The sequence below is a fragment of the Mytilus galloprovincialis genome, chromosome 13, assembly GCF_965363235.1.
Source record: "Mytilus galloprovincialis chromosome 13, xbMytGall1.hap1.1, whole genome shotgun sequence".
Lineage (NCBI taxonomy): Eukaryota > Metazoa > Mollusca > Bivalvia > Mytilida > Mytilidae > Mytilus > Mytilus galloprovincialis.
In genome coordinates this window covers 22,974,466-23,037,746 of record NC_134850.1, presented here as the reverse complement: position 1 = coordinate 23,037,746, position 63,281 = coordinate 22,974,466, and the positions used below count along the sequence as shown (strand labels likewise).

Genomic DNA, 63,281 nt, shown 5'->3' with positions numbered 1-63,281 from the left:
ATGATTGCGTATTAACACCTATAAACAGCGATAATTTTTTTATTTTTTATTTTAATTTGCATTTTATTTTATATTTTTATTACAGTAAGCTGTGTTCACAACAGACAATATTTTGAAGAAAAAAAAAAAACAAATATGCCAAACGTACAGTGGATCATTAATAAACAACATTAAGCTACAAAGTTATCAAATATTTTTTAAAAGTTCACTTATTGTTTGGTTTTTATATTCTTTCACATTTTGTTTGTCACAAAATAGCACAGTCAGCGGTAAAGATAACCAATTTTGTATCTAAAATATAATTAAATACTTACTTTTGTATATATATTTCGAATCATGTCGCATACGGTGGCGTAGCTTGCATCTTTTCTCCGATGACATTTAGACAAACAAAAAAAACTAAACAAATGTATAATTGCATCTGTTCGTAGCAGATAATCCATAAGGTCTCCGAATTTAACAAGTCTATGACCTCGGCAAGCAATTATAACAGACGGTCTCTCTGTGCTCGGTATGCTACACATTTTGGGAGATGTGAAGATCGATGGACAAAACGTGATAACTTAATTTGCATCTCTTATTAAAGGATTATTTTTGTTGTTTCAATACTAAATAAATGGATTTTTTTTTTTATAGAGAATCCACATAAATTAAATAATAATAGTATAATAAATACTTTATTAAAGCGGTAAAGTACAATATTAATCTTTCTTGGTGCACTCTGAATAATTCAAAATATAACAATAATTATATAATAGTTTTTGAAAAACTGGTCATTATCGTGATATATGGACTGCCCACAGGACAGTGGTATTGACTAAGATAGTGATAATGACTGAGCCGAAGGCGAGGTCATTATCGCTGTTGCAGTCAATACCACTGCCCTACGGGCAGTCCATGTATCACGATAATGACCAGTTTTTCAAGAACTATTATGTTTATTTCATTGAGAAACCATGTTTTGGAAAATTCTCATAAATTCAAAATGCCTACAACGAACTTGAGTAGTTGTAAGATTTCTATGGCAAAGAGTGAAGACCAGTCGTAGTAATACTGCCATTCATTTAAGTGCATTTTTTCAGTATATAAATACTTATTAATCAAGTTATCTTTAATTTTATAATTAACGAAAACATATAATAAACAATTCAACAACTTAAATATAATCATATATTAAAAACAGGAACATGTTTCATAAAAGGTACATCTCTTTAAAAAGAGAAACCACGCCCCATCGGTCATTAACAGAGAAATCACGCCCCAACGGTCATAATCAGACGGAAACCACCCCCCACCGGTCATTATCATGTAAAAGTTTGTTTACGACCGGTTTTCTGGTCCGTTTTTTTCTGTTAATGACCGATGGAATTTATTACTGAAGAATAATGAATGTCATGTGACCCCTTTTAATCCAATAAGAGAATCTTATTCTCAACCGATATGAAATAACATAATATATGCATGTACATACATACAGCTGTTTGTGAAAACCAAATGATGAAAAACATACAGATTCGTTTCATTAACATATATTGTTAATGATATTCATGACAAATATATGGCTTTTTAGAATAAATATGAATTTTCTTTGTTTTATATAATTAGCTCTTTCGGTTTAGAAACAAGAAATTATATACCTTTGTTTGAACTGTTCTATCTTTTCTATGTTTTTTTTTTTTATTTCTTAAACAATAGATAATATCGCTTGATACGAAGTTCTTCTTTGGCATATAAAAAAACGGCAGATCTCGATTATTCATTTTGTTTTGATGTTTTGATATTATTTAACTTAGAAAATTGTGCTATGCGCATGGATATGGAAGGGGGTCATAAACTTGAAGGGAAGAAATCGGAACTTTTTTGTTTTTAAATAATCTGACTTGTTAATTTTTTAAATAGATTATTTATATCATTAGAACCCTATTAAGAATTCTCAAGGCACTTTTGTATTGAAATAAAACAATCCATCCAGTGTCGGATTCTGGGGAGGGGGAGCGCACCTGCATACAGAGAAAATGTCAGAAAAAATTTCATTTACTGGTGACTTGCTGTAGTCGCTGTCCGTCATAACCTCATTTTTAGTGATCATGCAAAAATTCCGCCCTTCATCCCGATGAACTTCTTCCTAATAGAACCTATAGATTGAATGATACATGCTTGAAATGCTTGCAACTGCACGTAAAGCAAATCAATTTCCATCAACCAATCTGAAATATTAACTTAACTCAAGTAGTTATACGCTCTATAGAATCAAATAATTGATTCAATCAATTATACATGTTACTCTTCAGAAAAATATGATACCATTAATGTCAGATATGAATTAGTAAAAATAAAAGCATTTATTTTATCACGATTTATTGCTCAAGCTATAATATTAACTATCCACTATCGTGCATTTTTTCAATTTTGGGGACATTTTTGAAGCAATTTTGTGATAATCTTTTTGGTACAATCGACTACCTTAAGGTTCCACTAAAGTCAAAATATAAGATACTTCATAACCATCTAAAGTTTTCCTGTATTTTTCGACCTATAATGAAAGTCCTAAACCAAGGGAACATATGTTCATTTAAACATACTTTACATATACACACTGTGATTTGCCCTGCATTATATGTAAGAGTATTCGTCCATACACATTTTAAGCAAATTAAGTCGTCTCGTAGGCCTCCAAAATGCAGTGTTCACCCCAAGAACCGGTTTCGCCACAACATAACAATTTCAAGTTTATTTACAATTTACAAAGTATGTACATGTATTTTTAGTATGTTTAAATAAACATATGTTTCCAAAGTTAAGGACTTTATTCATTATAGGTTGAAAAATAAAGGCAGATTTTAGATGTTCATGAAGTGTCCTGTATTTTGACTTTAGTGGAACCTTAACCTAGTTATCTATAAGAGCTGAATCAGAAGGGATTTACTATTTGCGTATTTGCAATTTGAATATCACTTCCTAGAAACTGATATTAAAAATATATCGAGTTATTGCCCTTTCGCCAGTGTTATTTTCATTCTGAGTAGATAGTCTTTTTATGTATATACCAATGCAATTTGTTATAAATGGTTTGATCAAAATGGAATACAGATACTAGCATTTTTGTGTAATACATATAAAATAATTAAAAAAATCAAAGATGAACATTATCAAATCCACAAGTTTAATTTTTTCTCTTCTTTATTGCACGTTACAACCTTCAACATGTCTATCCATATGCATAAAAAAGATATGAACAGAACTAAATACGTGTACGTACACATGCTTTAAAGACGTGATAGATATGCGAATAACATATATTGTCGAAACATTTTTGCTTCATGCTTAAATTCAAGTGGAATTTAATTCTATACAATGTTTGAATAAGCTATCGATTTTTGCCTCATAAAGGACATTTTCAAGTCTGTGTGTTACCCTCTTGTTTTTTTTTTATCCCGCTTTTATGTCCGACCATCTGTGCATAAAACCTTTTGTCGGCGTCAGCAAGTCCAATATTCGTGCACGTATGGCACCAGGCTTCATCGTGTAATGCTACATAATGTGACATGTTTGTGTTTCATTTGAAGTTCCTATTTGCCGAAAAACTTATTTCTTATATCGTTAAAATGCCATACACAACTATAATGATTTTAACATATTTTGCGAGCCATCAACATATGGAGACAACGTTATTGGGGCTCTCGCTTAACCCATTTTCTGGTATATATATATATATAAAAATGTAGTATTAGAATCCCATGAGACAACTGTCCACAAGAGACCAAAATGACACAGAAATTAACAACTATAGGTCAACCGTACGACCTCCAACAATAGTCTTTAACTGCATCCATCAGTAACCTGAAGTGATTTTCTTGTGAGAAACATGTTAGAAACACAGTTTTATATCCAGCTGCGAACGGTGAAGTGGAAAGTCAGATTAGATATTTAAGAAAAAGATGAGGATCACTCGAGCAGATGTTCATGGGCTGGGAGATTTAGTATTTTGGTCCAATGATATTACTAACAACTCACTTAGTTATTATTTCGTTATTATGCAAAAAGGACCAATTGTAGACATTTTACTTTTACAGGTTGTATTTATGATCCGGTTTCTAAATTTTCAAACAACGCCTACATCGTTAGGTTTTCCCGTATTCTTTTTCGTTTATTTGACCTTTAAAATACAAGAACGATTGGATAGTATTTCAAAATAATACTTGTTTTTTAAAATGTATGACGCGTCAATAAATATAACTACCATTAATTCAAATAGTTCAATACAAAATAAGGAAACAAAACGCAAACAGGTAACATGTGTATGCGTACTGATCATTTTCCGCTTGGTTAACATACATTGTTCAGAGGACATGGATTAATAGTAGGTGTCAATAGATATTTTCTTTTAGACTATATATCTTCAGATTAAGAAATGTTGTATTGTTTATGATGACTTGTTTTTATAATTATACCATGTATTACATGTAGTAATTACACAAATATAATTGTCGGTAAGACATGTGACATGGGATTGTTATTTATAGTTATTAGCATGATAAGATATTTAACAAATATACTTAAATTAATTTTACGAACATACATTGGTTCTAGTCACTATTAAAAAGATACATTTTTTTTTTCTTTTTATTATCAAATTGTTGTAATGTTTGCACATAGAATTTTAATTCAATCTATAATCTCTTACACTTCGATTTTACAGTCATAGAACATACATAAAATGTGCTCACTCAAACAAAACCACTGTCGTTATTCCAATACTTCCTTGTTGAGTATTAGGATAAATCATTTAATATTTTGTCATCAAATACAATGTTCATGTTACATTTGGACATGTGTGGAAACTTGATGAACTTGCGTTCTATAAACAAAATTACTCGTACAAATGTCATCAAAGACTTTATTCCTGCAGACATTTCTACGGTTATTTTTTTTTTTCGAGTCGTCCTTTAAATATTATTGCGTGTTACATCTTACAAGTAAATGACTGTCGAAAAGAAAAGAAAGGCAGAAATGTATGTGGAACATCATAACAGAATTAAATTTTACCTGATCCTGGCAGCGACATATTAAGCAATTCACGTTATATGTACTAGACTATTAGTGTGCGTTTTTATTTATTGAGTTCCGGTGTTAAGTGTGTTTCGTGTTCATTGCTCAACCTTAAGCAATCTGTATGACGTTTTGTTTGTATTTTTTTCTCTTGTGATCTTTGTGTAACTTTTATTGTGTGTTATAGAAAACGCATATTTTAATGTTTTTCTTGTAGATTATCGCGCTGGTGACTATCAATTGAACAATTGAAAGCCCGAATCTGAGAGGTCTTTCTTTTTGGCAATTCGGACATCCCTGTTTTTCGTATATATAAAAAAACAGAGATTGAGGACTAATTATTGGTGTAACCCCCTCATAAAATAATTGGTTAAGTCCCCTTCTGAAAAATGAGTATATTTTGTGATTGGAATGTGCAAACGGTATAGCAGTCTTAAATTTTAAAACATCAACGAAGTAGTACATAATCACCACAAAGCGTAAAATGTAAATCTATTCTGGAGAGTTGTCTCAATGGTTGTCATGCCACATCTTCTTTTAAATGTAACATAAAAAAGGAAACTGACGTCTAGATAAGTATTGCAATATGATCAAGGTTCTCAGCAAAAAGGCAATAACAATAAAAACCAAAGAATAAACAAAGACTCAAAAACACAAAGGACATTTACATCAACAGTTATAAACAATAAATAAGAAACAATGCAAACTCCAAAAACAACAAAAAACTACAATGGTTCTGCTCTATCTAAATAATCACATCATAACTCTTTTTTTCTGAGTCCCATAACCCTACTTTGAGTTTTTTTTATTGTTTTCAACTAGGTTTTGTTAGTGTAAGATCACACCTCCGGCTAGATCAATTGAAGTGGCATGTGATTTGTACATGTAGGAATCCTGTTCGCTCAGTGAACCTTTCTGCTTAAAATACCGTTCATTGTTGGTGTTTTTTGCATACTTTTTCGTGCTTAGTTTTTTAGTTTTCAAAGAAATAACACTGAGGACAAATATTAACACGTTTTACACAATTATGCTATATGAATTTACAATGTATTCATGTATGTTTGAATGTACCTCTGTTCGTATTAGCGAAATTATGCATGATTGACCGACTTACCTACCCTACATAAATAGGTAGGTAGATAGGTAGGTGCTTCGGTGGACAGGTTGTTTTAGTAGGTCAACACTGATGTTGTGAGTTCGAACATGACATATGCGATTGACTCTAATCTATATTTTCTCGTGCTGAAAGTGTCGTTAAACACCAACAAATCATTGACTCAATGAGTGTATATTTGTTTGGTTGTCTGTTGACTACCCTGATTCGTCAACTTTAGTAGTAGATATTGGGTATGTTATAATAAACAGCAAACAATATACACAAAAAACAAAAACCATGTAAACGTCAACAATCAGTATTTTACTTGTTTCTGTTTGTTGATACGCTTCTGCAATACACATAAGAACAGTGTTACTGGTATAGGTTATAATGAATAAAAATAGGGTTAAGCACTAGTATCGTTTATTTCTTGTCTTCTAGTGATTTGGTGAGAACGAACTCGTGTCGAAGGTTAGCAAGGAAGAAATATGCAGTGAAGTGTGATAACTGATGTACCCATATTTTGATTATTGTATTTATTTTGTTTTTTTAGGACACGCATCGTTGTAAATATAACGGAATTTGATGAGACTATCGTACAAAGTGAGAGATTTAGCGCTATAAAACCAGGTTCAATCCACCATTTTCTACATTTGAAAATGCCTGTACCAAGTCAGGAATACGACAGTTGTTGTCAATTCGTGTTTGGTGTGTTTTATAATTGATTTTGCCATGTTAGTAGGGACTTTCCATTTTTTTTTTTTTTCCTCGGAGTTCAGTATTTTTATGATTTTACTTTTTTTTTAATAATCTTATTTACTGTTGTAAAATGTTCTTAAATATTATCAAAACATGCATGTTGTTTCTTATTTTGTCTTTCAGAGATACAGTTTATATGGCTAGTATAAACACGCCAGAATTATGTCGAACGAGATTTGCAAGGCTAACAATAATCGCTGCCAATATTTTCTCTAAGATGATGCGAGAAATAGCATTAAAAAATGTTCAGCCAGAAGTGACATATATTATGATTAAAACTAATCCTGCATTGTACGGTATTCTAAATGCAGATGAAAAAAGAATTTTAGAAACTTTAAACTCAGAAAAATACAATTTGTGCGATGCCGGATTGCTCTATAAAGTCATAAGACATATCCTTCCAGAACCCACCAATGGATGGGGTAAATCACCTGGTTTCAACGATTTAAAAATTACTGACGATATAGAACGAGTGCGAGTGCTACGAAATAAGATATTTCACCGACCACAGGCGGATATTACTGAGCTAGAGGAATGGGATACTATAAAAGACGTTCTTGAAATAGCAGGTCGGGTAGACCAATATTTGAAAAAGAAGTCCAATGAGGGTTTTAAAAAGGAAGTGACAGATTTATCATCATGTTCTCTAGATCCAAAGTTAGAAGAAGAATATGTTAAACTGGGTTTGGAAGTTGAAAGGCTAAGACGTAAGTTAAATGATATGTGCAAATGCAAAGCAAGGTGATCAATTGTCTGCAATACTAATATTCTTTATCTGAGTTGTATTGTACATGATCTCTTCTCCACGAAGAAGTTTGTACGAAACACAAGCACAAAAATTCATATTCATTGAAATATGTATATCGTCACATTGTGTATTATTGGCTTGCTAACACGCTAACTATAAACAAATACTTGCATGTGGTCAAAAGAAAATGTTTAGTGATTTATCAAGTAACACAAAGTCACTTGCAGTTGAAGCATATTGAATTGCTCCTATGGCATTGCATTGTATAAAAAAAATATTTCACATTTCGCCAATAATACATATAAGTACTACAATTAACAGAATTATTATATATGTTAGCGGCAAGAAGTGAAATACTTTTTTTATGATTCTATTTCAATACTTCATGATCAGTTCTAATGTTTTCAATGTGTACAAAATGTATTTCAGATTTATAGAAAAAAATATCTTTTTATTTACTCTCATTTTCATTTTCGGCCTAAACATTTATGCCTGGTCACAATTTTCAGGATTTAAGTTTATATCTTTCGATGTAACAGGAATGCCTGATATTATGTAGGTAATAGACTTCCTGCCTAACTTATTGCCTAGGATTAAAGCTTACCGTCCAATTTCACTTATTGCAATTCACATGTATATGTATACACGTGTCTCAAATCTTTACACTTTTTATCATCTTTATGACCTCGTTCTTATTTTTATCTAATCAACATTTTGTTCGATTATTCTCATTTCTTCTTTACACATCTGTATGGTGATCATTCGAAAGGAAGGACTAATTAGTTATCAAAGGTACCAGTATTATAATTTAGTACGCCAAACGAGCGTTTCGTCTACATAAGACTCATCAGTGACGCTCATATCAAAATATTTATTAAGTCAAACAAGTACAAAGTTGAAGGGCATTGAGGATCCAAAATTTCAAAAAGTTGTGCCAAATACGGCCAAGGTAATCTATGCCTGGGATATATCGTTTTACAGTCAATAGAGGAATAGATTCCACCACTAAATCTTGTGCAATGCAATATTTAACCACTCTCGACAGTTATATTCTAGCATTTTAAATGCCTCTTGTTTTATTTTTGAAAATTTAACAGTCTTGAGTGGTAAATATTGGATCAAACTCAAAGCAGTATTACAGCAGATTCCATGGAGTGTGTAGCAAAAGGTAATATCTTTGGTTAGCTTGCTTGTTAGCTGAACCGTGAAGTCATTGTTAAGTTAGGTAAACTACCCTACTTTAAGAATAGACTAGTCCGACAGAAAACCTATAAATCTGTATGTTGGACTATGCTACTTCGAATGGCGGGTAGTATACCTGACCTAATAATGACTTCACGGTTCAGCTAACAAGCAAGCTAACCAAAGATATTACCTTTCGCTACACACTCAATGGAATCCGCTGTAAAATTTGTTTTCATGTGTATATAGCGCTGAATCGACTATCTGCTGGTGGACTTCCAGTTCACAAATGCATTATCAGCAAAGAAACCAATAGTCTTTATTTCAGTACTGACGTTATTATTAACAAATCAATTCAAAATTATCCGTTTATAAATACAGAAATTATTATAACTCAGGCAAAGTTGAACAAGGATGAATTTGACTATTGTTTGTATGACTTGTTTTGTCATATAGCGCTTCGACTGATTCGATGGTTATATTGTTTTACTTCCTAGGCTTTCAAATATTCGGCTTTAAGCATACCTGTGTGTATTTATGATTTTCAATTTTTTAAAGCAAGAAAGGCATTTACATATGTTTTTTCTAGGTCAAGCCATGCTTTAACACATTTTACCGACAGGCTTGTGTGTTAGATTACACAATTTGTGAAAAGAGGCTATGTCTGAAAAATCCTTATGTTAAACCTAGAAAGCATAACAAACTAATCACAGATTAGTCAGTGACTTTTAGATTTGAGTTCGAATTATAATGTAAAAACATCAATTTGGCTAAAATATCCTTCAGGAGATAAAGTTATATTGGCATTAAGATGAAATTTAATTCAGACTGCAATATTTTGGGGAATTTATTTTAAGCAATTACAGGTAACCTTTCGAACTTCAACAATACGCATAACCAATAGGGTATAGTCAGCATAGATCCCGACATTATAAACTTGTTATATGAGCCATTCACACCAAATGCAACCTGTAATGATACACACATCGTCATTTATATTCCAATCATAATTGCAAGAAATGTGTATTTAATGTTGGTTAAGCTGATATCAACTGAACCAACATTATAAATGAAATACTGTATTGCAAGAATAGTTGCCTAAACACACCACTTGTGTCCGTCTTTGGTATGGTATTTGTCTCTTTGACACATTACCAATTCCCATTCTCATTTTTACACAAACGCCAATTTTACGAAAAGCATTTGACCAACAAAAATATTTCTACTCTTTATAGACAGGAATATTGCATTCATTGATTCATTAATAAAATCTCACATTGAATGTAAATATTAAAAACAAAGGTATAAACAAATTGTCGATGTGTTTAAAGGTTTCCTCTATTTTGAAGCTGTATTGTAAAATAGCATACAGTAATTGTAAACATAGTTTTAACTTTCATATTAAAGGCAAAGAAACGATTAGGGAAGGTGGCATGACTTTGCATCTGACTACTGGAAAGAAGCTAGAAGTGTTCATAGCTGATGTCTTGCTGCGAGGTATTATTTTTGATCAAAGAAATAAAATACGTTTCGAGGAATAATTTATTACACTTTTTCTTATGAAACTCTTTTAATGAACTATGGATTTAATAAGGCTACTATGTGTGGTTAACTTTAGAAATATGTTTGTGTATGTAATAAATGTTTATTGCTTTGGATCCGTTTAGTATATGATGCATTTGACAGTGTTCATTAAATTCCAAACGAACGTATTTTATTTTACTACCACGATATTTATAAAGGAGACAGTAAGTTCCAGTTTTTTTTAATATTTCAGGATGAACGTTTGTGATTTAGTATCAATAACACTATTTGATAAGCCAATACCTGCAATGATTCTAATACACACATTGTACATTGACATATTTATTTAAAATGCAACTGATAATGCGAAACCACCTACGATCCCATATTTGTATTTCGTTATATTAGATTAGAAAATTTAATAGCAATTTTACAATTAAAATCACTATTATGTGTACAGAATTTTCAAACAAATACTAATTAAAGGGGAGACGTATTTTATTGCAGGTTTTCCGTCTATTCTTGACATTCATATAATCTGTTTGACACGTTTTTAAGTGATTTTATTTCGTGGTATATTCAGGCCAAATTTATTAATGCTTTAATATTCTGATACAGTTTGATGTGTTTTACATAAAGCCAAATTATGTAAAATAAAATAAATGTTTTATTAATAACTATTTAGATCAGATTTATACCCCGAATAGATGACAGTAATTGTCAATAATCCGTCCATTGTGCGGCCAAATTTTGTTTTAGCGCTTTAACTTCTTCATTCTTCGGACATTTATGAAACATGCATCATTTGTGTATATTAGAATATGCCATGTCTCGAATAGGTGTTTATGATGTGTTCATCAACAATTACAATGGTCAACTATTTCGACGAGAGTTGTGACATAAAAAAAAGTATATGGAACTAACTAGCATACATTAATTGTCAGTTTTTTTATCTATTTATCTTTTAAATCGACAATAATGAAATATATTAGTGTTATGCCACTGCTGGTGGACGTTTCGTCCCCAATCATTTTCATAAAATTTCTGTAACAAGACTCTGATTTATTTTGTGAAACTAAAGATTTTCTTATCCCAGGCATAGATTACCTTAGCCGTATTTGGCACATTTTTTTGGAATGTTGGGTTCTCAATGCTCTTCAATAGTTGTCAAAGGTACAAGGATTATAATTTATTGTACTTTTTTGGCTTCATAACTATTTTGATCTGAGCGTCACTGATGAGTCTTATGTAGACGAAACGCGCGTCTGGCGTATTGAAATTATAATCCTGGTACTTTTGATAACTATTCACATCGGCCTTATACATACATTTTTTAATGCTGTTTTGAATAACAAGTTACATCTCAAGTAAACCACAAATAGAGCACAAATATTTGATCATTTACATTTTGTATACTGTTGCATTCACGAGTATTGTTTTGTATTTAGTTCCAAAACCAACTGAAATTGACTTAGTGGCAGAAATTAAGGGATTTACCGATGACGACAATAAATGCATGGTTGAGTACTTGAATAATAATGACAAAATATTTAATGACCAGAGCAAAATCATCATCATCAAGAACGCCGAAATAGGGAGTGTGATTATTTACCTAACACTTGCTGCAATACAGACTGAACAACAAATATATTTGGATTTATATACCTTTGTACAACGTTTATTTGCTGGCATTTATTCGCAAATAAAATTAACCACTGACAATCGAGCTGCCACTGACATCATGATCTTTCCAAATGAGCATATACAATCAGGTATGAAACTCTTATTGTAAACATTTCCTTAAAACATTTTAACGCATTCTTAGTATAGTATTACAACAGAGCATGACGGCACAATCATTATCTTAAAGATAGTTTAATTTCACTTCAACAAATTACCTATAATTATGAATGTCTGTATTATTTAATCTCTTGTGAAGGGTTGTGTCATTGACAATCATATATCATCTCTTTTTTATATCATAGTAGACAGTTCTTTTTTTACAATGCAGGTTCTTTTCAAACAAAGGAAAAGTTTTATCATATTTTTATTTCGAAATTATGTTCTCATTTACATTGGTAGCTACATTCAACCATAAATGCACATGTGGTTATTTTGATTCATTATTTTGTTTTACAACATTATAATTATAATATAAATATAAGAAATAATTTTGAAATTCATACTTTTTTTTAAAGTTCATATTATTATTATTCCAATACTATTTTTGCACATAAATTAGGCCGTTAGTATTAGGGGAAGGGGGGCATTATTATTTGAATTGTTTTACATTTGTCATTCCGGGAGTCAGGATGGCTCGTTTCAAATAAAAAAATTAGTTGACCTCATTAACCAAATGTAATAACTTGTTTCCCAATCCACTATAATAAATAAATATGTTTTTAAAAACTTAAACTGACCATACTTGCTCTTCATCATGTAAATCTTTATACATTTAGCTGCACGCTGCAGTAATCCAGTTATATTTTTAGGCAGGGATGTATTGTACAAATGACAGCAATTATATTGGAAAACAATGAATTCAAAATTTTGTTTGCACTCAATTTATAGTACTAGCATGTCCTCTTTTTACTCAAAATATTGACTCATAAACAAATGTGATATCTGTTTACGAGTAGTTTTTATACCTCGGACGGACCTGTTTAACAAAACATTTTTGACCTCTTTTGACCGCATCAATCTAAACTGACATTATTTGCCCTTTCTTTCTGCAAATCTATATAGCTGCACAGTAATTCAGTTATAAAATTAGGTCAAGAGGGACTGTAATATACAAGTTACAGCAATATTTGAAAACAATGACCAAAAAATTTTGTTCGCATCAATTTTTAGTGCCAGCATGTCCTCTTTTTATTCAAAATATTTCATCGTAAACAAATATCAGTAGTTTTCATACTTCAGACTGAGTCGTGTAATAAAATCTTTTGACCGCATCAACCAAAACTGACCAAATTTGCTTTTTTTATGTAAATCTATATAGCTGCACAGTAATTCAGTTATAATTTTAGGTCAAAAGGGACTGTAGTATATAAATAACTGCAATATTGGAAATTATTGACAAATTTTTTTTCCCCATCAATTGAGAGTGCCAGCATTTCCTATTTTTATTCAAAATATCGCATCAAAAACAAATATCAGTAGTTTTCATACCTCAGACTGACTCGCGAAACACATTATTTGTCTGCATCAATCAAAACTAACCATATTTGACAGCATGTTACCATTATAGTCGCATAGTAAATCTGTAATATTTTTATGTAAGGATGGATTGTATAATACAAATGATAGAAATTTTGGAACACAATGCTACCTAATTTCGTTTGCATCAATTTAGAGTGCCATCTTGTCCTCTTTTTATTCAAAATATTGTATCATAAACAAATATCAGTAGTTTTCATACTGACTGACTGACTGGTATAACAAAATTATTTGTCTGCATCAACCAAAACTGACCATATTTGCTTTTTATTATGTACATGATGTAAATCCTAATAGCCGAAATGTCATGAAAGTAAATCACTTATATTTTTATATCAGGATGGACCAGGAAAGCAATATTGGAAAACAATGACTACAAAATTATGCTCGCATCAGTTTATAGTGCCAGCATGTCCTCTTTTTGTTCAAAATTTTGAATTGTTAACTAATTTAAGTAGTTTTGATATCTCAGACTGACTCATATAACAAAATTATTTGTCTGCATCAACCAAAACTGACCATATTTGACAGTATCAACCAAAACTGACCATATTTACACTTTATTATGTAAATCTTAATATATATAAGTAGCCGCATCGTAAATCACTTATAGTCACGTATCAAGATGGATCGTATAATTCAAATGACAGCAATATTGGAACATATTGTTTACAAAAACTTTTCCACATCAATTTAGATCTGGCAAAGACATTCACTGAAGCTAGAATTTGTACAAGCGAGTCGTCAAATGTTGTACTTTGCATTTACAGAGATTTCATGTCAGAGTCATATACCTCTTAAAAATTAATGGAGTGATTTGTTTTAAAGAAGTATATGACTCTGACATGAAATCTCTGTAAATGCAAAGTACAACATGTGACGACTCGTTTGTACAAGTTCTAGCTTCAGTGAATGTCTTTGCCAGAACATAAGATGAAGAGTGAGCTAGATGAACTTTAAGCAAACACTTTATCCGAATAGATTAAAGCTTTTCAGCAATGCATTCGGAAGCACATATAAAATTTACTATATGCATTACGCAGTCGGCTGTCTGTTCCTTGTGAGAAATCCGAGATGATGAATGTTATGACAAATGGGATGTTAGTCCAGTAGACATATCATCAACAATATTGGTATTATATCCAATTTGATTATTTGGATTGTTTCCATAAAAGAAATTGAATTCAAAGCAAAGCGATAAATCCATCATATACTTCTACATTATTCACGAAAGGGAAGATTTACAAAAATTTTAATTTATCCTTTTCTTCTTTCGTATCAACATAGAAAAGCCGATAAAAATGATCCATCTTTAGACTGTATACAAAAACTTCACTAAAGCGTATAGAACACAATATATATAGTCGGGGGATCAATATGTTTTGGACCAAATATCTTTCTTATGTTTTCATCACTGTTTTAAGTAAGATATTGCATAGACTCAGAAGATCAATTCCAAAATTACATTCACAATTTTGTGTAATTACTACGTGATATCAAAATGTCTCCTCATTAGACTTATATTCTCCATGCTAAATTCAAAGATTGACTACATCGTGTCATTAACCATGGGAGAAAAAGGAAACGTAAATACGAATGCCTTTGTTTTGTTTTACTTTGTGAAGTACTTGATTCCCATTCTAAATACACCGAAGATGTTGTCATAGTTCTGGTTTTATAGATAACACATACATTTACTGAGTTTGGTGGATAAATATTTGAGTAGACAGTGCACTTGGGTTTTAAAATTGATATTAATTGTGAACCACTTCTGGTTGACTAGTGTTTGTACTAATATGAAGCAGTATTTATACAGAACTTTCTCAGACATACAAGGAAAAATCATCTTATAAAAATCTTTAATCTCATTTTCAAATAGATATTTGATCATACTCTGTCATTCATATTCTCTCTGCCATCGTGCGGAGTTTGCATAATAACATAATAAATACATTCCTTAATTTATAATAATTTCTAACAATTTGTAAAAGCAAATTTTAATAACACAAACAACTCATAATTACATGAGATGATACACCTTTTCATGTTTACACTGAAAGAACGTTTTATTACCGACTTTATGGTATGGGTTTTCTTAATATTAAAGGCCGTGAGGTTGCCTTTAATTGCTTCCATCCATTTTGAACTTTGATGTTTCATTGGTAATCATATCACATATCCTTAGTTGTTGATAGCAGTGCTCAAAACTATCTCCGAAAGAGTTCCGTGGAAAACTCAAACAAACACTGCATGCATTTGACGTTGTCAATCAAGAATTATTTGAAAAGTATGTGTCAATGTCTCAGTTATCTTGCTACATGTTTTTCTGATCTTAGAACTTTGAATACCAGCGTATTCGTCTGTCCTATTCCCGATGGTGACATTTTGAATTACTGTGCTTTTGCATGGTTGGTAATGCATCCAAAGCCAGAGACACAGACATTTACTGTGAGGACGCATTCGGTCTCGGTCCTTTAGTAATACGGGAAAGTTTGTTTGTTACCTTGATTTAAATATCATTTTTATAGATTCGAGTGATCTGAACATATTGTTATCTTCATAGTACAAGCAAATACTTTTATGTGTTCAATTAAAATGTTAACCTTTTCTCTTGGAACAGTAAAACGAAAATACAATCTAAATGCGCGATTACGATAACATGAAATAAGTTTCTTTCTAAAAAAATTCAAAATGTATATGGATTTAATTATTTTTTTAGATTTGCAGGGACATGGACATGGTGATACATGTAAAAGGGTCTGGCGGGATGAAAGTCACACAGAGGGTAGTTTATTAATACGTCTCGGTGTAAAAATGAAATCAATAAGAAACGAAAATGATCTAACAAGACACACAGGAAACTTTATTGAGAATATTTTATCTGATTCGAACAGGAGTCGTGTTAAAAGAAGACACTGCAAAGAGATAGAAGTTATTCTTTCCCCGGTGGAACAAGGTTTGTTTATTCAATAAATGCAGAGTCGTAACATACAATTTAACGTAAAATGCTACATTTGCAATACTATACGATGAGGTATTTACAATTCATTTTGCAGTAATTTGTAAAACTAGCTGAAAAGAACTAAATTTAATCAAAGATGTTAGGCTTATAATTTGGCATATTAAGACTCGTCAGTTGTACTCGAATCAACAAGTTTGAAGGTCAAATCATAATTAAAGCTGAGAAGCATTTAAAAATATGTCTGAAACGGTTTAGACCATCGATACCCACGTCGAATAATTAAACTGTTGATAAACAGTTAATATAAGGAACATTCTCCATGGAACATTACACTGTTAAAGTATATTTTATCAACATAGGTTAGCTTACATCAAGGGTTGTGTCAGCTTGAGTGACGAAAGTATCAGTAATATCCACCCAGTAAAGAGCAATTATTATAATATGTCAACAACATTCCATTTGGTTCACCTGTTGCATGTTTCGATTTTACCAAACTCACCAGTGGCCTCAAATCAAAACAATTCAAATAAGAATTACAAACCAATTGTTCAGAGAACAATTGAAGGTCTTTCCATTAGTAAAGATCTATTTTGATATTAAAATATGAAAAATCAGTTTAAAATGTTAGTTCCTATGGCTTTATGATGTATCAATATGAATTTGAAGCAAAGGTCAAAATCTAGAACGTCCTATTAACCTATGACCTTGACCTCAATTTCAAGGTCACAAACCAAGGACCTTAAATCACAAGACCCTAGATCTTTAATATGTTTGGTTAATGAGCAATACCACTTTACGCGTAATTCTAAATGTAAGATGGTCAAAAACTCCCATTTATTGTATGCGCACCCTTCCAACCAAAATATACAAGTAAGGACATGTCGCAACTAACAATTTATGAAAAATTATTTGTCAATATGTCATACGGTATTTGAAAAGAAGTGAAAATAAGCCAAAATAAAATTTAGAATATGACCTTGACCTTTGACCTTGACCTCTTTTCATTTTTTTGGGACCAAGGACCTCAAATCTGAAGACCCTAGGTCTCTATCACTTATGGTTTACCAGTTGAAAATGCATATCAATTGAATCAAATAAAAAAAGGGGAATAACTCTCATATGGGGTCTCCGTATAGCTTCGGTCCACATGAATATTCTTATCCTAAAGATGTAACGAGCAATTCGGTAAAATAAATTTGTCGTAATCTTTTACGGTTGCGAAGGAGTAGTGGCCACAAGAAAAACAGTGTTCGGGGAGATAACTCATACAACGTAAAGTATTTTGTTACGCGGTTGTAAATTTTTTAAGCGTATAAACTATACGATATCATATTCCAAACATCTAGGCGACAAGTTATTAAACAACAATACTACGCAAGAAAAAAAATTAGGCGGAAGAAAAAAAAATAATGATAATAATTAAAAACCAATTGTTCAAAGAACAATTGAAGGTCTTTCCACAAGTAAAGATCTATTTTATTATCAAAATATCAAAAATCAATCTTAAATGTTAGTTCCTATGACTTTATAATGTATAAATATGAATTTAAAGCAAAAGTCAAAATCTAGAACGTCCTATTAACCTTTGACCTTGACCTCAATTTCAAGGTCACCAACCAAGGACCTCAAATAAAAAGACCCTGGGTCTGTAATATGTATGGTTAATGAGTTATATCACTTTAGGCATGATTTTAAATATAAGATGGGCGAAAACTCTCATTTATTGTTAAAGCATCCTTCCAACCAAAATTTATAAGTTACAACATGTCGCAACTCACAATTTAGTAAAAATAATGTCAATATCTTTCACGGTTGTTGAAAATAAGAGAAAATAAGTCAAAATCAAAATTTAGAATATGACCTTGACCTTTGACCTTGACCTTATTTTCATTTTTTTGGACTAAGGAACTTAAATCCAAAGACCCTAGGCCTATATCACTGATGGTTTACCAGTTAGAAACGCATATCACTTATATCAAATGCATAAGGGGAAATAACTCTCATATGGAGTCTCCGGATAGCTTCGGTCCAAATGAATACCCTAATCCTGAAGAAGTAACGAGCAATTTGGTAAAATAAATTTGTCGTAATCTTTTACGGTTACGAAGGAGTAGTGGCCACAAGAAAAACAGTGTTCGGGGAGATAACTCATACAACGTAAAGTATTTTGTTACGCGGTTGTAAATTTTTAAAGCGTATAAACTATAAGATATCATATTCCAAATATCTAAGCGACAACTTATTAAAAAACAATACTACGCAAGAAAAAAATTAGGCGGAAGAAAAAAAAAATAATAATAATCAGAACAAAACCTATAGGTCTTTCGGAAAATTCCACGGAAAGGTGGAAAGACCTAATAATCAGAACAAAACCTATAGGTCTTTCCACGGAAAGGTGGAAAGACCTAATAATAATCAGAAGAAATCCAATAGGTCTTTCCACGGAAAGGTGGAAAGACCTAATTAAAAAATACCCGTGTTAAGTTACTCACTTAGATCCAAATATTGTAAAACACTTGTCCTACCTTTATTACAAATACGTTTTTGTCATCACAGATAAAATCCCAAATCATATCGTTTTCGTGTGAAGAATGCATAACATAAAATTCACTTGAAAACTGAACATATATCCCTGAGACACTTACCAAGAAGGAAAAATTGGGTGTCATAGATCTGCGTTATTTTCTGCTAGAATTTCAAACAAAAGATGCAAACCTGGACTTTCCTTCACTGTGTTGGATACCTATATTATTATATAAGTGTCCTTGCAAACAAAGTTATATTGTTTGGGCTTCCAAATGCTCCACGAAGTTTACATTAAAACATCAGCAAGTAATGCCAAACCTTATGGTAAGTTTGAAACTACCTTTTTAAGAGGTGGTGTGAATCAGATACTTATAAAATCAAAAGACTCTTTCATCTTGAAATAGTATAAAACATTTGATTTTTTCCCATTTCAAAACTAAAAATCAATTCAAACAGTTGGCCCAGCTTTAATTCATAAAACAATTGGCCAACGTAGATACAAGTTTTATGTTTAAGGGGAGGTTAAATCGTACTTTGAAAAATATCACTCTGACCCGAACATGTCTGATGTTATCAAGATGCATGAGTTCTAGATTGACAACATGTTTGTAGCGTTTGGAGAATTTGTTTTTCAAAAACAATCGGCATTTCGTTGTGAACATCTTCTTCTTAACTTGTTTCAATCCATATGCAGCTGACTTAATACAGGAAATTCTTTGGGAGAAAGAAAAAAAAGAAGCAGTATTTTTCAACTTCACTTCCTGCTATATGAATAATGTTTTCTCACGTTAAAAGTATTCCAAATTTGATGAATTTGTTGAACATATCTATCCCATCGGACCCATATCTATCCCTTATCCTGACATCCAACTAGTAATTGACAATAAAGGTCAGTTGAAAACTTTACTATGAAAGAGATGATTTAAGCTTCCCAAATCATGTGAACTTTATATTTCTTTATAGCAACATCCCAGCATTGCCTGCATAAGAAGTATATATCTTCCAGTTGATACAATAATGCAGTACTTGTATTTCCTATCATGATTTCCTTTAGAAGGTGTTGCTGCTCACATGGAAGCTGTTTAGGCAAGATGTCTAAGTGGCGAAATTTAAATCATACATTTGTAAATTTTACAGACGTCATCAAATATCTGTTTCACAGATGACAATGGGTATTTCCGATTGTCGTAACAACAATCCCATCCTATTGCCGAACGTGGACTACCGATAAGACTTTATACCAGCATTGTGATAAAATGATCTACACGACGGGTGCCACATGTGTAGGATTTAATTACCCTTCCTGAGCACTTGAGATCTTCTTATGCTTTTTTTAGGGGTTTGTTATCATTTTTCTTATTGCTTTTTGTGTTCTTCTTGTTGTCTGCTTGTCTTTTCCCATTACGTTGTAATTACGTCGTTAGCTTATTTTCGATTTATGGATTTGAATGCCCCTCGAGTATCTTTCTCCCGTCTTTAAAAAATTTATCTTGGTAAAAATCAATCAGAGACATAATTTTTCTTATTCTGAAACATTATGCATACACATCATGAATGAGATGGAAAAATACAAGAATTAATTGTGCAAAAGAGATTTTTTTTTTCGTTTCATTCATAACTGATGCCCTTTATTTTGCAGATGACGTAGCATCGTCACGTGTAAGCTGTAAACCTCACCAATCATCTGTTATAACAATGAGACAACTCATAAATGTCAAGGATTCGGCTGATCTAACTGATTGTCTTATTCTTGGTAATCAACTGTTATTTACAGATTCTATAAGTAGGAAAATAATCATCTATAATATAAATGGCACCTTCAATCGTGAATTCATATTAAAGGAAAAACCATGGTGTCTTACAGAAATTGAGAATGACATTGTAGCTGTTACATATCCTTTCGGACATTTAATACAATTCATTCAAGTTTCATCTGGTTTAGTGCTAAAAATGATTGATTTTGGGAAAGGACCATGGGGTATTTCATATTATGATGGACTTATTTATGTAAGCAGTGGAGTAAAAAGTTTGCATGTCTTGGATATAGATGGCAATAAGATACGAGCATTTCCATTGCCTACTTCTTTTGTACGTTACATTACAATTCAAAATGAACGCATATTCTGCACCGATGATGAAACATTTTATTGCTGTGATTTATTTGGCAACATCAAATGGACTTTCAAAAATGATAAAATGAAACTTCCCCGGGGAATTACAACAGACGAAAATGGTAAAATATACGTGACAAGTTATCAGTCTGGGAACGTCATTGAAGTGTCTTCTAAAGGAGAATTTCTTTCAGACATATACGGCCTGGAATGGCCGACTGGTATATTTTATCACAAGACAAATGATCGCTTGTTAGTATGCAATCAGTTTAATAGTAAAGCATTTTTATACGACGTGAAGAACATGTCATGAAATAAAAATTGACAAAAACTCTCGAATTTACATTGCTGAGCTAATATATTCCGAATTCTTCATACATGTCAGAAAATATTGTATTTTATTTAGTAGTTGGTGATACTTCTGAACTGACAAAAAGATCACCGTTAGTCTAGTTAGATTAAAGATGTACTGTTAGATAATGTTTAATACTTGCCAAAATAAAGCTTTATCATTTATTTATATATAATACACGAATATTGGTTACAATGGCTTCTTTTCCAGCCACTGGTTGTGAAAAATTGAAGTCAGAATTTCTGCAAAAAATATAATAAGATAGCTCCAAAAGGTGAAGTTGAAATCACCTCTTCATTACTTTTACAGACGCCATCACAATTGGGTGTACCGTTATGAAATATCCGTTCCATAGATGATATAGTTTTTCCTTATGTCTTATCTCCAATTCCGTTTTTTTCTCGAATGTAACCTACCGCATTAGACTATTTACCGGATTTTCGATAACATAGGCAACACGACGGGTGCCACATGTGGAACAGGATCTGCTTATGCTTCTGGAGCAACTGAGATCACCCCCAGTTTTTGGTTGGGTTCGTATTGCTTAGTCTATAGGTTTCTATGTTGTGACTTGTGTACTATTATTTGTCTCTTTGTCTTTTTATGTTTTGCCATAGCGTTGACAGTTAATTTTTAATCTAAGAGTTTTTCTGTCCCTCTGGTATCTTTTTCCTCTCTCTTATCACATAATCATCTTTTAGAAAGTATTGGGCCACGTAGTAAGAATTAATTCTACAAGTCATACTTCTTTGTACAAAAGGTTAATCTGAGCTATCTCCCTCCCCCTCCTCCCCCCGTATATCAAACAATTGAATCAAACAAGGCATATTCTGTGTTTTTATAACAAGATGTAATAATAAAATAAAACTCATAACTTTATTCATTTAAATGAAAAGTGTAAAAAATGAATTCCATTCCTGTTCCAAAATTTCCGAACATAGATACAATTTTTACCCTCCATGAAAACGATGAAGATGAATCTAAATTAGCATCGAACTACTAGTAGCTACTTACATAGCACCTCTATACCTCAATTCAACAGATTGAGTATGTCTGAATCATATGAAAATCAAATCCAATCCCTCCAGTAAGTGGTTCAGTATCATACCATCATACAATATTAGAGAAGAAGGAGTAAAATCACAAAAATACTGAACTCCGAGGAAAATTCAATCGGAAAGTCCCTAATCACGTGGCAAAATCAAATGATAAAGCACATCAATAATGAATGGACAACAACTGTCATATTTGGTACAGGCTTTTTCAAGTGTAGAAAATGTTGGATTGAACCTGGTTTGTTAGCGCTTAACCTCTCACTTGTACAACAGTGTCATCACATTCCGTTATATTTACAACGATGCAACATAACATAGCCCGTATTATGCCAATAACTTGTTAAAGAATAGATATATAGTCAATATTACATAAATTAAGCATTTAGTTTTTCTCGTTTAAGTTGTTTTACATGACGCCTTTTATAGGGGACAATGCGGTATGGGCTTTACTCATTGTTAAAGGCCGTACGGTGACACAGTTATTTTAGAATATCTGAGTCATTTGGTTTCTTGTAGAGAGTTATCGCATTGACAATCATACCACATCTTCTTTTATATATTTAGCTTATGTATGTTGCTGTTTTACCATTCAAGAGGACATAAGGCACCAGTAAGTTTGTCTTTTAAACAGAAAACCCAATACAAGGGATGATTGGGGATATGACATATGGTCAGAACTGTTTCGTCTTTGGATCAGAATTATGAAACCATACCAAAGAAGGAGTGTCGAGTAAGGCAGTGCGTGATCCGCACGCCTGTTGCATGGTTACACGTTATATTAAAAAAAATTCATCATAGTACCAGAACTCAAATATTTATGCAAGATGCGCGTATTTTCTAGTGACACTAGAATGAAAAAAAAATTGATCAGGCCGTCTTTATTTTCTATTTTTAAAATTGTCCGTCTATCATCCCAGTCGACAAGCTGTTGAAGGACCTGGTAAGTATATATTGTACAAATTTTAAGAAAATTCTATCATTTTTCAATATTTAAGACACCAAAACTATCTTGAAATGATGGACTCGATCTTCATTTAAACTGAGTTTCACTACGCGTATTAATGTATTTGTGTTTAATCCACATTGACTAGAGCTGAAAGTGGAGGGATGAGATCTAAACAAAATATGTTCATCCCCTCCCTTTCCCCCTTTCCGGCCGCATTTCTACTGCCTGTCATAAGTCCCGAATCGAAGGCCTTTGTCAGTCTTGGTTTATTCATGTTTTTAGTGTGACGTCCATTTTGCTGGACTTGTAAACATTATGTTAAAATAGCCAGCTGAAGGTGTTCGCGGGGTGTGTGGTTGTTTGCTGTGTTGAAGACCCATTGGTTAACTTGGAATTTTCTGCTCTTAATTCAGATGGCAGTCTCTTTGACACAATCCTTGTTATTATTCTATATATAATTAATTTGAATACTCCGTTTTATAATTGCTGTTTACAGTTTATCTATATCTATTTTTATATTTAAGATAATATCCAAAAAATGCAAAATTGCCTTAATATTAGCTATTCAGGAGAAGCAACCTAACAACGGATTATCTAATTTGTCTGAAAATTATAAAGTAGATAGATTTTAACCTTATGAAATTTTACCTATTTCATATTTGCTCTGAATGCTTTTTTTCTGAGATATTATCCAAAAACCCCTATATATGTTGTAGCTGAAATCATCCCTTTTTAAATTTTTCGGACGCCATCACGAGTTGGTTGACCGTTATGGAATTACCGTTTAGCAAATGATATCGGACATGTTCCTTGCGTCGCAACTACAATCCCCTTCCCTTTCATGAATGTGACCTATCTGAGATCACCCCTAGTTTTTTAATGGGGTACGTGTTCCTTATTCTTTAGTTTTCTATGTTGTGTGTACTATTGTTTGTCTGTTTGTCTTTTTTTCTTTTTTAGCCTTGTCAGTTTATTTTCGATTTTGACTGTCCCTTTGGTTATTTTGTCCGTCTTTTGAATATGTCTAACCATGTTGGTCATGATGGTTGGCAGCCAAAGTCATCAGACTTTTCAAAATGGGAACCATAATGATGAGTGTGACCAAGTTTCGTTAACTTTGTCTCTGTTGTTTTTGTAAACGTTAACGGACGACGACGGACGACTGACATCAAGTGATTAGAAAAGCTCACTTGACCCATAAGACAAGGTGATCATGACCTAAAATGTGAAAAATACTTATTTAAAAAATATCGGTTCTTTTTTATAAATATCTTATGAGTTATCTATTCATTAGAAATATTTTAGGTAAAGTGGTGTTTATTGCAGTCTTAGATTTTTAGTTTCTAAAATAACGTTTCATGTTATGCTTTTATCTAATGTTACATCTTTTTTGTAGTAAGACATGGGCTCTGGACTATATCACGTCAGTTGGTTAGTCCTGTAATAGATCTGTTGTTATACTGCTCATCAGATATCCACTGAAAAGTAAAGGGAAGCGGAGAATTTCTCAAAGAAACAACAACCCGACAAAGAAGGGGAACCAGACCTAGGCCAAGGAGTCTTTAATGCAACGCAACACGAAAATCAAGTCATATTTGCACTGTGAAAGTTTGGAAGGTGATCTTGTAAGGAGAAAATAATTCTTCAGCGAATCAATTGCATATGATGTAAGCAAGACATATTTGGTTTATCGCCATCTTTTATACTCTCCGAATCATCATTGTAGATTTCTTCAACGATTGATATTTCCATGCTTTGTATATTATTCCTGCATTGTAACTTGGTCCAGAAGTGTATTTTCCATTCAAACTAGCTCCCTGTCCACTCCAGCAATTATATAACCACCAAGCACCCTTTATACTTCCGTCAGCAGCGCAATTTACACTGGAGTATGTGTCATGATCTCTATCATATGTTGAAAAGTAATAACCGTTGTATTCTGTCATACCATCACCTGAAAATTTAAACAAATATTATACTCTTGTCTTATAATTTCGAAGAAACCAAATTCATGTTGTTTGTAAGCATGGCAAGACATCTAGTTCCGGGTAAAATATGATTGTCTCTGTGATATTCCAATACAAGGAAAATGAAAAATAACTTAATTTCTCGTTCACACGCCTATTTATTTCGAATTAAATTCGAATCGAACCTGGTCTGTTAATGGGTCGGGTGTATAAAACCCGGTCTGTTAATTGGTCTGTTAAGAGTTATGAATGACAATACAAGTATAATTTAATGCTATATGGGGTGTTATCGGATCAAATAGGTAGGCTAAAGACGAGTGGCTAAAATATACGGAAACAACACATGAACAATGAAACATAAATAAACGGAAACGACACATGAACAATGAACAATTTAGACAATGAAATAGAAAATTGATAAAAATGGTTTCAAAAAGTGTAATATTAAAGTAATATAAATTTCATCCAAGAATAGTCGCATTTATCATGTGGATTCTGTTTAATTGTCATGAATGACACCAATTTGTCATCGCCATTGGTAACCAGTATATAAATCAGAGATAAACATCGTAATGTAACAAAACAACAGTTAGTAAAATATATTGAGATGCTAAAATATAAAGAAAAGAGAAAGAATAATGAGTAAAATAAATAAAATCTAGGGAAAAGTGACATACAAATTTAAAGAATACAGAAATAAACAACACCCCCAATCTAGACACTCATGGTATACACTAGAATCTGGATGGAGACGCATAATATAGAATAATATATATGGACAGCAGAGAGTGATGCGTTGCTAAAAAAAAGAGAGAAAAAAATATTATTGTTTAAGAATACAGACATGAAACATCCCTGGGTGTTGAAACAGTAACGGATTGCGATGTTCTCAAATTGGTGATAAATGCTAGATGTTTACATGGGGACAACTGCAGTTCCTCTGTACTTATGTAGAAAGGAACTATACGGAATAAAATGAATTAAAATTTAAGATAACCAAATATAGCTGTATTCGCTCCTTTCCATTTACTTCTTTAGAATGATTTGTAAAAAAAAACTTATGATGAGATAATAGAAGAAAAGAATCAATTGGATGATGCTGAAGAATTAGGGTTTAACGTCCAGTGACAAATAGCATGTACATAGACACTTTCAGTCGGATTTTAGAACGTGCTACTTTGAACAGACACATAAATTCATGCATATTCCAGTGGTCATATTCACGCTATATTGAAGTTACACACCCTTCAATAAACGCAAAGAAAATCAAAATAAAAATGTTCTTACTAGAAGGATACTGTTGCACCGTATTGTCATTTGTTTTTACTCAAGAACATCTCATTCTTAACTTTTTCAATGGGAAAATATAAAGGTAGCAAAACTATTGTCGTGGCTAAATAACTCTTAACCGACACAATTTTAATTGTCCAACCCATTAACAGACTTTATTCTCACATTTTCCCCTAAAACGTGCTATTATTCATGTTATTTTACAATTATGAAATATTTACTAATGCCAATTATTTGTTTTTAGAACCAAAGTTCTATTTTGTGTCCTTTAAAGGATATCTAAAATTGTTTGTTTCGCCTTTTATTAACAACATTGCTATGCGTAGGAGCATAAAAACTACATACTCGCGCGACGCCTTTCAGTTTTACTGAGCACTGCGCAGACTGAAATTTTTTTACAGGTGGAAAATGTTCTATGATATGTTGAAAAGAAATAACCGTTGTATTCTGTCATATCATCACCTGTAAATACAATTAACCAATTACTTTCTTTTTACAATTTCGGATAAACTATAATCATGCTGTTTGTTCGAAATGTGGTTTTAAGTAAATGGTGCATTCTTTTTAATACATATATTAACAAGAGGCTGTCACAACGAAAGCAAACCGGATTTATTAACATTTATTTGTGTCCTGCCAATATCACAAGAACCATAACTGATGAACGGTGAAAGTGAAAATCGTCAATATCAAATTTGACCTCCATTTTGTCATCAGTATCAACATATTAAAATTTGAAAAGCTTAGGTTGAATGGTTCATGAGTAAATGCAACAACATGAATGGAAACGCCATTTTTCGATCTTTCAAGAACCATAACTCCTGAACGGTAAAAGTCAAAATCGACATTATTGAACTTGACCTCAATTTTGTCATCGGTAACAACATATTAAAATTTGAAAAGCTTTGGTTGAACAGTTCATGAGTAAATGCACGGACACGACTGGAAAAGCCATTTTTCACTCTTTCAAGAAACATAACTCCTGAACGGTAAAAGTCAAAATCGTCATTATTGAACTTGACCTCCATTTTGTCATCAGTAACAACATATTAAAATTTGGGAAGCTTTGGTTGAACAGTTCATGCGTAAATGCACGGACACGACTGGAAAAGCCATTTTTCACTCTTTCAAGAAACATACTCCTGAACGGTAAAAGTCAAAATCGTCATTATTGAACTTGACCTCCATTTTGTCATCAGTAACAACATAATAAAATTTGGAAAGCTTTGGTTGAAAGGTTCATGAGTTAATGCACGGACAACATTTGGTTGCCGCCCGCCCGACCGCCCGGCCGCCCGCCGTACATCCCCAAATCAATAACCGACATTTTTGTCACAAAAATCCGGTTAAAAATTATGTCTAACATCACTGAAGACACATATTGTCGAAATCTAGATTTGGTGTACAAAAAAAAATATTGACACCTTGTGTTTGTGGCATAACATTTTGGCCACACGTTTATTGTTTTCAGTTTAGTTTTAAATGTATATTAAGATCCATTTTGTTACATCTCGTGATCAATTTTATTTGGCAATCGCCAATGGCAGTCAGCAGGGTTAAAGAACATCAGTTGTTCGACCTGTTAGTCAAATGCGTTTTGTTTAAATATACTTTTTCACTTTTTTGGTCTTTTAGAAAATGTTGTTTGTGCTGTATTTAGACCCTTCTACGACGAAATTTGTTTTACATGCACACGTATAAAAATTGCGGTTTTTATCCAACACAATCATAGGTTTGAACGTAGTTTTCAAATTGTTAAATGAGTGCCAATGAGACAATTATCCATCCAAGTTACAATGTATAAAAGTAAACCATTATAGGTCAAATTACGGTCTTCAACACGGACAGCCATCTTTAAAGGGCCCCAACATAACTAGACTAAGTGTTAAAACCATTCAAGCGGGAAAACCAACGGTCTTATCTATATAAACTAGAGACTCCAAGGAGCCTCTGTTGCTCACCATATATTTATATTTACCATTGATGCATGATATTATGCAACCATTAATGTTTTGATTTACTTTCAGAGATATTATTTCTAGCCGTGGCGTTGTCAGTTTGTTTTCGATCTATAAGTTTGATGATGTTTGGTATCTTTCGTCCCTTTTTGTTATATATATATATTTGAATTCATTGGTTTGTCTATTTTGCGTCATGTCGGCTAACAAATTGGACGATGTTATTCTAATTATGTAGATACTTGTAATGTATCATAATGAAAACAGCTATGGAGGAACTTAATAAATAAATTATCGTCTCGAAATTGCGATAATATACAATAAGGAAAACTATGTATATAAGTTTCACAAAGTCAAAATCAAAAGGTAGCTTTTTTAATTTGTCGAAATACAAAATTAATTCATCGTATCTATATTCATTTTGTATCAGTACCGTGAATAAATATCGTATTGCGCGACATTTGGTGATGGGCGACATACATTTTCCTTCTTTTGTAATGATCTGCAAAACATGTTTTCTTTTTATGTGACGTCACAGGAATGGTCGCCTTTTTTCATGAAGTCACAAAGGGAATTTCAGAGGAAAGCAAGAAAAGTAGAAAATTTTTACCAATAGTAAACTGAGAACAATCGGACCACACGTTTATTAAATAAAAAAAAAATAAAAAGGTTATGTAATAGATAAATCGAGTAAGAATTAAAGAAAAATATATATACATAAATGATTAACCTGCATCGCCTGAATAGCCACTTATGTGAAGTCTGTACTTGTCCGATGCACCGTCAATTTTGAAATTCTTGAAATTAGCATATCTTTTATTTTCGTCCCAGTCTTCTAGATTTATTCTTAACTCGTGTGTTCCAATTGAGGTCAGTAATGCAATGATCTTGTTACCTGTTTAGTAAAACAATCATTATGCAGATTAAAGCTACATTTTGTTTACCATACACCTAATGAATACGTGTCCGCATTTTGACGTCATTTAAGCAAATATCTTGTCTAGTGTTGCATATTCCGAAAAGTAATACGTTCTATCGGAATTACATGTATTGCGGTTCTTGAAAAGAGTTGGTTTAATCAAATGAATTATTTTACAAGAGTGGCTCACTATGGACACGTTGAACGTATTGGCATAAATAAATCAAAACAACAATTTCTTCCCATCGAACAAATTTTATATTTCATATTTGTAATGTAATGTTTTGTCTTTCTGGAATGTAATATTTTCTACTAGTTACAGACGCACCAATCTGTCAGAAATACATCACTGTATTGGTTTTTTTTTAATCACACAATTCTAATAAAAAAGAAATAAAAATAAGATTACCTAACCAAAACTCTCCGTTTAAATCACCAAATCCGTTTTCGTAATCTTCCCAATTTCTGTAGAATTCTGTTGTGCCGTTAAAGCGTTTTTGTATAACCTAAAAGTACGTATTGTATATAGATTATTACGTTTGTAGTATGTCTTTTTGAAAAGACAAAATTAAAAGTAAATACCGTATATAATTGGTATAAAAATGGATAATCAGTACATTTAGTTGTTCTCAACTATAGCATATACGTTGCACTTTGTAAATACAAATGATTCACAAACCACGTCTTTTTTGTGTAGATAGATGATATTTTGATATTTTGTTTAGTTTACCTACTGGTTTCAAGATATGATCTCCATGTTAAAGCTCATAGGGACGGGAAGACCCAGAGTAAAGAGAGGGGTAACGCAGAATGTTAGTACGAGTTGAAACTCCTATAATTTGGAGAAATATAAGTGTTGAAAGTATGTCGTAAAACCCTATCCTAAATTACTTGTGCAATAGAAAAGGTGCACATGAACTTTTCTTTTCCTGGATATTATTGTTACGAATCTTTTCTGTAATAGTGACATAGTTTTAGTCGTAAAATGTGTACATATGGGAAATATCATTGTCTATCATTGTCTATATTTACAAAAGTGCAACGTAGGCAATATTATGGAAAATGGTAAAATGAGATTATGGTATTGCACTGGTTTTTTTTTTAACTTTCGAGGGAATTCAAATAAAAAATGTATAAGTACTTTTCCGAACGTTATATTGTATATCGTTGTCGCCAAGCCAGTGTTTACTTCTTGTTGCACAGAACATATATATAATTATTGTTATTAAAAATGTAAAAAATATAAGCAACATTTTTTCCAAAAAATAAAATTATTCTTACCGTCCAATTCCAATCTTCACATCGCAGCTTAAATGGGATTAGATTTAGCGGTGAAATTGTATATATACCAGATTTTGCATCCGTAATATTTTGGCCCTCTTTGACTGTTGGAAAATATAAAAAAAGTCGTGTTATATTGTATATGCAGTCAGATTCCCATTCATATGATACTGTATAGTTTATCATATATTTTTATTCAAGGTTGCTAATGTGCAGCTAAGAGATATCTAAAACTACATATCAGCAATTGACGAAGAACTCTAGTTATTACATACAATTATAAACCAGCTCCTCTTATTTATTAAACTTATCACTTTTCGACGATCTTCATTATTATCTTACCTCCTATACATTTCTAGCATATGATTGGTTAAAAGCGTCCTCGTGGAAACCATGTATATTTAATATTAGGTTAGTTGGGAGGCGGGGCTTATTCCATACACGGTTAGTAGTGGAGTTACGTCCCTTTGTATTACATATAAGGTAATAAGGAGACGGGGCTTATTTCATACACGGTTAGTAGTGATGTTAGAAAAACAAAACAGTACTGAGAAAAAAATCTTAAAAGTTTCAACGGACGAAGAAAGTGATGTTAAAGTGAAATAAATTCGTAAAACACATATTTAAATCTAACAAGTTGTCATTGTTGGCATCTGTTTTTTGTAGGATCAAAGGAAATAGTTTCTTAATCATGTTAATGCTAACTGTATTGAAGACTTGCTCATTTTGATAGGTCACTATTCTAAATTTTACACGTTAAGATAGTCGGTAAGATACATTCGTTACATAGTGTGACAGTGACGTAATACGGTATATATGGGGTCAGTAAGTTCCTAATGGGGATTCGAGCGTCGCTCTCACCCCATATGGAATTTACAGACCCCATATATCCGTATTAGGTCACTAGCACACTATGTAACTAATAATCTATTCACTGGTTATGTATCATTCGCTCAAATTATATATTGAATACAACGGAGGGATACTCTACTTGATTCAATTTACATTTCAGGGATGTACTAAGGTGACATTATAACAATTATTGAAAATCGTTCCCATCAGTCAGAAGATTATTAGTTAAGGAACAAAATAAGCAAAACATATTGATAGGCTTTGAAGCTCATTTTCCAGATATTTAATATTATTTTTAGATTGCGGGAAAAGGTTGACTCGGACTGTTATCTTATATTTACCTTGGTATTATTTGGTTTTCAAATCGAAAGAAAAGACATCTAGAATCTGCTTAAATTTTGGCAATAATTGACTGTTACAAGCTATAAAAATCTTATATACGAAAGAAACAAAAATGGGGGTTATGGGGCAAACTATTTGACCCTGTTTACCAGGAAAAACAAAGGAGTCCGAACATTTGACAAATATTCTTTAACCTCACATTAGTACATCCTTAAACATGAAAAATACACACAACAAATGTGGACATTAACAGATTAATAGGAAATATTTTCATTTTCCGAACGTACATAGAGACCATGCCTTGAAGGCATAACACTTTGCTCAGTGCTCGGAGCACAAAAATCTTGCTCGAAACACGAAATCCAGCAATTTGATTGGTTGATTTTCGAGTCTGAGTACAAAAATCATGCTCGAAAGTTTTATGACCGTGAGGCCATATCTACGTGAATTATATTCATTATTTCTCCCATGTAATTCTTCGAAAGATGTGTTTTATTTATTTTACTTGTACTCCCTAATCGCAATGCCTAAGGCTGAAGGTCAATAATTGTCATAGTGTATGACTTTTTTACAATTTCAAATATGACGTCACTTGGCGTTGAGGTTTAAACTTATTCGGATGTGCTGCTTCCGTCGGGTTATGTAGTGTATTTCGGTTGTTTCCTGTAATTAGTTAATACTTCAGTTTTATCATATATCATATATCTTTTGTATAGTCATTTTATAAAATTTACTGTTTGCAAAAGTATAAATTATTCTAAATAATAGGGATGTTCTGGTACCTAACAGAAAACCCTGGCCGTTTTTGGCACAACTGTTGGTCCTCAATACTGTTCAACTTTGTACTTGTTTCGGCTTTCAAACTTTTGTATCTTGGCGTCACTAGTAAGTCGTGTGTGGACAAAATGCACTTCTGGCGTATTAAAATTTTTAACTTGTTGCCTTTTGTTAGCTATTATTCGTTTGTTTTTTTGTCAATTATGTTCTCCTATTTATTTAGATTGTAGTCCTGTAATGTTGTGTTGTCATTTTAATGTTATATTTCACATGGCCATAAAAGAGGGAAGTTTGACATGCCACAAAACCAGGTTCAACCCACCATTTTATCCTTTAAAAATGTCCTGTATCAAGTCAGGAATATGGCCATTGTTATATTATAGTTCGTTTCTGTGTGTGTTACATTTTAACGTTGTGTTTCCGTTGTGTCGTTTGTTTTCACTTATTTTTGAATGTGAATTCACGTTACTATAAGACGTGTCACGGTACTTATCTATCCAAAATCCATGTATTTGGTTTTGATATTATATTTGTTATTCTCATAGGATTTTGTCTAATGCTTAGTCTGTTTCTGTTGTGTGTTACATTTTAATGTTGTGTCGTTGTTCTCCTCTTATATTTGATGCGTTTCCCTCAGTTTTAGTTTGTTACCTCGATTTTGGTTTTGTCCATGGATTTATGAATTTTGAACAGAGGTATACTACTGTTGCCTTTATTTATAAAACGTAATTCATTTTCAATTCAAGTGCACGAAACTCTGACACATTTTGATGTCGTTGTGTGTTGTTGAATTGCTTATCCAATCAAATTAATTATGTGACGTAAATATGAGAAAAAAAAATACCTTCAACGTTTAAATATTGTTTATTGGCGAAAACAACGTAGCGTATTTTTTTATACCTAAATCTATTTAGAAAGAATCAACACAACTTACATGTATGTGAACACAAAACATTTTAATTTTAATGCGTCCGGAGCATTTTTTTCTGGAGTGGTTATCTTCAGAAACGTTCGAAGCCATAACAGTTGAAGAGCCTTATGACAAAAAAGAATATAAAACAACTGGCCAACGCTATCTAAGATCAATTTTGCCTCAGAAAGATGAAACCTTAATTTCTTTATTGTTTTTTGAATATATAAACATAAATTGAAAAATAAAATTTATAATAAAATTGAGAAAGGAAATGGGGAATGTGTCAACGACGAACTGACCACTGAGTTGATTATACCCTTGGGAAGTAATTGTTCTCCGTTCGTGAAATCGACAGGTATTCACAAAATGTCTTTAAGTAAATACAAAAAAGTCAAGTGCGCATGCATTAAAACGCATAAAAAGACATAGATAGTTCCGAAATAAAGCTTTTAATCGTCTTATTTAACTCCTCTTTTATATCATTTGTCATGAGATGAAACGAATGGTTGGATCGTTCTTGCTGTTGACGGAAATTAGATTGTAACAGTTCCAGGGCGTCTTCTCTTTTGCTGTGGGATTCGCTGAATTCGTTCATTTTAAATGATATTGATTCTAAGATACTTTTGACTTTACTTTCAGTCTCAGTTTGAATATTTTCAACAGTTGCCTGTAAGGTATCGTTCAATCGTTGCTGCTCTTGGAGCAGAGTTGAATGTGATACATCCAAGGCATTTTCACTTCTTTTCTCGTATTTCCCAATTTTAGTTGATAATGAATCTAAAACACTTTTGACTTTTACCTCCGACTGACGATATATATTATCAACAATTTCCTTGAATGAATCATTTAGTCTGTTCATCTGTTTTAACCGGTCCTGCTCTTTCAGGAAAAGAGACTGTCGCAGGTCAAGGGCATTTTCACTTTTATTCCCAAATTCTTCTTTTTGAATTGATAAGGAATCTGTAACACTTTTGACTTTAATCTCCGACTGAAGGTATATATTCTGAACAGTTTTCTGGACGGAATCATTTAGTCGTATCTGTTCCTGTTTAAACTGTTTTTGCTCTTGACGGAAAGAAGACCGTAGTAGTTCAAGGGCATTTTCTCTTCTATTCTGTGACTCGCTGTATTCTTCAATTTTATATGATAATAAATCTAAAGCACTTTTGACTTTACTTTCCCGATAAAAGATATACTTGTTCGACAGTTTCGTGGAATGAACCATTTAAATGTGTTTGCTCGTGATGTAGTATATCCCACATGGATTCTAAAAATGTTTCAGTCTGCTTCTTTGCATCATCAATTTTATCAAGGTTTGTTGGAATCGAATCCTCCCAAGATTTTATTTTTGCTTCATACATTTCCATTTTAAGTTCTAGACGAATAAGTTTTTCCAATACTTTTTCTTCAAAATGATATTTTGGAACATTGTAGTGAGGAATCCAAAGTGGATCCAATTGAACTAGCACAAGACCCAGCGTAATAAATACAAAGGCAAATAGCCAAAGAAAAGGTCATTGCGACTATGTCTTTCCCTTACGTACGTTTAATGGTCTTCGATAATTGTATACAAAACAATTTATATATATCGTTTAGCTAGGCACATAGATGACCCCGATTAAACTAATAAAAGCGAGGTAGGAATAAATACAGAAATGCGTTTATCACATTCTAAAATGAATTGGACATGTCTCTTTCTTAATATCTTTTTGCTGAAAAAATCAGTTTTTGCAATATCTTTTAGATACATATGTCTATATTAATTTGAATAAATGATAACAATGAAGGAACTTTTAGTAATTTAAACAAATAATTTGTTTTAGCATATTATATATCACATCAATTGTATACCTAACACTACATGTTAATATAGGTGTACGTGCTGCTATTTGTTATCTTTTTAATGCAAAATCTATTGAATTCGTAAGCTGTTGATCAACATAATATTAATGTAACTACGGTTTGTGGTCGACATTCTTATGTTTTCTGTAAAAAAATAACATCTACTATCTTTAAATCCAGAACATTTTACAATTCAAATGTGTTTGTAAATTACTATTCATTTCGTATTTTGTACAAATTAGATTAATAAATTAACCAGTTGTAATCTTGAGAAGACTTCGTTATACATGTAGGAATATTACAGAGAACCTAAACAATAAGTGATTTTCAAATCCCTTGAAAATTGTGTACCCTCATGTGCATGCAACATGTATCCTGGCAAACACAATGTTCAAATTAATTTCGAGAGTCACTATCATTACATATAACTCTATTGTGTTACTAAATTCATCTTCTACTAACTTATGTCAGCTATAGTCAGACATATTGGTCGATAAGTCGTTCTAATCAGTTACAAATGTGTCATCTTCCATTAATAATCCAAGACCCATGTGGCTTTCATATTGGGCATTGGTGGAATGTTGTCATATAAACAATTCTATTATTTTAGAAAATATTATAAGCTTATGAGTCTGGCGCATATATAAAATTGCAATGGTGGTATCTATGATGAGTTTATTTGGTACTAATATAGACAATGTGTTCGCGGTCATATGATGGACCCGCAGGTAAATTGCAACCTTGCTATTATGGTTTTGTAGACCCATGTTGACCTGGGCTATTTCCTGCTCCTTTGTCAGGTTGTCGTATCTCTGATGAAGCCCTTTAAAGATACATTATACTGATATGAGAAATAATTACATCAATAATTTTAACTTGCAATTGAAAACAAAGAGAATAGTGAACCTACAATTGTATCCCTTTACTTTTTATTTCTATCATGAACGATCCATATGTTAACTTATCTTCTTATTTTATTTTTGTGCAAACAAAAGATAAAACATTTGACAACTTTTTTATGTTGTGGTTATGCAATAATTGTGACACATGTTTAACAGTTTATAGTGCGTTTATAAAAACAGCAAATTTTGAAAGGGTGATGCACATTTCAGAAATTATAGATAGATAAACATTGGGATGATTACTTTCTTTATATTGTTGATCATGTTATTTGTTAGAAATTCTTTTGCAGATATAATTTTAGGGGATACATGCTAGCCAGGTACGCTGTCATATTTATAACAATATATCAAAACTTCTTATCATGAAAAAGGTTGAAGTTCTGGTATATATATATATATATTATTTCACATGGCATATGACACATATTTTAAGCCTTCAATTCGTCGATTGTTTGTGATATCACAGTGAAATATCTTGATCATATGGGTCCTCCAAGTACTTACATTTATACGAAATAAGTCTGTTAAATCGATATAATTATTTTTGTGGGTGTAAATTGTAAATGCATAAGCAAATCCCAGTCAGCGTGCATGGGTATATTATTATACGTTTCTAAATTGTAAAAACGGCAAATTCATGTAATGCCATTTCAATTGAACCTTTTTGATATATAATCAGATAATGGCTTGACCCTCAGAAAAAAAATTATCAAAATAGTTTTTATAAGAAAAAACAGGGAGCTTGTTTAGTTTTTTTTAGCACAACAGTAAATTGTTTTGTTGATGAACGAGTATCACAAATAATAATGAAAAGAAATATGAGATTAGGGCATCAGTAAATAGTCCGTATATATTTTTTCATCATTTTAAGTTTCATTTATTAAATTAAAAATACCATATTATATCAAGAAATTGCCTTTTAAAAATGCTAGAGTTGTTGCTCTTTAACTAGTCAAATTATATGTACTATCGTAGTAGAATTTATCAAATAGTTGAATGATTGCGCATTAAAACCATACTTAATTTTTTTGTGCATGTTGGATATTTTTATTTTTATTTATATTTCTATATCTATATTTTCATTACAGTAAGCTGTGTTTATAATAGACAAGATATATATTTAAGATTTTGAAATAAAACCAAACATGCCCACGTACAGTGTATCATGGATAAATAACATTAAGCTACAAAGTTAACAAATATTTTTTTAACGTTGACTAATTATTTGGTCTTCTTTTGTTACTAACTTCAACATAAATAGCATTTTTTTTTACATAAATAAGGCCGTTAGTTTTCTCGTTTGAATTGTTTTACATTATTTTATCGGGGCCTTTTATAGCTCACTATGCGATATGGGCTGTGCTCATTGTTGAAGGTCGTACGGTGACCTATAGTTGTTAATGTCTGTGTCATTTTTGTGTTTTGTGGATAGTTGTCTCATTGGCAATCATACCACATCTTCTTTTTTATATTTACAAGTTTGTATCTCAAATTTAATCAAATACTTACTCTAGTATGAATTTCGAATCACGTCATATACAGTGTCGTAGCTTGCATTTAGTCTCAGTTGATCAACATCATTTAAACAAACACACAAACAAAAATGAACAATTGTACAATTGCATGTGTTCGCAACAGATAATCCCGAAGGTCTCCGAATTTAACAATTTATTGAAATAAAACAAAAATCCAACCAGTGTCGAATTCGACAGGGGGAGGGGAGTACAAATGCATGCAGGGATAATGTCAGAAAAAAATATCTTTTACTGCGCAAAATGGTTAGAAACATTTTTTTCTGTATGCGAATATTCAGTCGAAATTTTGTAATTTTTTTCCATATCCGATACTATTTTACTAGTCTCATTACTAGGAGTTGACTGAGTATAGAAATATGGTTAACCCTTGTTGGTTTTTTTTTCCGTTCTGTAGTAAAACCCTTGTTAAAGTGCGTTGTTCGTTTGACTACATGAATCTTGGGCATTAAATCCTAAGCCGTGGTTAGAGTGCAATGCTGCACGATAGAGAACCTGTGTAACAATTCTCTAAGGGATCTGTTATAGGTGGCTTGCTGTAGGGCTAATTTTCTGTCGCTGTCAATCATAACCTCATTTTAGTGATCATTCAAATATTCGGCCCTTTATCCCGATGAACTTCTTCCTAGTAGAACCAATAGATTGAATGATACATGCTTGAAATGCTTGCCACTGCACGTCAAGCAAATCAATTTCCATTATCTATCTGAAATATTAACGTAACTTAAGTAGATATACGCTCTTTAGAATAAAATAATTGATTCAATCAATCAATCAATTCTACATGTTACTGTTTTATAAAATACGATACCATTGATTTTAAATATGATATAGTGATAATAAAAGCATTTATCATATACTTAGCATTGATATGATAGCTTTTGCATATGTGTAATGAGCGGAAGTACACAAGCCATAATTTCCCACCCGGGCTGATAACCCATATCAGGGGCGTCTCGTGCAAAAACCCATAACAGTGCTACTCGTGCAAGTTACTTCCGGTGTTTCCGGTATCGATTGTTTTCTTTTCCATTGTGACGTCAGATATATTTTACGGGAACTTTTGTGGGGATAGCTTAGTACTTGCTAACAAATGCCATTGACAATTAAGAATCATTTTATAGTACAACCAACATGGAGTAATAATGATCATAAAACTCTTCCAAATTTCCTATGTTTCAAAATGCCTCTATAGGAAATGTTACCATACATATATATGGAGGTAGTGATGCTGTTGTTGGACATTTATAGTATATTTGATTCATAATTTAACTTCTTTATAAAGTTTTTGACTGTTTTAGTTATTGCATTTGTTTATTTGCCTTACATGAAACTATTGTCGGAAGTATATGATAAAGCGATTAATACATGGTCTTTTCCATATCAGCCTGGGTATCATCCCTCGACCCATATCAGCACCTCGACTTCGTCTCGGGATGATACCCAGGCTGATATGGAAAAGGCCATGTATTAATCTCTATTTATTTTATTACAATTCATTGCTCTAGCTATAATAATAATTATCCACAGTCATGCATATTTTCAATTTTTGTGACATTCTTTTAGAATTTGTATGATAATCTTTTTTGATACGATACCATTGATTTTAAATATGATATAGCAATGATAAAGCATTTATTTTATTACAATTCGTTGCTCTAGCTATAATAATAATTATCCACAGTCATGCATATTTTCAATTTTTGTGACATTCTTTTAGAATTTGTATGATAATATTTTTGATACGATCGACTACTCTATAAAAAAAGAAGATGTGGTATGATTGCCAATGAGACAACTATCCACAAAAGTCTAACCTGGTTATCTATTTTTTGGCGGGAATAGCTGATCATGAGACAGCAGGGATTAATTATTTGTTTAATTGCAATTTGAATATGAATTATTAATTATATCAAAACTTCCAAGAAACTGATATTAAAAACATGTCGAGTTATTGCCCTTTCGCCAGTATTATTCATTCTGAGCAGATCATTACAAACAATCTTGTTACAAATAAACCAACGCAATTTGTTATAAATGACCTTATCACAATGAAATATAGAATAAAAGAACCGATACTAGTACTTTTGTGTAATATATATAAAAAATCAAAAATAAACATCATCAAATCCGCAAGATAGATATTTGTTCACTTCTTTCGTGCACATTACAGCCTCCAAGTCAAAAAATCCATGCATAAACAGATAAGAACTAAACTATGTAGATATACGAACACATTTTTTGTGAAGACGTGATAGATATGCGAATATCAAATATTGTCGAAACATTCCGGCTTTATGCTAAAATTCCAGTGGAATTCAACACAATATAACGTATGAATAAGCTAACGTTTTTATTTCTCAAAGTACTTAATATAAATGAATTGTTCATGTAAAAAGTAAAATCATAAAAATACTGAACTCCGTGGAAAATTCATTAAGGAAAGTCCTTAATCAAATGGTAATATAAAAGGCTCAAACACATCAAACGAATGGATACAAACTTTCATACTCCTGATTTGGTACAGACATTTTCTTATGTAGAAAATGGTGGATTGAACCTGCTGTTATAGCTAGCTAAACTTCTCACTTGTATGACAATCAAATCCCATTAAATTGCGAACGTATTTTGTATATATTTAAAATGCCATACACAACTAAAAAATGTTTGACACATTTGGTGGGGTATAATTATTGTGCAATTATAGCACAGAAATTTTTGTATATTGATATCCCTTTGACAAAGATGGGTCGGTGTCTTTCAAGTGTTTTTTTGCTCCTTTGTGATCAAAGTAGAGAAAGATTGCATCACACAGTACAGTTTGCACCTTATGTATTTAACTGCACTAGTTTACCCCAATATAGTATTACAAGTCATCTATATCCCATTTGTCTTATGATAAAACCTTAACTATCGTAACCTTTTCATCTATTGTATATATATAAGAAGATGCACATTTGTCGTGCAGATACGATTTAGGTTTACCAATAAATAGTTCTTAACATGCAAGAGGTTAAATGTTTGAACTTACAAACCGCCTTAATGTACCCAATATATGTATACCGATAAAATAAAAATGATGAAATTATATGGTATAGAAAAACAAATATTCCTGCATAATAACGACTTACAGTGTTGTTCTTTTTTTCAAAATAAAATAACACATTATAAAAAATACTTTGTACATGTAGTTCCCTGTACACGTATAAAGACATTAAGTTTAATAGCAAAAAGTATCGAAAAATGGAAGTCCGTAAGCAAATGGCAAAATCAAAATCTCAAACACATCAAACGAATGGACAACAACTGTCATATATTGCACACTTTGTACAGGCTTTTCTTATGTAGAAGATGTTGGATTAAACTTTGGTTTATAACTAGCTAAACCTGTCACTGGTATGATACCCCTTTCCTTTTCACGAATGCGACCTACCGGATTTGTAATAACATAAGCAACACGACGGGTGCCAAATATGGAGCAGGATCTGCTTATCCTTTCGGAGCACTTGAGATCACCTCAGTTTTTGGTGGGGTTCGTGTTGCTTAGTCTTTAGTTTTCTATGTTGTGTATTCTGTACTTTTATTTGTCTGTTTGTTGTTTGTTTGGTTTTTTTTTTTTTTTTTTGCCATGGCGTTGTCAGTTTATTTTCAATCCATGGCTTTGACTGTTCCTCTGGTATCTGTCGCCCCTCTTGTATGACTGCCGCATACATCTCTATTATATAAAACAGTACCCGATTGTATTTGTTTTTCTTCTTAGTTAATCATCGTTTTAAGTTGATCAGATACTTGTTTGTGTTGTGTATTGTTTTTTGAAGACAGATTTTAAAAGAATCTATATTAATAGAAAACAGAACGAGTGCATAGTGTACTCATAAATGTTCATATGGTCAATATATCATGTTTATAAATTTGTATTTGAATAAAATGACAATAGCTAACATATACACACAATTTATCTAAAATCAATAGGAAGCTTCATTACAAAATGTACATGTATTTTATAGTTTATGTTAATAAGCCATCATCAACATTTGTTTTACATCTTGTCTTCGGTTTATAGTAAATATATTTAGATATACATGTTTATTGTCTATCGAGTTACAAAATGATAGGTTAACTAGCAGGGCACATTTTGTATAGACATGTGTCTATGTGTTAAACGCAATTAATTGAAGGAAAGAAGCTAAAATGTTTAGTTTTTTCCAAATCTTCGTTGCTCTTTTCAAAACGAAAATAATGAAATACATAAATATATTGTACTGCCTAATCGGGGTTTTTTTTTTCGAACTACTTTTCATGTGGCTTAGTCTTTAATTTTCTATGTTGTGTCTTTTGTACTATTAATTGTCCGTTTATCTTTTTGTATTTTAGCCATGGCGTTGTCAGTTTATTTTCTATCTATGAGTTTAGTATAGATAGTATTTATTAATGGACAATTACAAGATAAAATATTACAATGTAACATAAAGTTCAAATATGAGTTTGACTGCCCTCTGGTATCTTTCGCCCCTCTCTTTCACAAAGAGCGATATTTTCAATCATTTGAAAACAAGGGATGTATGAAAACATAGAACCATAACACTAATATATAGATTTTAAAATGAATTTAAACATTTTCATCTGAAAAAATCATGCATACTTTAACTAACTTAAAATCTTCAACTTTTAATCTATTGTTATAAACATCCCGTGAATCACAAACGGATATATAAAGATCATAACATTGCATGTTAGGTTTATATTAAAATTAAATGATCTTCGTAAAGTCAAACTCTGCTTTGTTACTTAATTGATGTCAAATGATCTCTTTATCTGTAAATTGATTATGTCAGACAAGTTCTCTTAGTACCAAACCATTTGGAAAAGCCAGAAAATTCATTAAGGTATGCAACAAGATCCACTTTTCCGTGATAAATTGTAAAGATTAAAGGACAACAAGGTTGCTGTATCTCTAAAGTTGATGACTATAAACATTGAAAACCCACTATAGGTTATGTTGTTTAACTGATTTAATGCATATTTCAGATTAGGTATTTAAAGGATTCAATATAGCTCTAAATTCCAAATTCACTATATTTACAAAAAAAAGAAATTGTGTTCCTGGATTTAGAGTGTTTAACTAATCTAATGAATATTTGTGATTAGATATTTGGAGGATTAATTATAGCTCTTAATTCCAAATTCACTATATTTTGAAGAAAATGTAACACCCAAACAAGAAATTTTGTTACTAGAGTAGAGTGTTTAACTGATCTATGCACATTTCTGATAAGTATTTGGAGGACTAATAAAATATATGATAGCTCTTAATTCCAAATACACTATATGATGTTAAGAAAATGTAACACTCAAAGAAATGTTGTTCCTAGAATTTAGTCTAATAGGGAAAATAATAAATAAACAATTGTAATTTGGTTTACTCTTTACAGCATTTTCAAAGAGTTTTGTAGTTTTATTCAAATTGACGGTACCATGGAGACATGTATATTTTGCCTTTCTGACATTGTATATAGCATATTTCTAAACCGTTGATTACTTATAAACGCCTGAAAATAATTGTAATAAGGGAAAAGAAGAAATATTTGGATACAACATTATATCCCCTTGAAGTTCATGATTAAAACCCTTTAAACAACTTGAAGTATAAATAGTTGTACTAGGTTGTCCCAACGGCATTATTGTTGTTGGTGATTCTGAGGAGTCAGGGATACAAGTGGGTAAACCCGTCTGAAATAAAACATTTGAGGTTCACAATGGTATCATATTGTAAGATTCCGAGAATCTATCATTTAACACTGATAATGGAAAACGATTATGGATTATTGGCGGATGGGTATCTGATACAAATCTGAACTGGGTACATGTAACTGTTCTATTTTTATTTAACCACCACATTATAAAAAGAAAAAAACAAAATCAGGAAGGAAATATCTTTTGACTCAAATTATACATATTCAAAATAAAAACAAATAGTGTTAAAACTAAATTTCTATTATATACTAGAATTCAACTTTACAATCAAGCTTAGAAAGAAAAATTACACTATAATTAGTATTTAACACATTCAAACAACGTGAAAATATATCTGAACAGTCAAATTTTGAATTATCATTGACTTTAAAAACAAAACCAGCGAAACAAAAATATATAATTTTTTTATCTTACTTCTAAATGTCGTAATTCAAAAATTATTTTTATTAATTTGTCTTATATGTCTTGAATTTTTATATAATAAATCACATAGGACGATATCATCATGTCAAAATGAGCTATATAAATTGTATTTGTAAACAAATTGTTAAGCCATGATGATAGTTATCTTATTGTTTCTAAACAAAAACCTTCAACTATGTCCTTGCCAAACTCCGTTTCCTCACCGTACAACCGTTTTAAAGCCTAAGAAATATACACAATCACCTTACGATTTCATCTATTTAACCTGTCTTTCAATTTTAGTTGAACCATTATATCACTGTCACCCATTTAACAATGACAACATAGATTACCAGTATGATAATTATAAGGAAAGGATGCGAACAAATGAGGCGTCAGTTGTTATCCTTGATAAACACCGATGATAATTTCAAAGGTGAGAATTTGACAAATTACTTTTAAAATTGTGTCATTCAGATTTATCATTTGTTAAGACTGTTATCTGCAGTTATAAAGCAGCTATCCAGTACACGTATTTTAATTCTTTTATAGGAATTATAGTAAGAGTGCTTTCAATCAAAGATTTTATTTTTGCAATAGAATCCGGATATGAATCAATCAATTGCAGCTGATACATGCATATACTATACTCTGATCAATTGACCTGCTCATTCAAAACGCCTACTTTGAAAACTAAAATAAGTCTTCTTTTACTTTTATTCATCATATACCTCAAGGTCTAATTCCTGCTGTGTAATTAACAATAACATACGAATATAAATGAGGGGCGAAACATACCAGAAGGACATTCAATACCCTTTATCTATTAGAGCTTCTTTCTTTTTCAAACGGGGATATTCGGGCAAAACGAATATAATATGTATGTGATATATATGCACATTGTCGGAAAATATGAAATTTAGTTTTATGAGCTTTAGAAACGGAATCAAAAACAAGGCTCACCGAGATTTTCTCCTGTTGCGTAGCAATTGTATGTTTTTCGATAACGTACATGTACTGCTTTTATCCTGAAATTAACAACACCACTTGAAACTGTAGTTATTAAAATCTAAATCCTTGTCTCTTATTTTTCAAAGAAATCGACATAGTGTAGACCCGGACCGAGAAGAGGACTCCAAAATGAACTGTTACGCAGAAATAAATTTCCTCATTAGCCCAAGTGGTCGTGTGGTCTAGCGCGCCGGTTACAGTTCAGGCGATTTGGTGTCACGATATCTCAGTAGAAAATTTACAGATCTAACATTGTTGGGTTGATGTTTAGACGAGTTATGTATATAGAAAAGAGGTGGAACGTTATTTCATAAAAACGTTCCGATCGAAATTAAATCCAGAGAATTTTTAATAACGAACAATGCCGGAGCGTCACAAACATCCTTAACGACGTCGCTTATAGCGACACTACAAGAGTCCCAATGGAAGGATGAAATAGATAGAATGGAACTGTTAACTTTTTAACTTATTTTACTTTTTTATTTAATGAATGTATATATATATATATATATTTGTATTTTTTTTTGGTGTAAATAAAAAAAAACAATTACACGAACTATGAATGATGTTTTTACATCCTTCTAGTGTGCGTCTTGTTCAGCATTAAACAAAAATCAAAGTTCAAGAAAACATAACTTAAACATTTATATAGAAAGGAGCAACTACAATTAAAAAAAACATTTTTGACACACAATTATTTTTTTAAATATTTCACTACAATTGATCGTTTGAATAAAAAAAGAAGCTAGTTATGATCTTCATAATAATTTCAAATTGTTTCGTTCTCCTCACTCCAAACTAATACAAGTTAATTGTTGATTTTATAATGTTTGACATATTGTCTGATGGTACAGCGACTTTTACAGCAATTTCGTGTGTGAGGTTTTAAATTTTGTATCAATTAAATGCATATGTCTGATAGGAATTGATTACTAGTTGATACCATGATACGGGGCATGATCTTCATTCGAATAAGATACCGCTATTCATACCGTTTTTCTTTCAGCATCACATCCGGATATTAAAAAGTTGGTATTGGCACATTACACTTCCAACTAACTACAAAGACAAATATACTTATGTGTTCAGTATTAAGTACTTGATTTATATATTGTATCAGTTAATTCGATAGATTGAAAATTAATGTTGTTTTAGAAAAAAAAAATTGTTCTTTTTAAATTTGAAATTTTGCCGACGACAAACCGATCCCGCGGACTATATTGGAATGAGATATCTCAGTTTACCTATATCAGTGTCATAAAAATTTATCAGATTGATATGCTTCAAACTATTATGTGTCTGTTTAATCATTATGCTAAGTGTCCAGTGGCAAACAGTTAATGTTTTTTTAGGACACCTATAAGGTATCAACTGTCTGTGGTAAGTATTTATAAATTTAACAGCGGATGGTCCAATTGTATGACTGAAAAGAGAGACACTTACAAAAGGTTACTAACATATCGTAAGGCCTTCCTCCGAAGAGTTGTTGCAATGCATTGCATGTTGTATTCAAAGTTGTCCCACGCGTGATTTGTGTATACAATTAACCCAGATAATATTCGAGTGTAATGCAAGCCGAATCGCTTAGCATGTACGTTTTAACTGGGAATTCCACTATTAATGATTTTAATTGCAATTAGCTATGATACACTGCGTTCATTGAAATAATTAAACTTTTTATTGTATGACTATCATAAAAAGAAAAAGATGTGGTATGATTTGGGCAACTCTTCACCAGAAACTAAATAACGTAGACGTTAACAACTAGTAGTTACTACTGTGATCAATTATATTTTATTTATTATGTCTATTTAGTTCACGCATCATTGTAAATATAACGGAATTTGATGAGGCTGTCAACAAAGTGAGAGGTTTAGCGTTATAAAACCAGGTTTAATCCACCTTTTTTTTACATTTGAAAATGTCTGTACCAAGTCAGGAATATGACAGTTCTTGTCCATTCGTTTTTGATGTGTTTTGTCATTTGATTTTGCCATGTTATTATGGACTTTCCGATTTGATTTTCCTCTGAGTTCAGTATTTTTGTGATTTTACTTTTAATATAGATTTGTATAATTACTGTTGTTTATATGAAAAGCACACATTCCTCTTGGTGACGACCACACCTCTGTTTCATGTGTAAGGTTCGTCATTCTTAAAAACAAATAGGCAATATGTCTATTCATTCTGTTAGCGAAAGTAACTTTCATACAGAATTTCTATTTGATGCGTTTCCATGATGGAATTCCTTCTGCATATTCACGATGAATTACACAAACGCTTTAAAAGTTAAAACATCCACGAGAGGATGATATCGATATCCGGAAATGAAAAACATGGCTGATTAGATGTGCGATTTCATCGACAAAAATATATAAAAAGTTGTCGAGTAGAAATGTAATATTAACAGCTCGAAGTGTAAAGTTTTTTTTAACAAAATGAAAGCATATAGATAAATTAACAAGAGGGAAAATGGATACACGCGTGAATCTCAATGGTATCTGTTGATAACTGAGAAACTTTTTCATGGTTCATTACCTCCCTTTGAAACGATGGTAGAAATTGACATCATGAATTGTCATTAGTGTTTTAATTTAATTTGTCAATAATGTTTTCAAATGAATGGAACATTTTTCTCAATTTGATGAGAATATAATGTATAGAAAATATTCACATCTTTATTGGAAACTTTCTTGTCGTGTTTTGTCAGATTCACGTTTTCCGTTGAATAACAAAAAGTACAAAATGTTAGTGAATAGGCTAGCAGATATAGATAGGGAATATATGTTTTCTTCATACTAATGCAATTTTTATTAGACAAGCATTCAAGATAAAATTCAAATTATTCTTAGCAAGAATCCTGCAGATCACTGCGAAATTAGTAAACGACTTTTTTAAAACAAACTTTGCATTCAGAATTTGAAACAAAATTCAAATCGTCTTTCATTTGGTATGATCTGTTTTGCATTGGAAGCTTGACGAACGTAAACAAATGGTGACGTATTATACATTTCATTATCTCTATCAATGAGAAAACTTTATCGACTTTATGCAGTGTTTCTCCTTCTCAGGATTTATTTTTATTTTCTATGCTTTCAAAAAATTTAAGAAAACCTAAAAGTACCATAACATGATGGCCTTTTTTATTTCGGTTATTCTCTGTGTTCTTGGTTTGTTGTTTCATTGAAGTTGGCATACTATTTCCTGATTCAACTATATTAAAAAAAAACATTCTAATGCGTATTTTTTAAAGTTCGATCTGTTCTTTTTCTCAAGGTAAAGTAAAGTCAAAGAAGTATACGTAAGCTAAAGTACAGCAAGTTTTTGCGTGATGTAAATTGTTGTCCATTCTATCTGTCAATCGCGACATACTCGCTCTTTCCGATAACAAATTAGTATAGAACGTAGCAAAAACAAGCTAAGACGACTTCTCATTACTAACAAACTACTAACAAAACAATACAGTCTCGGGATCCACAATGATAAGATAATTAACCGAAATTGACATCTTCCTTCTCTAAGTTGTCAATCATCCAAGAAGAATTTCAATTTCCTTATACGAAATCGACAAATTCGGTTTCATCCTGTTTGCAGAATGCGTGATTATATGAATCCTATATTGCCCATTTGGGAAACTGTCTGTCGCTAAAAGACACTCCGGATTGACAACTCACAACACTGATTATACATGACAGTGGGGATAATTGATCCTTAAGTCGGGTGATGCTCTTTTAATTGCCATTTTAACACTCAACGGAAACAGAAATAGTGCCCTTTACTTAAAGATACACTTAATTTGTCGGTCCAGAGATTGTTAACTGGATCTGTAAGCGCAATTTCTTTCTATCGATGATTTGTAGGAGTCTTGGGGTTAATGATAGTTCTGATATACATTTGTACATTGTGATGCGTTTCCTTGTACGAATTCTCGAAGTTTGTCTTTTCATTGTGAGCAGTGAAAGAGGAAGACTTTATCATTTGTATCTTTATAAAGGACGCTGATAGTAGAATTGTATATACCTTCCATGTATTTCTTTTAGACTTTAAACAAATCTGTTTATATGTACATGATGTAAGAAACATATGATTAATTCAGAAATGAAATCTTTGTATTGCTCTAGAACATGTCACCGAGTATAGCAAGATATAAAAAGTATTCCCTCAGTTGTGGAAAACAGCATCATACATTAGCACCTGGATTCAATTTTTAGATATACATGTCAGGCAAAACATGAACTTTTTGGGAAATTATTGTTCATTAACAAATCTATAGAATATATAAGCAAAAGAAGTAGGTGTACAATAAAATGTTAGTTCCCTAATTCGTCTTGAAATAAGCTATTGCACGAATTCCGTCATGTTCACATATGAATACATCAATTTTATAAAAGACGTCTTTTAATATCTACATAAATTTCTAAAAAAAAATAGAAAACGATAGTGATATCTCTAATATGGAACCTTTGACAGAATGACTTTCCATCTTCAAAACTTTGATTATAACCATATTGAAGATTGGCAATTCAGCATGTTGTCACTGCTAAATTTATTGTTTCAAAAATAACTGATGACATTCTATATGATCTTGAGACATTTCGAAGATGAAGAATATTATTATCAATAACTTATTTTTGAGAAAGAAGTGAAATCTGATTATTTGGTGATCAATCTTTCCATGAAAAGAAATTTATCTTTTTCATTCTCTATGTTGGTGTCAATATAAAGTCTACAGAAGCAATTACAGCTTTTGTCTCCAATCTTTTTCATTTTTCTCTATCTTATTTGCGTCTTCTTAACGAGTTTTGGCATTTGATCTTATCCCTTTATTATGCATAATGGACAATTTCCAGAAGAAATCTATTCGTCTTATTTTTTTGGCATTATAAAATTTCGCTAAGTATCTTTCTCACGAGAAAGGATTAATAAGATATATTTGAAGACTTAATTAATTTTATATTGTGTCAATAATAATTAATTTCGTAGTGCTAAACAACGCTAATCCATCAGTTGAGAATTAACAAACATTACCAAGACGTTCCTTGCCAAGTGCTATCAACAATCAAAGACCCGGATAATGACTGATAATGAACGATAAAAACAGCTAACCTCGCAAAGTGGATGTCACTTCTATCAAACGCAGCAGGGATACAGAAAGGTGATGTTAGACATATCAACCACTAGCACGAGTCAATGAACGAATACAAAATTGCATCTAATTAACACAAGAAAGTACCTTTAATGGCATCTTTATAGATTGAATTTATATCTCTTAGTAATAGAAATTCATTTGTGCATACTACCTGTTTTGCACGTAAAGCTTCAAAAAACGATGAGTTTTTCCTGGGAATCTCTTAGATTAAAAGACCATTTCCATGTAAAATAGAAGTAATGGATTCCCATGTTTCCAGATCATGAGAAAATATCAAGTCTTCTGAAGAATTCCTCGAAGACAATACAGACGAAATGAAAAGATTAAATAAAAAAGGAAAGAAAGGATTGTTAAAGATCCTGGTGGTCTTTGAGAAAATAGATTGAATACACTTAACAACACTTCTTAATACAATAGTAAATGAAGTAGTATATCTTTATAAACGACTCGTCTAGGTTGGAAAATAATTTCACACTAGATTGGTTTCTGTGAAATTCAGAAGTTTGACATTTTAAAAACATGAAGAGTATATTAATAGTAAATAACTAAACATAATGAAGGTTTGAGTACTAAGTTTATGTTATTAAAGCCTTTATAATCATGACAGAAATCAGTGTTACTGATATTCCCTAAATGAATTAGCTGAATGACTTTTGTTTTAAATCATAAACCAGCTGTATAGAACTAATGGATGATCGGCGTTTGTAGTTTTACGGATTTGAAATAAATTGAGTATGCATTGTCTAAATAAATATGATTTTAGTGTTTGAAAAATATTATGATCCTGTGAACAGAACATTCGGTACAATTTCATCAACTATTGTTGGTTCAAGGAATGTCTGAAGCGTAAAGAAATTATAGAATAAATTCAGAAATAATATCATTTGTTTCTCAAAACAAAAAATCGACTTGCAATAAACTGAAATGAACAGAACATAGATAAATGCAGCACACAATTATACAAATTCTTCTACGGGTACGTTTTAAACTCTGAAGGGGAGCTGTCTTATAGGAAAGCATACCTTATCTTCTTACTTATTAATTATATTATGTTTATACATGATAACAATAAATGCAATTAGCGTTTAAGTTGGTACACAACACTACAGGGAGATAGCTATCTGGAAATCACCTGAACGTTCTAATCACGTTATATTGTTAAGGAAAGCATCTAAATGATGTGTTTATCAAACTGCTATATATCCAATAAAATGTTTACCATTAAGTATTTTTTTTTGTTTTTTTTTATGTTTTTGTAACAGGGTCAAATAAACTCATCATAGATACCAGGATACCAGGGCTAAATTTTGTATATACGCTTGACGCGCGTTTCGTCTACAAAAGACTCATCAGTGACGCTCGAATCCAAAAAAGTTAAAAAGGCCAAATAAAGTACGAAGTTGAAGAGCATTGAGGACCAAAATTCCTAAAAGTTGTGCCAAATACAGCTAAGGTTATCTATGCCTGAGGTAGAAAAGCCTCAGTATTTCAAAAATTTCAAAATTTTGTGAACAGTCAAAGTAATTTTTTTTGTCAAAATGTTAGGAAAATTAAAGGAGCCAAATTAATTTTAGTCCAGGTTTTTGGTACCACATAAAAGATAATCTTCTGTATAAGTAATTGCGTTATACAGTTGTTGCTTACATTTTCTTCTTTCTGTTTTCATTTTAACGACTTATGAGTGTTTTATAAATTGTGTAAATTTGTAACAACTCATCGTGTCACTTTCCTCAAAAGGTGTCCATTTTCAATAGTCATCGAATTTGAGGCCATCAGTGTTATTTTTCTATGCAATCAAAATAATTGAACGCTTTATCTTAAATTTACTTAAGTTGTATTTTCAGATTTTTATTTATGTAGTGCGTTTTACTGTTAAAAAAGTGTTGAAATAATTAAATTTCAAAATAGAAAGTTTTCTTAATTTCTTAATTAATCTTATCATTTATCAGAAAATTAATGAGGTTAAATAATTAGACTAGGACCACAGTGCAAGCGTGGGAATGTATCGATAACATACAAGGTATGAATGGAAAAATGATCAGATATGTATATACTTCTTGTATCATGTACGGTAAAAACGCGAAGCTGTCAATCAAACCAATGGCTGACATTCCATTTACGGAAGTGACTAAGACTCGTCACGATCGAGTACCCAAATCAAATATGTATTTAATATATTTATCATTTGCTTATCAAGGATGAGTCTTTAAAGTGTCATAGGGGGTACATTACATTTATAAACAAATTATCTCTTAATCGTACCCAATACCCTATGCTTAATGTATTGAAAAAGTGTATGGAAGACCACCCCAAGATTTATTCACGAGGTATTGGTACGGGGTTCTCAATTGTTAAAGGTTTTTTCAGTGTTATTCATCAACGTCAAAAAATGTATTTTGTTCGGATTAATACATCATCATTATGGTCCTTTGTAATCTTACGGGTGGACAAATGTAAAAGCAGGCAGACGATTTTGTCAACCGATGTTAAGACACATTTTTGTTTTTGTATAAATAATTTTCTATGTCAGTGAATTTGAATTAAAGAGATAATTGTTTGTTCGTATGTGATCTAGTGAATGACATTTCACACTTTTTTCCCGTTTTTAAATCATAGTTTTGACATTTGAATAATCTTATCAGTAAGCATCTTCATGTCACCATAAAAAAATTTCAAAAGGTTATTGATTTTGACAAATAAATCACATTACAACCGCGGAAACTGTGAAAAATATAACCCATGTATCGCACAATACCTCCTTATGTTTTCAAGATTTAAAACTCCCTCGCAGTAGATATTCTCTGGATTAATCTTCAACTGGTAAGCTGAAGGCCAAGGGATTGAAAAACGGAAATCCAACACGACAACAATTATGATATACAAAACAAGAAGGCAAATAGAAAGAATAAAAGCAAAACACTATCTAATGAGCTAAAACATTACGCAAAGTGTTACTCGAGTTAAGAAAAGTGCGAATAATTAAGTAATTTAATCGAACTCATCGAAGATATGCCATGAAAAAAGTAATATTACAAAAAAAACGAACTCTGACAAGCTCAAACACATAAAAGGAACAGGCATTTTCTAATCAAGCATATCTAATTCTATAAGACAAAGACATAAATATACCATAATACATGCACCAAGTTCATTATGGTATTTGTCTTTTTTGTTAAACCACAATCGAAATCTTAGTGGACACGAAACAACGCAAGTCTCGACCCGTTTCAAAACACTGATGTTTTGCAAAACGTCTTTACTTGTAAAACCTCGGATATCAAATTCATAATGTGAAGGTTTTCATGGTAAATATATAAAATTGGGATTTCCAATATGACAACTATCAAACAGATTGCAAATGACATTGATGTTGATTGAGGTACAAAACCCAAAAAAAATCAGATATAACAAACAGCAACCAAAAGCAGTCACTTAGTACAAGCATCTGAATTGGCAAAGGCACGTAATGAATTTGGCGGGGTAAAACATGTATTGGAAGGCACAACCATCCCCTAGGTTGCTTACGTGAAATTGTTTTTAACAGTTATTCAATGTTCAATTTTGAGTGACAAAAATACATCGTCTCGGTGTTAAATTTCAAATTTCGAGTTATCGTGCTAAGCCTATTCTGTATCGGAAGTCTGAGTATGGGAAACAGGAAGTAGTGCATGACAGATCATGAAAACAGGAAAAAGTGTCAGACAGATCCGGAAATGCAAAAAAGTTACAACTCATCACAGTCTAGCTGCTGGTCAAACATGAATTCATTCTGTTTGGTGTTACTGGAAGAATGAGTGACGAAATATTTCATAATTTGAGAAATGAAAATATCTGCAATCAGGAATCAGGAGTTGAAAAATTAGAACTGTTTTTTTACGATTCAACTCATCACTGTCACGTTGTTGCTAAATACGACGCCATTCTGTTCAATGGTACGTCTATCTGCGAAAACAGTGATAACATGCTTGTTGGACGAACGAATGGGACGGTCCGATGTGCTGACGAACAAGGTGAATGTAATCGAGGCCATGAATGGTCGTTTAGAAAATCATATTGGATTCATCATTGGTTAAAGTGTACTATGGTATAAATAAATAGTAATTGTCTTGGTCTGATTGGTACCGTTCTGTTCTACAAAACAAAATTGCAGAATTCAGATATCAAACAATAAGTTTCGCCCCATACAATTCGCGTTTGACCACCGTTAGTGATGGATCTTTTCGATGGTTGGCTTTATTTATATCGTGATGTGTTATAAAGGAACATTCGAATTTATGGTATATTGTTGATAGAACGGTCTCCAGGACAAGTTTGCAATTCAACTGAGTGCAAAAGTTGTCATCTTAATTGTTGAAAGTAGATCAAAATGAAGTTAACTACTTGGTTGGTATTGGTTCCCTGATATTTGTCCTTAAAACAATTGTGCTCTAGCACCACTGTTGAAAAAAATTTGCCTCTTTTTTTACAAATTTCCTCAGAGGAAAAGTTGTTTTTTCCTCAAGGGAATTTTTCTTCCTTCCAAAGAAAAGGTTTCCCTGAGGTAATTTGTTGCATGTTGTTTTTTTCTGTATGGTATTGTATTGAATACTATCACAAAGTACTGCACCGGGGAAAATGTAACGTTGCTACATTTTTTCTGACATCATTGTCCAATATTTTGGAAAAAAATTTGCTGTCCTTGATAAAAAAAAAATGCGAATCTAGCGGGAAATGTACAAACCAGGCGCGTAGCAACCCGTACGCAAAAACGCAGTTGCGTACACATCGAAAATTTGACAAAAATAAAAATATGGTAAATCTAGTTAGAATAAAACTTAAGTAATAGAATTAATTATAATGTGTTATAAAATATGTTAATAGTCACTTTGTAAATATATTCCGTTCCGGTACCTAGTTTTCTCTTTACATTTTCGGGACCAGCATCGTGATTGTGCTGCTGATGCAAATAATTAAAATAGCTATGTCCTCGGGGTTTCAGAATACAATAAGTGCGTTTACTATGCCTCCTTACCCTGACATTTTTTCTGAAGATTTCAAAGTGACTGATGAAATAAAACGTGATGTTCTATTAAGGGTAACATTTTTGAAACCTATTCGCCGTTTTTTTTTTTACTTTCGGTCGTGCAAGATGGGTGCCTCGTTCATTTAATTATTCCGTTCCGGAAACTAGTATACGTGTCTCGAGATTAAAAGTGTTTAATCTCCATGTGCAAAATTTAAAGTGCTTGTTTTCCTTGCTTTGTAAAAATAAAAGACTCGTTTTTGGAGGTTGATAAAAAGAACTCAGATTTAATTTGAAGCTTTTCCTTGTAGAAATTTGGGATTTCAAAAGTATTTATATACAAATGTATAGTTAAAAGATTCCAAACTATGATGTTATAAACAAGAATTTATACCCGGGAATCTTTAAAATACTTAATATATATGCATGTATGTCGGTCTGGACGGCAACGATAGAACAATCTTTCAGTACCATGAGACGTCTAAAGAAATACAATGAAATCCATCCGTTTATCTGGGAAATCACGAAAAACAAATTTCAACAGACACGGTTTTGGATAACTGGAAAGGAAATGGTCATTGACTTTCAGAACTAACTTTGAGAATTAAAAGCTAAAAGAAAGACTGCTTGTTCTCTTATAAAATAAAACATAGAGAAATGTGATTCGATTTATTTATGTATTTTCTCAATAAAAAAAATACCCTTTAAGGCTTAGAAATTTGGATTTTCTCAGTGAATGTATAGTGGGTTGAGACTGATTATAGGTAGCAATTAAAATATATGGTGGTGGCACTATATATATTTTAATTGTTACGTAATATATAAATAAGCTCTACCCACTACTCATTAGTTTTTTGTTCTCTATTTTTTTTTCAAATTTAATTATTTTCAAAAGTTGTCTTGTTACTCGTGAAAATAAGATTTCTATGAGGTCATTTTCAGTCCCAGGAAATCGCGTAAATGCAGGATTTTGCACCATTTACTCTAGAGCTTCTGTCGGCCTTGAGCGGCCCCCAGACCCCTCGCCGTATGACTTCTTTCCCCGGCATTGCGTACACATTATTTTGGCCTAGCTACGCCCCTGCAAACTGTCGATAAAACATGAATACCACCATTTTACGGACTGAATACGTATGATATGTGAATTAGCAGTTTCTGCTTCAGTCATAACACCCGTTCTCGGTTATTCATGTCGATATATTTGTATATGTTATTGGGTATAACGGATTGCAAGACATACACAGTTAATTAACCATAAGTTCGTGTTATTTGTCTTTTACTGCTTCCATATCACTTCCTGATTCTTGACCAAATATACTTACAAAGTGATATCTTGTGCAAGTTAATTTCATGTGTCTTTTTTTTTTTACAATCTTGGGCTTTTTTTTCAGGATTACATTTTTTCTGTGTAAACATTTATACAACCATAATTGTAGCAGTCATAGTTGCATTACATATTTTTTTTAGATCAATGTCAGAAGGAATATCATTGTTTTCTGTTTTTGAATTGAAACTGTTAAATGACTCTGTAAATCTCGCTCTTCCTCAGTTTCTAAGTCTCATACAAAAAAAGGTTGATATTATTTTGACATGATATTTACCTAATATTGTATGTTAAGCTTACAAATAACTAAGCGTGAGCATTCGGAATGTCAATACGAAGTGTTTTCGCGACAAAAGATACAGCAAGACCGACGTGTCAATTTCGTCCTGATTTCAGTTAACTGGTTACATATTAACAGATATAGGAAGATGTGGTATGAGTGCCAAAAGTAAACCATTATAGGTCAAGGTATGGTCTTTAACACGGAGCCTATGCTCACACTGAACCGAAAGCTATAAAGCCCCAAAAATTACTAGCGTTAAACCATTTAAACGGGAAAACCAACGGTCTAATCTATATAAAAACGAGAAACGAGAAACACTAATGAACCACATAAACAAACGACAACCACTGAACATCAGATTCCTGAAGTATATTTTAGAGCTGAATAGGAGAAAGGTATGCAGCTTAAATAGATGCCGCAAAAGTACTCAAGTAAAAAGATGAATTACCCTGTATAAGGACCGTATTTTAAGGTAAGGTAATATAAAACTCAACGAGTACAAAACATAGACAATTTAGGTTCATAACTTAAAGGTAACGTCTTGTGACATTTGATAAGCGATCTGACCTTATATATCATTCTTCTTTAAACAGTTCATAAGTTACAAAAGTCCCGTGTCACCCTTACAATAGTTATGAATGAAAGACAACAAATTGCCCAATATCATATCACACACTAATTGTTTCTAAATGAGCCGCTTATCTCCCCTTAACAATGGCGGTGTCATCACGCGATACGTTATGTAGCGATACCAGTCATTTATCGTTTTTCTAAATGAATAAAAAACATAAATTTAAACAGTGTCATTTAAAGAAGAAAAATGATTTAAATGATTTTAAAATATGACATTTGACAATCTGTAATCCGTACTTTGGAGGACAAATTTTCGTATAAGGTGTTGGACCACCTTCAGTTAAATGTTAATTGAGGACCAAAGAGTGTGTATGTTGGTGGGTGATTTACAGATGTTAAATTATTTGAAACTTTAAAATAACCCGCCTTAAATCCTTATAATCATGATCTTCGTGGACAATAAATATTTTATTATTCTTAAAATACAATGTGTTCAACGTTAAATACTGTCGATTTCTGTTGTTTCGTTGTTTTCCTCTTATAGTTGATGTGTTTCTATCAGTTCTAGTTTGTATCCCGGATTTGTTATCTCTCAATCGATGTATGACTTTTGAACAACGGTATACTAATGTTGCCTTTATTAAACATACATTTTGTTAATGTTTTTATTAGCCTGGTACCTTTGATAACTGTTGTATACCCCCAGTCTTTTAATCTCCAGTCTGTATTTTGTATATAAAAACAAAATGTGGCATATTTCGCATGAAATCACTATCTACCTGAGACCAAATGGCAAAAATGTAAGCAATTATTTAGAACATATAGACGAAATGTTCTCCTCAAAGTGGGTACCCTTCACACTGTACTTAATCCATTCTCCACAGCCAGGCGTCAAGGATCAAGCTGACGTGTTCTGCTTATTACAATTTGAGCGTGCTTCTACCAGATATTAGGTTCCCTTTATCCAACAAAGGCTATATTCAAAAGACAATGTGTCTGGTTTTTTTCATATGCATGACTCTTACGAATACGCATATACCGATGTAGGTGTCATAGTTTATGCTGAGGCCATAAACTTAAATCAGGAAACTGTAAAACAAACTTTATATCATAAATATTTATAGAATGTATGTATTTATATATTGTGTGTGCCTTTTTAAGCATGATTTTTTTGTATTACTTGTGTACAGTATTGTTCAACATAACGATCTGACGCCTTCAAAAGAATGTTTGTGAATTACTATCTCAACGTTCCATATCTTAATGTTGTCTGTAGTGGAGGATGTTAGATCCTAGTTCTGACTGCATTTTCCATCATAATTCTAATAATCATTTCACAATCCGAAGAGCTTTGACCTTTCAAAATGTTCTGTGTGACATTAGAAGCTATTTAGTAATCATATATAACCCAAAAGGTTGATTTTGGTAGAGAAATATAAGAACTTTGATATCTCCTATCCAACAACAGAACAAATGCATGGTGAAGAGGAGTGTCGCGTACAAATACGGCAAACTGGATACTTTCCACAGTGACTTCAATGGGACAACTATCGCTACGATGGGCAATTTAACTTGCAAACCCACAAACACTTCGTTCTGATTGTGAGTCTGAACAGCAATTTAATATACGTATATAAAAGACCATTATTATTCGGCTGGACCCGTTAAAATTGAATCTTCTGCTAAATATTTTTACGCAAGGTACGCTCAAAACCAAATTTTGAAAGTTAAAATAATACGACTTTCAAGTTTATAAATCCAAAAGGTCCTCAATAGAAAGAAAAAACCAGTCAAAGGTTAACTACGGGAGTAAAAAAGTTTCAATGATATGAATGAATGTTAATTTAGAAAACATGATATCATTTAAATTATGGTATTACTGAAACTCAAGTTACGGGTGCCAATATGGACAAAAAGTCGCTCAGCAGCGGAATAGATGGAAGGATTGACTGATGGTTAGTGATATAACGCTACTTTGATTCTACATTTTGGCTATTTCATGGCGGCCAGTTTTTATTGGTGAAGGCAGCCGGAGTGCCCGGAGAAAACCATCGACCTTCGATAAAATTAACAATCCTAGTCAATTAAGATTAGAGTCGAGTGTCCCCTGGTTCCAAAATCACAACCTCAGTGTTGACCGGCTAGTAGAACTACTTAGACCACTTGGCCATTGAGGCCCCCAAAAAGAGGGAATGTCTTGGAAAAGAGTGTGTCGGAAGCTCTTTTGCAGATTAATCTTCTTAGGGGACACTTAAAGTCGAATATTTGAGAGCCATGAACGCATACAAGAACATGGATATACATTCTGAAGCAGCTGAAAAGCTTTATGACCCAAAAGAACCTAAAAAAGCTAAATCCGTTTAAATTCTTTTAAAATAAAGCTGAAACATCACTTTCAGTATAATTTCAAAATCTATAAATAAACGGACAATCTTCAATTGGATAATAAATCATATGCATGTCAGTACCGAAATACTGACCACCTACATTAACACCGATATTGACCTACTGCTGTAAAAAATCTAAATAATAGTTTTACTTCATAAACTGTATACGTCCGAAGCGCTTTTCTATGTTACCCGCTTGCAAGTTCCTAGAAAATCGTTGTATGCTTGGCGCACAACAACGAAGAATACTCAAAAAGAAAGTGAGGAGGGCTTATTGTTTCTTTAGCACTAAATGTTTGCGATTTTTTTCTTGATGTAAAACTAAAACATTTGCTTTGGACTCCAAACAAGATAAGCACTTACGCCTTATATGTTACTAGCTACATGCATGTACCATATTAACTGGACATTTGCACTGTTTATCTGTTATGCTATTGAGTTGTAATCACTTAACTTAATTCATGAAAACAACTTGGCGATTGTCATAAAATTAAGACAATATGGTATAATTGCTGATGAATCAAAGTTCTATCCATCGGAGATGTAGGCAACAACAGTTTCTGCTGAGGTCACTACTTTTACATCGATAAACCAATGCAGATGAACTATTAACTTTTTATTATAAATATTTATAATTTTTATGACTTCTTTAACATTTTTTTTTTTGTTTTATTACTTATGAATAGTGTCGTTTTGCATAACAATCCGACGGTAAGAATTTTTATGAATTGTTATGTCCACGTTCAATATATTTTAATACGGTATGTAGCGGGTGACTTGAGCTCCTAATGATTTTTTCTCCATTTTCCATCACAGCTTTAATTATTATTTCAGAATCCTAAGAGCTTTGAAACTGTACAAAATGAAAACAATACTTTATAAATTACATGCGTCATAAGCGATTTTCTAGATGTACCCACTAGCAGGTTAGTTTAAACATATTTATTTATAGTGGATTAGGAAACAAGTTTTGCAACTTATAGTAATCCCTTTCTACTTTGCGGTTGCGAGTGCTGCCTTGTAGCGGCATTAGCCTGCTCTTTTTTGAAATCTGCAAGGATGTCTTTTACATGCAAGAGATATGACTCTCTGTTAACACGAGCCAGCTATTTATCGTCCCCTTCCGACGGACTATCATCGTTTCCTCAAGACCATACTCACAAATGGTGTCAAGGGCGCAGGTTCTCAGAATGCTTGGTGCACAACAAAGAAGCATATTCAAAAAGAATGAGAGCAGGTCGTATTATTTCTTTGGCACAATAAGTAAAACTAAAAGGACATTTGTTTTGCACTCCAAACATGTTGGACACTTACCTCTTATTGTTATATTCCTATTTTGGGTCTTCTGGTTGTCGGGATTGTCTCACACAATGTATCTATCATGTCAGGAAAGGTGGGACATGTTTCACATATAAATGTTAACGTTGGTTGTCGTCTGCCAGTGCAGTAGCATGGCCTTGTAATAAAGTTTATTGAAGTAAAGTGTGAAGAACAGTTTATCCGTCAACTGTTTACGTCCCCCGGCCAAGTACACGATATTGTATTTTGTTAGATACGTATAGATTATAACATGCCCTTTTCCATATTGGCCCTAGTATCATCCCGAGACTCCCATATCGGCCTCGAGGCTTTAGCCGAAGGCCGATATGGGTCGAGGGATGATACCAGGGCCAATATGGAAAAGGCATGTTATAATCTATTTATCACATATTTAAGTTCTGCAGAATAGAGACAAAATACAATTTAAGGAAACATAACAGGTAAAATCTTAAATTGTGTATCACAAAAGTGTTATCAATTGGCGTTAAGGACGCAATGACGTCACGTCATTTGGAAGCAGGGTACAATATGAATATACTCTTTTTTGCCCCGGGCAATTTTGAGGTTATTGCATATGCAAAACCTAAAGTATTCATAACAAATATGTGATAAATGCATTTACCATATTAATTGGACATTTGCGCTGTTTACCTGATAGTGTTACAATATTGAAAGAATAAAGGATAAAAGATCCGATTTTTGCTTCTAGTAGAGTAACAAAAAATACCTAATACTACTCCAACATCCAACTTATCCAAGATAAAGCACGGACGTACCTGATTTTAAGAACACCCCTTGTACTTTTGATAGTCTTTTACTCCTAGCTGTACACATACTACATAAGAATTTAAACTTTTTAATGTATTTCCATATATTAAATAGCCTTATCTAAATCATAAATCAAGAAACACTGGGATGTCTAAGATATAATAACAATACCGTTAGAAAGGACGTAAGAGTAAGAAAAATCAGAGTTGAACAAATTGAAATATCCCTTAATATTATAGCATAAAACAAGCAATTCTATTGATTGCTCTAGTGTTTAATATCTGGTGTGTAAATGACAACTTAAACAATTATCTTTATTGATGTCCAGGTACACTTGATGCTTATCTCTCTAACTAGTCTTTCTTAAATAAACAAGCGTTCTGAAGCCCTTGCTTCCTTGGCAACCACATGATAATGATGCCATTTTATCGTCCTTTGTTGACTGAATACGGACGGAAGCTGACAAGAGAAAATAAGGGACATCTTGTTCTATTTGTTTAGGATGACGTCCGATTCTCATCAAATAAAATTTTATTCCTTCAAGATTTTTTTATTGAAAGATAAAATGACGGTAGTAGAAAATGTTGCAAGTAGTAAAATATTATATTGCACTTGTTCAATATTAATCTAGAAGATAAAACATGGCTCAATTTATTGTCATACTAACATGATGTAAGGAAGAAACTATCATGCTTCTGTCAGCCCTTCCGTTTGATTCCGTTTGAAGCGTAGGCAGTTCTTCCATCTTGTGTGGTGTTTCCAACCTGCGTGGGTGACCAGTCTGCATTTGATTGAATACATTTCATACTCAACTAATTGTATTCATAAACTGTCATTTGGAACTTGATGGGTTTTTTTTCTGTCCAAAATACTGGCAAAACGTTTTATGAATTTGAAGTGATAAAACTTCAGAAATTATTATGCATATGACCTAATCATTGTTCGGGTAGCATAGGCGGATCCAGGGGGTGGGGGGCTGCCCCCCCCCCCCCCCGTTCATGGGAATCACTGAATCATGACTGGAAAGAGCCCCCCCCCCACTTAGGTCAGTCAGCGGGCCCCCCCTTAGGAAAAGTTCAGGATCCGCCACTGGGTAGCCATTCTTATGGTCCTTATTTGTCTTTGTAAGACTTCGATATAAGTTACAGTAGGGATTGCCATTCATTGCTTGTTGTGTGTGTTTATTGATGTTTGGTTTAAAGTC

At 32.2% G+C, this 63,281-nt stretch overlaps 1 protein-coding gene and 1 long non-coding RNA gene across 2 annotated transcripts; one reads left to right on the top strand and one right to left on the bottom strand.

Moving 5' to 3' along the window:
• Window positions 1-7,033: 7,033 nt before the first annotated feature.
• On the top strand, window positions 7,034-21,737 carry LOC143056991 (uncharacterized). Its single transcript, XR_012972590.1, has 5 exons — window positions 7,034-7,611; window positions 10,242-10,331; window positions 11,807-12,130; window positions 16,297-16,533; window positions 20,705-21,737. It is a non-coding gene; the product is annotated as an uncharacterized LOC143056991 (long non-coding RNA).
• A 3,103-nt stretch (window positions 21,738-24,840) lies between these two features.
• Window positions 24,841-35,195, bottom strand: LOC143057434 (fibrinogen-like protein 1). The gene is made up of 4 exons (XM_076230739.1): window positions 35,025-35,195; window positions 30,073-30,169; window positions 29,475-29,639; window positions 24,841-25,483 (listed from the first exon to the last, which is right to left on the bottom strand). Exons 1-4 carry the CDS (start codon window positions 35,193-35,195, stop codon window positions 25,230-25,232), a joined length of 687 nt encoding a protein of 228 aa, XP_076086854.1. The 3' UTR covers window positions 24,841-25,229.
• Window positions 35,196-63,281: the final 28,086 nt, after the last annotated feature.

Bases quoted from the DNA above. Each gene is read 5' to 3' on its own strand.
- LOC143057434 (XM_076230739.1), bottom strand. From the start codon at position 35,195: ATGGAAATGTATGAAGCAAAAATAAAATCTTGGGAGGATTCGATTCCA. The intron at 30,170-35,024 runs GTATATCTTTTA...ACGTACTTTTAG, and splicing joins TCCACGAAACTGTCGAACAA to GTTATACAAAAACGCTTTAA. The intron at 29,640-30,072 runs GTAATCTTATTT...TTTACTAAACAG, and splicing joins AAACGGAGAGTTTTGGTTAG to GTAACAAGATCATTGCATTA.